At 39.9% G+C, this 72,089-nt stretch overlaps 4 protein-coding genes across 6 annotated transcripts; 2 read left to right on the top strand and 2 right to left on the bottom strand.

The window, feature by feature from the left end:
* Window positions 1-22,363: 22,363 nt before the first annotated feature.
* LOC145780941 (uncharacterized) lies at window positions 22,364-58,010 on the top strand. 2 transcript variants are annotated; one of them, XM_082592621.1, is made up of 13 exons: window positions 22,486-22,498; window positions 46,411-46,589; window positions 47,018-47,198; window positions 48,634-48,782; window positions 49,456-49,596; window positions 50,248-50,388; window positions 53,029-53,233; window positions 53,483-53,624; window positions 55,024-55,171; window positions 55,599-55,754; window positions 55,990-56,170; window positions 56,406-56,568; window positions 57,230-58,010. In XM_082592621.1, the coding sequence occupies exons 2-13, from the start codon at window positions 46,563-46,565 to the stop codon at window positions 57,372-57,374; spliced, it is 1,779 nt and encodes a 592-aa protein (XP_082448747.1). In that variant the 5' UTR covers window positions 22,486-22,498; window positions 46,411-46,562; the 3' UTR covers window positions 57,375-58,010. The 2 variants fall into 2 exon arrangements, with proteins under 2 accessions (XP_082448746.1, XP_082448747.1); XM_082592620.1 differs by lacking the exon at window positions 46,411-46,589 and having other exon boundaries at window positions 22,364-22,498.
* Window positions 50,473-51,545, bottom strand: LOC145780943 (uncharacterized). The gene is made up of 2 exons (XM_082592622.1): window positions 51,244-51,545; window positions 50,473-50,954 (listed from the first exon to the last, which is right to left on the bottom strand). Exons 1-2 carry the CDS (start codon window positions 51,343-51,345, stop codon window positions 50,748-50,750), a joined length of 309 nt encoding a protein of 102 aa, XP_082448748.1. The 5' UTR covers window positions 51,346-51,545; the 3' UTR covers window positions 50,473-50,747.
* A 3,897-nt stretch (window positions 58,011-61,907) lies between the features above and the next one.
* On the top strand, window positions 61,908-65,616 carry LOC145781362 (uncharacterized). Of its 2 annotated transcripts, none has more exons than XM_082593145.1 (3): window positions 61,908-62,075; window positions 64,245-64,412; window positions 64,717-65,616. In XM_082593145.1, exons 1-3 carry the CDS (start codon window positions 62,031-62,033, stop codon window positions 65,254-65,256), a joined length of 753 nt encoding a protein of 250 aa, XP_082449271.1. In that variant the 5' UTR covers window positions 61,908-62,030; the 3' UTR covers window positions 65,257-65,616. The 2 variants fall into 2 exon arrangements, with proteins under 2 accessions (XP_082449271.1, XP_082449273.1); XM_082593147.1 differs by lacking the exon at window positions 61,908-62,075 and adding an exon at window positions 63,766-63,864.
* Window positions 65,617-68,843: 3,227 nt separating this feature from the next.
* On the bottom strand, window positions 68,844-71,299 carry LOC145781100 (heme-binding protein 2-like). The gene is made up of 4 exons (XM_082592855.1): window positions 71,115-71,299; window positions 70,619-70,751; window positions 70,209-70,389; window positions 68,844-69,839 (listed from the first exon to the last, which is right to left on the bottom strand). Exons 1-4 carry the CDS (start codon window positions 71,223-71,225, stop codon window positions 69,611-69,613), a joined length of 654 nt encoding a protein of 217 aa, XP_082448981.1. The 5' UTR covers window positions 71,226-71,299; the 3' UTR covers window positions 68,844-69,610.
* Window positions 71,300-72,089: the final 790 nt, after the last annotated feature.

Raw genomic sequence — 72,089 nt, 5'->3', positions numbered from 1 at the left:
CTTACAAAGATGGAGGGGAGACAAATGGCTCCTTCGATGAGGAAGAGCATCCTATTTGCTTAAACCTGATCTTGGTGGCTCCTCCACGTTGACTCCATGATGGAAGTTTGACACAAGGTATAATTTGATCGACAATGCTACATCTCGTTTCGCCTCGGCCTCGTACAGGTCTCCATGACTTCCAAGCGTCTCTGGATTGTTAGGATCTTCCAAGATTGTCGCCTGTCTATCAGCAGCAAGTGGTTGCGTGATGCTGTCAATTCTGAGATCACACCAACGTCATAGAAAAGACAGTCTTAGGAAGCTTAACAACCTCAGGAAATCTAGAGCGTCATCATTGAAGGGCCTTACCGCGTAATCTACAACATCAACACTTGCCCAGTGCGCGTTCTGAACAACGACTCTGACCTTGGGAGAAAACAATCAACTACTTTTTTCTGACAATAATTAAAATTCATTTTTCTGCATCAGCTTCGACCTGTTTAAAAGGTAAATCCCTTCGAAGAATCAGCGTAAGATGAAACTTACCTCAAAAAGGTTTACATCACAAAAGATTATCCCAAAGTCGATTGGAAAGAGATTCTCAACTTTTATACAAAATCGCTCTCATTTATAGAACGCGCCAACTCATTTAATTATCACGTCCGCAAGCTTGCCTGACTCAACCTTGTGGAATTCTTAACCTGATTTGCATAAACTTGGAAAGTTTCCACTTTCATGAAATTAAAATCAATCATAGTTCATCAAAAGTTCAGACGCCTTCGAAACAAAAAAGTAAAAACAATAGATGTAGAAAAATTATCAATGCCGCACGTCGATGACTAGGCCCTCGCATACAATGACGTATTCACTGCGTCATAATAGCGTCGAGTTGATTGGACCAAAACTGACTTTATTCTTATGACGCTCATACGAGATGCGTAACTAGTCAGAGGTGCTTTCGGGCCTCACCCGCGGCGGGAACAGCAGTACAGGGGTTAAATGTTTCTTTGTCATCTCCGCCCAGGGGGGAAGGAAAACTACTAGGCTATATCCCTAAACAGCGGCTGGACTCACAAAAAGGATGAAAATTGAAGACTTCATAGTTAGGGAGCAAAGTTTTTAAGTTTTGTGACGTAACAATAATGATTTTCAGATCCGAACGTCTTCAGGACGTTAGGAGCCTTGGATCTTCCAGACGTAGGGAATGGATTCCAGATGGAATTCTTTTTCAGTACTTTTGAGTAAGTAGACTTTTGTCATAATTATACAGACTCGAACGACTATTAGAGAAGTGGTGCCGCTAACAAGCGATTTGATTTCACTTGAATACTGAAACGATTGGGTGTAGCCCACATCAGGACAAATGTGGTTTCTAGCACTAGTTTTATCTGGTCAGTGGAGCAATAAATCAACCTGTTTGTCGTTGCTTTTACTTCCATCAGATGAACGTTGGTCTCACTTAGCGGACCATCTTTGCATCCACGTTTTTGAAAAATTTATTTGGAAATTTCAAAGTTAAAAAAACTCTTTATAAAAAAATTAAGAAACTCTCGATTTGAAACAAAAGTGATCGATTTACGTTTATTTTTGCATCTCAAGTTAAAACTTGTCTTCCAGCAACGTGTTGGTGAACGCGCATTCCGACAACGCCACGTATTCCATCCACATTCTTCCTGATAATGAATCCCCGTCCATTATCAACCTCTTCATCCCAATGGAGGAAGTCAACCTACAAGGGGAATTCCAAAGTGAATTTGAATTGTGAGTGATTCGTGATTGTGGTTGCTTCTTTAACTTATGGAGATCATCGCGATTCTTTAATGGTGACGTCAAGAAGCTAACCGCGTTGGCGTGACCTCACAATGCCATTAGATTGTCACCAATTATGTGTCATCCAGTGTGTCTGGAGAACATCGCCAAGTTTGGAGCGAAGTAGGCTGCGTCACTATCACTCTATGCCATTGAACGCGCGACTAACAAACGCGGATTGTTCCAGGCTCCTCCCATCCAAGTCCAGAGAGCGAAGGAAGCGATCCATGGTGTTGGTCAACCACGGTCATTATTACGCAACATTGGGGAGGGTGCATCTCGCGTTTGCCGTGCACGTCGCAAGTAAGTGACGTCATTGTGAAAGTCCTCTACACTGAGCTAGTGGTCATTGGCACAAAAAAAACGAGAGAACTCAAAACATAAAAATTGAGTTAAGTCAGATGAACGGAGCTTGTGGAAGGAAAGTTGAACAAATCAGCGTCTGGTTTGTTTAAGAAAATGAAAGGAACAAGGCGGACGAGAAGTCACTCGGTCAAACTAACCTAACATTGACTTTTACCAGATATTTTGAAACCCTGCAATTACAAGAATAAGTTGCAAAGGTTGCCAAACCTCAAATGTCACGCTGAATATTGCTTGAATCGGACAACTAACTTCTCAAGCATTAGGCCTATGACGTTGACAAACGGATCTTCTGGCAATGTTTTGTGACGTTGCATCAAAATTTTAAATGCTGTTTGCTGCAAACACAACAAAGCCCAGTCAACAAACCATCGCTTCACACAAATTCAACGTACAATTTCTCGACCTTATGGCAATCGGCTCTTAGCAGGATTCGGTTGTCACAAGGCACATTGTAACGTTAATCTAATAAAAAGTGCAACGTAACGGACATGAACAATGTTTATGTTCAGGTTGTGAAATTCGCTTTCTACGGTTAATCTGTCAGTGATAAGGAATATTTGTTGATGCTTGTATGGTATAATCCCTCCCACGCTCCAGCGGCATTGTTTTGTCATAAACAGAATATTCTGACAGAACTGCTTGAAAGTGATCAGCCTGGATTTTAATCCGTTCCTTCCAATGCAGGAGTCCGGCGTGAGGTGGTTTTGTACCTACACCATTGTCACCCCATCATGCAACAAATAACAGTCAGGTTGGTACCGGAGGACCCACCTAGCAGGCATCCCAAACTCCAAGAGGATCTCCTGAGAGAGATGATGGATTTAGTCTCCAAAGAAGAATACGGAGAGATGTTCTGCCGAGCTATGCAGAGGTGAGGTTAATGAGACTAGATACCATAGCAACAAGCTTCGAATGACAACACATTTCTACATTCTGTCACATTCCAACATTTTGTCGCTTTCATGCCACTGACTTTTGCGCAGTTAACAAAATAATTGCACCCAAATTTAATAGTTTGCGTAGCCTATAGGCGCAAAATTTTGTTCAATATGATTTTACTCCAACAAGACTTGATCGAACCGCAAACGTTCGCATTCTTTTATCCTTTCTAACATGACAATGGTCAGTTGTGAGTTTTCACCATGAGTGGTGGCGTCTTCTGTTGTGGCGGATACAAAATCTTGTTTTCTCCAACGAGGAGGCGCAGTGACACGTTGTAAGCTAAATACACTCGGTTTTGCTGAAATAATCAGGGTGATTGGACTGAGCATCGAACCCAGGTCGAACAGACATCATAGATTCGCGCGAATTTCCGAGAAAAAAATAAACTAAAAAGTGTTTTGAAGCTTTTTCTGGAAATACGCGATCGGGTGTTGAAAACACACATTAGCGTGAAGCCTCGGGCTATGCAAAAGCATTTGTAATTGAACATCACAAACATAAACTTCGCGTGACCTCGACCTTGTTCTATCTTGGTGATCTTCGTACAGCAAGATCATGAAACGGCGCGGACCGAGCAAGACTACAAACGGACACATTTAAATCTCGTTAAGCAATCTTGGCGCCCATCAGTGCAACCAATGCCTACACCCCGTCAATAGGTTAAGGGCAGACACTGTAGTCTTATATCTAAGCGATATGCCGCGATGTTGTATGAACATCACACATGACGGTGTCTGTGACGGAACAAGACTGGTGCACGAGCGACCAGTTTGTTGTGGACGTGACATTTATTTTCTTGTTAGACAAACGTTGATATTTCAAATCTATTTCTGGTTTGTAACCCCCGACAAGCTTGACATCATCGTGAGGGACACCATGCGGCAACGAATAACATGATAGACAACATTCGATAAGATCCAGTGACTGTCAATTGGGCGACAATAAAGCCAAACATGGTATCACCAAACATTCTTGCATTAAAACAACTTATATCCGATCAAGTGAACAAACTGCTTGCCAAGTATCGGACTGGAACCGCCTACGTTGTCAAGCTGAACCAGCGTTGATTGGATGAAAACACGTGTCAATACGATGACGTAACAATTAACACACTTAGAGCAAGACAATGCATAGCGTTAATATATTGCAACTATGTTGGTTGATAAGCATAGCAGCAGACTTGAATACGAAACTTAATTGCAGGGTGCTGAATACACAGAACAGCTCGATCGTGAAAGCAATCATGGCGAGGATCCAACAAATGCAATTCCCGTAAGTCGTAGCTGATTATGACCGAATAAACTTGGCAGATGCCTCATTGTTGATAGTCGGGCTGAGAAAGCATATTGGGACATAATGCATATGGCCAATTGAACGAGATACAGTAAAATGGGACTTATCGTATAACGATGAAAATGACTTGAACAAAGCGTTTAGTTACTTGTGGGACTTTCTTGTAAAGCGTGGGAATAATGCTTTTTGTGATGTCACGATTCCTTTCAGTTACTAACCATTGTGATTTGTCACAACGACCAACCCCGTGACGGAATAATTGGGACAATCGATTAGTTATTAATGTCAACTTATTTACAGGAAAAGTAATTGAGGCTTTCTTCTCCTGGACAATTGAAAGAAGCTTGAAATTTTCGAAAAGCTAATGGCAGCACTCCAAGAAACTTTGGAAACATCGCAATTTCACAAAAGCACGACCGGTGGAGAGGCGGGAAATACTCAGCACAAAAATAATAATCAGACTTTTACTTCCAAAGTAATAATTAATTAAACTTTAATCAAGAAAAAAAAATTTGAAACTATTATTACCGGCACAAGTATTTTCAAAACCTTTCATTTGTTTGCAGCTTGATTTTAACTTCCTCCACCGAAGCCAGTAGTTGTAGGCTCCCGTGCCGAATACACGAACAATGCACACGCCCGCCAGTGTGTTGCCTAGGTAACAAGGTCATGTTCATTCCAGACTTTCATCAATCGCAACCTTAACAAACTTCAACTAAAAAGCCATAAACTCGCATTACCATCCCTGTACTATCCGCGATTTCGATCATCTAGGTGTAGTAAGCCGTTGTTTAAATTGTTATGAATTTATCACGTCACAGCGTTACATCATGTTATGGCGTCATTCACTTGTTCATAGTTTGACGTCATGGCATTTGTAATTTTCCTCATTGTTGCATTTTTATTGTTATGGCGTTTAAAAATAAAATCTAAATAACAACGTTGCTCATCGCCAGCGCATTCATGGTTCAAACGCTAGCACGAAAGGCGGCCCTGCTAATGGAACGTGAGTTTGGAAAATCTTTTTTAGGCCTCCATGGGTATTGCAGTACACTAGGAGGCGCGCACTGACGACGCGGCATTATTGCTAGCAGGAACGACAAAGGAGAAGAATAATAATAATCATGCTTTCATTATAACATACAGTACACTGCGATCACGATGCAACAGACGACAGGAAGCAGCGAAGTGACATATAGTCTTCGAGTCAGCTGCTTTCGTTATTTTGGCATGACATTAAGTGTGTTTGCCGAGACAGCCGCGTGCTCTGGAGAGGTGTCGAACCGAACTCACATTCTTTCGAACGTCGCGCAGATGTTATCACCACTCGGCCACGCAACCGACAAGACACGACGCTCGAGGATTTCTTTACATCGATAAAAACCAGCAAGCCAGAGGCTCGGTTTGTTGCAATGATCAAGTTTATCGCAAAATTACATCAAATCCTGGACATTTTGCTCGAGAGAAACGTACGTGACTGTTCACATTCTCACAATGGCGGTGGTGTATCACGTGCAGGTTATGAAATATAGAGTCAGGCGTAATGTGCGTTCAAAGTTGAAACAAAATATTTCTGGCATTCAGGCGCATTGGCAGTCCCCTGCACGTTTCGGCCAGGTCCGATTCGGGGAGACATGCGAGTTGCATTGAAGCAAGACAGTGCCAGCTTTGCAACAATAGATCCCATTGTTCATCCAACAAAGTGACGTTTATCCGAGGTTTGTTGACGTTTATACATCGAACGGCGATGACGCGTCAAAGGACACTCAATTGTTGTCTGTGCACGATGGCAAGCGTCGTCTCACGTCATGACATGACGTCAATAATGGGGAAGTTTGGGAGAATGTGAGGTCGGGCCTCATAGACTCGTTACTTCCATCTAGTGGATGAATAATAATAATTAGTCAAGAGAAAAACGTTCTCAACAGAATTCAAGTAAAGTTCAATGTTTTCATCATCCCATCTCTCTACATGATCATATCATAGTAACCCATCTCTTCGCATCTTCTCATTCGGACCATCTACTTATGTCCTAGAGTGGTTGTCTTCTGTCCTTGTTCTGATACTTTTTACACTTGAAGAGTCCAGCGAGCCCATGAAACTATGATACGCGGAAGAATATCCAAAACGCCATCATTTCAACATCTTCTGATGATGTCTTTGCAGCTATCCCCATCAGATTCCCTTCCCATGAATCTCCTCCCATGCGACCTTCACACATAAACAAAGACATTCCTGTCCAGTTCGGTTATTATCGCGCAAAGTCATATTTGTCAAGTTGGTCTGGTTCGATATTTCATGGGCCACTTCATAACGAAGCCTCCACCTCGGAGGGACACATGGCCATTTCAGATTGTTGCTTCATCACTGTCTGTTCACGTAATGCTAAGAACATTGGATCAATGTAACGGATTTGCTTAAAGCTGCATAGATTGCAATCCCAACCAGCTCAGGTTTCTGGGGTTCCCTGGTTTGACTGTAAACTTAACAGTTTGCCGCCAAAATATTAGATTTTCCCAAGCAAGATTAATCATGTGTTTAAACCTGACGACACAGAAATATGACAAACCGATGGCTGATGTCATAGCGGCAAGATTTCACACAGATTCATGATGCACTTCACGCACTCGTCCCACTTGTTCACTTCAGGCGATGTGTATGTCGTAGAGTTCTCACAAATTTGCAAAATCTTCTTGAGCTTTCTAAACACAATCAGTAAAATAAATTTATGAACCCGTTGTGACTGAATGATTCAGGGTTGATCTCTAAGGTCAAAACTGGTTTTGACCACTAAGCGGTTTAAACCTGGTTTTAACCGGTGAAAACTAGGTTTAAACCGGTCAAAACCCACAAAAATATTTTTATGTAGTGAATGGTCGGCTACCTGGGCTATGGGCTATTTAGGAAATATAAAAGCAGTTGTGAGTTGTGGCCATTTTGATATGCAGGCCTCGAAATAGCTGGCGGCCATGGCCGCCAATACCGACCTGTCAGGCAGCAACAGATTGTTTCAGCGCCGCCAAAAACAAGACATCAAACAGCGTTAAGACTACTACCTTAATTACATGTCGTGCTACGTCTTATGTACTACGCAACGGGAGGGCAAATTTTGCGCAAATTTTATGGCAAATGTTTTTCATAAAAAGAAGTTTGTTGGAATAAATTCTTGTACTTCAGCTGGCTGTGCAAATGGTTCATCGTTCTACCAAGCATTTTTTTGGTTTATCAGAAACTTATTTTAGAATTTGAATTTTCTCAATAATTAAAATAACCAACTGATTGAAATACCAAAAACAAAAACAGAGAAATTGAACATTTTTTGTTCCAAATCCAGCATTTAGGTTATTGTTGATCAAAACAAAATATAGTTGAACATCATTACTAAACATGGAGAGTAATATTTTTAATTCAATTGAAAGGCAACTTGATAGTTGATACATACACTAAAGGGATTTTGACCAGTAATAGGTGGTCAAAACTGCCCGGTTTAAACTAGGTTTTAACCGGGCGGTTTAAACCGATCAACCCTGGAATGATTTCGTACAAATAACAATTAATTTCTAAAAACCTTGAAACAAGAACCTGAAAGGTTTCTACAAATAATGAAAACTAGAAAGTTTGAAAGTTTTTCAGCCAGTTTAGTTTTGCGCAAGTTCATCATTGAGAAAAAGCTAAACCAAATTTCAACTAGTAGCCATGAATTGTGGTCACAGTTGCGCACACATCCTCTTAAAAATTCAGAGGAAATATAAAGGACTCACCTGGGATCAGTTGCATCCAACAAGTCATGATTATGCATGAGGAGGAGCAGGTAAGATGACAGACACGTTATCGCAATGGAAAAGACTGGAATGCTGAATAAGAATAAACAGAAAGTAGTAGAAATGTAGTAGTCCAGTTTTAATCCGGTGATGTCCCGTGTCCCCGTTACCGAGGGTGACCGGATTCACCTTAGATCTTTAGATTCCAGCCATTAAACACAAACCCAAATGATTCAAATGCGGCTTTACCATTCAAGAAAGCGACAGAAGTTCTTCCTTTTACGTGACCTCATCAGTTTAGCGTCATATTGGCGTGATCCATGACGTAGTTGTTGCGTAATATTGTCCATTGAGTGTGTCATTTCACTAGCCATTTGACGTACTATGACATCATTCGGATGGCTCCTGTAACGTCATATAGAAGTTGACAGTTGAAAACGAAATTCTGCTTTCGAGAAATATTTCCACCTGATGACGTCATATTAGTCAAAATGAAACATATTTAGGGGTTTTCACATAAATTATGGGGGTGAGGCATCCCAGTGGTGATGGGCGACGTCGAGGAATAAGGCTTATGAGTCACTGGAAGAGCGGTAAAGAAAAATGGCAGTTTAAAAACATTTTATATAAAACTGAGACTAGAAACTATCCTTTGGAATGGAATACCGCATTTAATTTCTCCTGTCACAAACAACTTTCCTCTATCACCTTAAACGTACCTGTATAATGTGACCAACTTCTTTCTTAAAACATCGGTCACGGTTGAACTCTTTTCGTCACAAGATGAAGTGCCATCCTGAATACCTGGCAATGACGCTTCGACGTAGTGTGATGTCATAAAAGAGAGTTTCGTATATTGTTCTTCGAGTTGTGTGGGTGGGGCCGTCGAAAGGTCACGCGATAAAAGTGATTGGTCCAAGTCAGCGCATGATTGACAGCAGTGAGTGACGTCTCTTTTAGTGAACGAATGAGGATGAAACAAAGCCTCGTAATCAGTCACGTGATCGCGCAACCAGCTTATGGTCGTGCCATGCGAGTTTGACGATTGTCGTTTGTCACAATCCTTATTGTCTTCGGGACAATCAACATCCACTCCACCATCATGAGCAACTATCACGGCGAGGCTCATGATAACAGCAGCCAGGTTTTCATCTACGTCACGTGAACTCATCTCGCCGTGAGACAGGTGATCACGAAGACGCAGCCCGTGAGTAAGCGTGAAAAGATCCATGATTATAACCTAACAAATAAAATAGTGTGAAGACGGTTTGTGGGTCACCTCAAAGTAACAATGCGTTGGAAAACAATGTTGTAGTGGTAAATGGGGAACAATACCAGTGATGATGTTTGATCTGTTTGTTGATCACAATTATTGAGGTTGATTCAAGGACATGTAGTTTGTGAGTTTGATTTGCAAGTATTTGAAATAAATCTCAACCAATCTTCAAGCACCCACCAAGACACCATCATCCAGATCTTCTCTCAGCTTGTTTCTTCTCCCATCGGATGACTTCTCCTCCAAAACCTGTTCAAATCTACATTGATGAGCCGGATCTTTTAGGCATTTTGTTTATAAATGAAACGCACTGGGATTTAGCATGAAATCTCTCAAACTTTAGCTTGCACTCTTCGCCAAGAGGCATTGTTGGAATGATTGACAAGCGAGCAAAACATAGCGAGTTAAACCTCGCGCATAATTGGATGACAGACCGTTGTTATGGCTACCTTGGCTTTGTGACGTCACATGCGCAATCAGACGTTTTATGCAAATCATGAAACCGAGTTCTGGGAAAAGTGGAAAGGATCGAGTTGTTGAATTTGCATAGAGGTATCCAGAAGGTCATTCATTTCAATCTTCAAGGAATTTGATTTCCCAGAAAAACTATTCTACTCGTGAATAAATTTGACACCGGTTTTCCAAACTTGCAAAGTGTACAAATAACTTTGTTTGAATTAACCAATTTTAACTAAAAATCAAGACGCCGTGCTTTCAATAAAGCCAAAATTCGGGTCTCCCTTGATTACGGGGTTAACTTAAAATCCTAACAATGCAAATCGTATGTTTGATGTTGAATAAACGTCTTGTGACGATGATAAAGCATAAGTCGTTTCTATAGCAACGGACTGAAATTGCGTCACAGTGGCATCTTGAGGGAGGATCGCGGTCGTCAAGAGAAGCGTCCACTCACATGATCCATGGTCGTGTAGTAGTCCGAGGATTGTGCGGTCACCATCCGGTCCGGACAATCGTTGCGCATCGCGAACCTGCATCGCAGCACGTGCTCTATACGCGGCAGCAACGTCATCACGCAATCGCCGTACCTGAACAATGTCTTCCACATCAGAGACGGCTCGTACGAGCAAACCTTAAGATAGTTCAACTTTCTACAATAATTTTACAACCATCATTCCAGAACACACTTCTTGATACTGATTTTCCATCCAGTGTTATATTTCAGGACCCCCCACTCTCTTACATGCACCGTAGTTTATCACTCTTTTTGGCAGACCGCGAGTCGTAACAATCACAATTGTTTGTTAGATACTTTTACGACCTTTTAACAAGAAAGAACCATAATTTTATAATTACATATATAAGAATTACTGCTGCCTGGGAGTATGTTAAAGTTGACTTTATATCATCTGAAGTTGATATGAGGTCATTTGCGACTAAAAAAGGGTTAAATTGTTGTAGAAATGTTTTGAACATGAGTGATAAATAAAACAGTAAACAAATGCTTGAAAAATCGCAGCCTGTCCGCCAAAAATTACCTAATCATGTCACCACTTTATATCATGACGTATTGACGTAGCCATGAACACGAGACCTCAACAAATAACTCGATGTCCCACCAACGGGAAGTGTTCAAATTTAGAAGAGTGTCGAAAGAAGATCAAGGGTTGTGAGGAATCAAAGATGAGGATCTTGTGGATGCTAATACCACCAGATGCACTTTCTTCTGTCAAGTCACTGTTGATTAAGTTGACAAGGAAACAGACTCGCGCCTCTGCTTTCATGTATATGATGAGTGCGTGTCTCGTCAGAATACAGGGGTCAGCTGTTTCCAGGTAAACTCGTACAAACCGATTATCTAGCGCCCTCTCGAGATAAATTTAAACAAATGCACTATACAAAGTAGGCGCTATTGAGCTATTTCCATTGTACAAAGTCTTCTATGACTACATGAGTCTTCTATGACCACCCACTCACGCATGTTGGGGTGAGTGGGGGTTAGCTACACCCACCTTCCCGAGGAGTGGAGATCCAACGAGTAGTTGAAGACCGACAACATCGCTGGAGGGATAAAAGGAGATGACCCAAAAGATTTTTTTATTTCTTCCAACTTCAGCTTCACTTCCAGCTCAAGACCCACTTGAAGGCATCAACGTAGATTAACAACATTGGTGTAAATGATATTCAGTTTATATCCAGCACATCAGTGGTTTTAAAACTCCCGTTAACATTTTCTACATGTAAAATAATGCAACATTTTACTTATATGAAGGTTGCTTAAAACTTTCTATTGCTAAAAAAACATCATTGTTCCCATTGCAAGTGTGTTCAGCCATTCAGAAACTACAAATATCATGAAGATTTTAGTTACGGTATTTCATTTCAGATGCAAATTTTACACTAGCTAAAAATGTGCTTTTCTAGTTCGCATATTAGTTCTTGTAACGCAATTCTCTACATTACTGAACCTGAAACTTGAACCAAATTGGTAAAAAATAATTGAAGTTGTGTAACAATGACTTCATCAGCTTGCTCAAAAAGTTTGTATTTTCTGCACCACCAGTGTCCAGTAAGTAGAACTCACCAAAACGTTGCTTCAATAATTCCATTTCAGCAGATTTCCTCACCAAAGGCCTCATTTTTATGTCAGGCAGTAAATAGTGAGAATAAATATGTTTGGAAAGTTTCACAACAAGAAAGATCAGGAAATGATAAAAACTGTAATCACAAAACAAACACAAGTTGAACATAAACCACCATCATTACACTTGAACGTTGTGGAGGCTGAAGTGGAGGATGGGGAATAGTTTGATGATTTATTTTTGTAATGAATTACCCGAGATAAATGCAAGAGCAATAGAAGAGCATGCAACATTGCAACAGTAATAAAACTCTTCTGTTACTGAGACAAAGGGTTAGGGTTGGTTAGGTGTTGACGAAGACAAACGTTCTGTGTTGTGTAACGTACGAAATCGGTTAATCGTATGCCCTAGTCGCCAGACGTTTTGATTCGATTATCGGATAGATGCATCTAAGTGTTTTAGAAAAAGGTTCATCCAAAAGGAAAGTTACCGTATTATTGGAAATGTGCTTACTCGGTTGCAATGGGCGTTACAACGGCTTGATACAATCTTGCAACTATTTACAAATCTAATTAAACTTAGAAGGGATTGTTAGTTTTAAGTACTGAGTTATACAACACAGTATCAGCAATTGTCCCAGTGCATGTATTACAATCACAGCATTTTTTCCTGCAAAGTGTGGCAATCAGACTTTTTCTTTTTATCCGTACTTTTGCCTTTAACAAAATCCAGGTTGAATCTTTGCGACGCGATGTCTTGCGCATGAGATTGTCGCATGGGGTTAGTGGTTACAATCGCTTGTTTTTTCTGTTGACCACACGCATCCGTCTCATGGCCTTATTTTCTACACTTTGATTTTGAATACCTATCGCAGACAATAATGTGAAAAAAGAGACACTCTCCTTTGCTAACGTTTGTCATGTAACTCATTTGATCTACTTCTGATTAAAATTATCTGACCAACAATAATTACACAATTAAATGAAGTATGCAAGCTAGAAGCAAATCCGGATACATTTATCCGATATATCCTTATAAGTGGTATACAATTCATCGATAATTTTACTTAACATTAGATAAGATTTAGTTTGGAATTTTGATGCAATCATGTGTTTAAGCAGCACGCAATTAACTGAGTTTGTCTATAAAAAATACTTTGAGGAATAAACAATATTGAGGCTTTATTAAACCTAAAAACTAGAATTTTTATTGGCTAGTGTTCTTTGATTACTAGACGATTAGGTTATGTTGTAGGCTGCTTTATTAAATATATTAACACCACATCAAAAATAAAGTAAAATTGAAGGCATTTAACAAAAACAATTGAGCAGAAATTGTTGCACAGCAGTCATATGAACCACTCACATGCTGGGAACTTCATCCTCGGAAACAAAACCATGCCAAAAGAGATTTCTCAAATTTAAACTCAATGGCCCTCCAAGGAATAATTTTAACATTTTAAGGTTACTTTTTCCAAATGTATCTTCGAGCTCTTGACTCTGCACAAGGTCGCGCAATAAAAAGGGACATTGCTTTCCTTTTAAAAGAAAAACCTGACAAAACATGAGTTTAGTTAAGTTCACAATACACCAACCTGCCCTTACAACACAACAATAGTTTTTCTCTACTGTACATTCAGAAGCATGGTTTTGGCACCTGAACTGAACAAAGGCTTAGAAAAAGTTGGCACTTTGGATGGTATTACAATAAAATAGGATCATTTGATGATATTGTACACTGTACATCCATTGTGATATGGATGTATGTATCAACAAATTAATGCAATGTTACTGTTAGAATACAGAGTATTTTGACATGTCATCAAGACATTGCACAATGCACATGCTGTCAACGTCAGTCAAATTTAGACAATAGGATGAAGCAAAATAATGGCTGTTCATCTTACAGCAGCATTTCTTAAACTGGGGTAAATTTACCCCTGTGGGTAATTTTTCTCATTTTGGGGGGTAAATGGGCTATCAATCAAAATATCCACATCAGTTGACGGGACACAAAAATTGTGCCAGCTGTAGGTATTGTAGATATCATTTCACCGCTTGACGGAGATAACTGGAGATGATCTCAATCAAAACTTGAAGGATGACATCATCAGTTATCTTCAAAACTTGCAGGAGGAGTTTGAACGATATTTTCCCGAGATACAGTAAATACTGGCAGCATTTTGATGAAAGTAGCAAGAAATCCTTTTGTATGTAAAGTGAAAGATGTTCCTGAAGCAATCCAAGAAGAATTTATAAAATTAACAAACAATTCTTTTGCAAAAGATGAGTTTCACTCTTGCAACCTAGAAAAGTTTTGGGTTAAAATATAACATTGCTATCCAAGGATGAGTATTGGGTATTCAAACTCTGAATGTTCTGGTCACGTTTTATTCAACTTACCTATGCGATGCGTCTTCTCTGCATTGCTTACTGTCAAATCTAAAGCACGAAACTAACTTCATGTTGAATCCGATATTTGTTATGCATTATCTCTTACTTTACCAGACATTGAACAACTTGTTGCCAAAAAGCAAGGGCAGCCGTCGCATTGAATATAACTGATGGAATTTGTTACTTTCGTTTTTTAATAAATGAGCACTATTTTTTCTATTGGGGGTAAATCTGATATTCATCTTTGTTAAAAGGGTAAAACATACAAAAAAGATTAAGAACTACTGTCTTACAGTGACCCACATAAAATGGTGTACTAACAAAACCTAATATATACTGTATCATAATTAAAAAGTGGCTATATCTATGGCACTGTGCATATAGCCATTCCATTATTAGTGTATGGATCTCTTATTGCGCATGTACAAAGTCATGCTCACTGCTCAGTCTCATTACCAACATGGAGTGTAGTTTGTAGATGGCTTCACTTTAAAGTCTAGACAAGAAATTGTGTATCCGGTTGTCATGTAGTATGTTTGCTGGCAAATACTGTTGGCAGAGTTGGCAAGTATAAAATTGGAGTTCCAATATGGAAAAATTATCAACCCTATAAAAATCCTTTCATTGCATTTTACCAGACTTTTTTCATTGCAATGTCCCTTAGAAAAAAAATTTCTTTCTCTTTAATGTGGTTACCTGTAAATACCCATTGTTGCTGTTTGTCGGGCATTGTCAGGGTTGCCAATTCCAATTTGACCAATTTTGCATATTACGGTTTGGGTTACAATTGGGAGCTAGAGTTAAGATTATGGTCTGACAACCCTTCAAAACGTATGCCAATTCCTAAAAATGCCAACAAAGTCCAGCAATGACCGACAATGGCTGTTTATTTTGAAGAGTTGCCAGATCCGTGAGTTTTGTCTACTAAACTGGGCTAGTTTTGGTTCTAACTTACAAAGAAATTTTATTAGTTGCAGGTTATTGTTGATTCCCATGATTTCGTATTAATTCGTATCGACTTCAATACAATAAATACTATTTTTAGTTAAAAAACATCCTGCAACACTAACAATGGTATTTAGAGGTACCCTGTCGAGTTCAAAGTGAAACTACCATGGTGGTCATTGTTGGGTATCTGCACATGACCATGCTCAATAGAAGTGTTGTAGATGTAAAAATAATAGCATATGTATAACAATAATATGTATGGCACCATAGCCGCTGAGAGCAATCTATGTCTAAATGAATACAGCCACATAAGAAAATACACACAACATTATGAAATGTACATAAAACTGTATTACGATTATGCATTGCAGATTTGGTGCAGTCTTTTGTCTTGACGTTGAAAGCATTTGCCACAAAAAGTCCGATAATTAGCTTATATATATAATATATATATAAAATGATTTGGTTTAAAACACCACTAACTAGCCTATTTAAATTAGATGACTTTAAAATTCAATTTTCTCAAAACTGCATTTTTGGAGTTTACGATAGTTCAGCTTATTAGAGACGATGTGATCTTTAGCAAAGAAAAAAAAGATTAATTAAAAAGAAGTGGCTGCATTTACGGCGCCGTAAATACAGCCGTTCCATGCCTTTTTTCTAATCTTTATGTCGCTTTTAGTGCGCATGCGCGCTGTTGCTGAAAAAAGCTGCATAGATAACTAAATTCAACAGTTTTTGCCAAGTGATTCAGTGGCGCGTGCGCTCTGCGTCTGACTCGTACTCCCAAGGATATGAGTTCGATACTTCCAAGAGGTGTGTTTTTTCTTTAAGCTAAATTCTCACCTGAAGTGACTCAATCGTTAGGCTGCGCATTTTTGTGGCCGTTTAGTTTGTTTTTAATTCTGAACATCACAACGGAAATACGGTATATGACACATAGCAGAGATCTAGAAAAAGGTAGAAGTGACAAAACGCGGACGTTATACCGTGCATGATACCAGATAGCCGAGTGGTGAGAATGTCTGTGCGGCGTTCGAAAGGACGCGGCTGTGTCTCGGTAAAGACACTTAATGGCAAGTCAAAATAAGGGAAACAGCTGACTCGAAGACTAAATGTCACTTCGCTGCTTTCTGTAGTCTGTTGTATCGCATCTGTGATCGCAGTGTACTGTATGTTATCGCAATGGGCGCAAATAAAAACACGATTATTATTATAAAGCAGGACAATCAGTTTAAAATATGGCGTCGTTGTCGTGTGAGCCTCTGGGGGCGAGGGTCTATCCTTTTACCACCCCAGATTCACGATGTTCCCAGACTACACTGGAAGGCTACTAGAGAGCAGCCAGTCTTTGGTTTCATCATCAGCGAAGTGACGCATTTTTGTGGCCGTTCAGTTTAGTTTGTTTTTAGTTCTGACCATCACAACAAAAAATCAGTTTAAAATATGGCACGGTCGTAAACACCTAAAAATTTTATGAATAAGTTAAAACTCACTAGCCTTTTTTTCTCTTCTAAATTTATAAAAATTTTATTAGGGTGTTACGACCGTGCCATATTTTAAACTGATTTTTCGTTGTGATGGTCAGAACTAAAAACAAACTAAACTGAACGGCCACAAAAATGCGTAGCCTAACGATTGAATCGTAACGTAGCCTAGCTAAAGCTTTGAGAACAAGACGTCTCTGCGTCTGCTTGGGCGGACCATAAATGTAGTTCTGAATGGAAGTCAATCGCCACCAAACTCTATTCGTTCATCCCCGACGCCGACACACGCCCAATCAGCCTAACACTACCAAGACAGGACGTCGGGCTTTTCCGCTCAACCATGCACCAATGGGGAATGGCCTCTTCCTCCTTCTGTGAATGTGGTGCCGAGGAACAGACCGCAGACCAAATCATCATCAATTATACAATGTTCAAGCCACCTAACGGAGTGGAAGGTCTGCGTGTCATGGATGACGAAACCAAAGACTGGCTGCTCTCTAGTAGCCTTCCAGTGTAGTCTGGGAACATCGTGAATCTGGGGTGGTAAAAGAATAGACCCTTGGCCCCAGAGGCTCACACGACGACGACGCCATATTTTAAACTGATTGTCCTGCTTTATAATAATAATCGTGTTTTTATTTGCGCCCATTGCGATAACATACAGTACACTGCGATCACAGATGCGATACAACAGACTACAGAAAGCAGCGAAGTGACATTTAGTCTTCGAGTCAGCTGTTTCCCTTACTTTGACTTGCCATTAAGTGTCTTTACCGAGACACAGCCGCGTCCTTTCGAACGCTGCGCAGACGTTCTCACCACTCGGCTATCTGGTATCATGCACGGTATGATGTCCGCGTTTTGTCACTTCTAACTTTTTCTAGATCTCTGCTATGTGTCATATACTGTATTTCCGTTGTGACGTTCAGAATTAAAAACAAACTAAACGGCCACAAAAATGCGCAGCCTAACGATTGAGTCACTTCAGGTGAGAATTTAGCTTAAAGAAAAAACACACCTCTTGGAAGTATCGAACTCATATTCTTGGGAGTACGGTACGAGCCAGACGAAGATCGCACGCGCCACTGAATCACTTGGCAAAAACAGTTGAATTTAGTTATCTATGCAGCTTTTTTCAGCAACAGCGCGCATGCGCACTAAAAGCGACGTAAAGATTAGAAAAAAGGCATGGAACGGCTGTATTTACGGCGCCGTAAATGCAGCCACTTCCTAATTAAAAATTAGTTTACTGAAAACTTACATTTCCAAGAGCTCTTTCTAAAGCAGCAAAAATCTGCAAATAATGAAGATTTTCTATAGGAAAACTAACAGCTGCCATGATGTGAAACCATTTGGTAATGCAACATTTTTCAACATCCATCCAACGACTACATACATCACTCAAGTTTTCTATATCATCTGGTGTATATTTTAGTGATTTCGTTAGCTGGAATAAAGGACAAAGTTTTGCAATCGCGCTTTCAAAATCTTCTTTTGTGTTTAAAAGGTTATTTTTTGTAACCTTGTCTGCAGTTTCATCGAATAAGTTTGAAACTTCTTCATAAGATAAACTGCAAAGTTCTTTAGTTCCAGCAGATTCCTTTTCATTCCATATTTCCACAATAATACGTTTCACATAAGCAGATAAAAAACTTCGATTACAAATCATGGGCATCTTTTAAATGTTACAAAACAAACTGCAACGAACTGTAACACTGTTCTATACACCTCCATATACACCACCAGGCACCAGTCCACTTGTCACCATTCCACCTGTCACTCCACCAGACCACCACCACTATTGAATCTGGAAATGAAATCTGATAAAAGTGATGGCTGTCGACTTCTCGTCGAAGGGGAATCCCCAGTGAACTTTTGCAAATTAAACGGTGAAAAGGGGGTGTCATAGTTCTCATTAAAATTTCGTGGTTGTTTCTAAATTTTTCGCACTAAACTAAGTTAATTTTTCAAGGAAGCATAAGTGTTTACAACCTGTGATAACAATGTCCAATGTCCTTAATGTTATTTTAAAAATAGTCAACAACAAAAACAAAAGCAATTGCTTTTCTATTTTCTGACAAATTTAATCGTCACGCTTTGATTGGTAAGGAAACGCGGAAGCCGGAACTCGAGCTTGGGAAATCTTATCGAAACTCTGCAAATGACTGTGCAATGATCCGCTGGCAGCGACCCCGAATGAATTCAAAACCTATTTCCTTGATCAGCCTAAGTTGTTGGTTTCCATGTTTTTCGATCCGAACTCAGTTGTGATGTGGTAGCCAATGTTTCTGGTGGGCTTTAGTTCGAAAGCATAGGAAATACATGGTGGTTAATGATTAATTAATTTGAACTATCACAATAGCCTAATCACATAGCCTACTGTGTCAAAATATCAAACAAAGCTCACTTACATGTAAAAATGCATTTTCATTCTATAAAAAGTATTTAAGCTGAATTGTTTTATGGGAACAAGGATTAATTTTGAACAAGAAGCAATTGTACTTTGCTCATTACTTTGTGTGTGGATTCAGATTTCTTTTTGTTTGTTTTAGAGGCTACTAAAACACATACGGTAGGTTTAGCTATGACACGGATAGTCAAGTTCATTTATTATGTTTCAACAGCGCCATATATCAACAAGCAAGCAAAGTAAATGTAATTGTCAAAACAATTATTATTATTGTAACTGTCTCCGCCGCCAGTGTAGCCAAATCGTTTGGCATCCGCTGGCTTCGATCAGTCTTTCAACAAGGTTGATAGGATCTCCATTCTGTTTTGTCCTTTGCGATGTTTTGCAATCGATGGAGATGTGGTGTGCTGAGCAAGGATCCCAGGCCAGCTTTTCTGATGTCAGATCTCAGCAGTTGTAATAAATTGGTACGGTGACGTCCGGTTCGGCCTTGGTACTTTTTGCTGCCAATTATTGCAAATTCAAGGGCTTTCTGAGGAGGTGAGTCCTGGTGAAGTCTCAGAATGTGTCCAAACATGTTCCATCTCATGGTGGAGATCTTGCAAGACAATGGTTCACTGTTGCATATTTTGTAGAGATTTTTGTTCGAGATAAGACTGTTTGGCCAAGTATGACCAGTTATGACACGTAAATGTCTTCGATGACAGGCATCCAATCTTTCAAGACTTTCTTTGGTAACAGACCAGCTATTACAGTTGTAGATCATAATTGGGATGCAGTACGCGTTGTACAATCTTAGTCGCAACTGTAATGGGATTCTCGATCTCTTGCTCCATAGTTTCCAGTGTGATCTGAAAGCGACATTGCCTAAATTGCAGCGGGATTTGACATCGGCAGTGCTGCACAATAATGATCCCAAAAGTTTGTGTGTACGCCATTTTTCGTTTCCTCGAATCGGTAGGCTATCAGTATCAGTTTCATTTGTGTCTGCAAGAAATATGTGGGTGAATTCAGTTTTAGTCTCATTCATGAAAAGATTGTAGTTTTTCAGGTTCTTTGTAGCAATAGATTGTAGCATATCAAGTGGCTGTCTTTCCTCATCCAGAAACTCAACATCGTCTGCATACTCCATTTCCAAAGGCATGCATGTGTCAGATATAGGGGGGTTTGGTCTGGAGGACTGCTCTCGCACTGAGCTCAATGCTGCAGATAGGTAGCAGGTGAAGAGTATTGGGGAGAGGCTGTCTCCTTGAGGGGAACCGATGGTAGTCTCAAAGTTTGCGGACATTTCGTTGTTAATGCGCACATACAGTTTCGTGCCAGCTAGCAGGGCGCGGGTTAGTCGCAGTTCATCTTCATCACAGCCAGCTTGGTCTAAAATTTGAAGGATTTTTTTGCGTTTGATGGTGTCAAAGGCTTTGGACATATCTATTCCCATTTTGTGGAAGTCCCATTTTCTAGCCATTACCACTGAAACGAGCATACGTTGTGCCCAGACAATGTCAGCACAGCTTCTGCCACGTTTGAAACCGCTTTGGAAGGGTCCAGTGAAGCTGTCAATTTTGTCTCTAATCCGATGCAAAATGATGATGGAGAGGATTTTTCTGATGCTATTGAGGAGCACAATGGGTCGAAGATTAGCTGGTGGTCCTTTTGGTTTCTTGGGTTTTGGTATAGCAATTAGTATGCCTTCGCCGATGGTGTCTACTGGTTTGTGTTGTTTGAAAGATTCATTAATAGTCTGTGATATTAAACCGGAGGTTATGTCTTTGGAGAATTTGAAGAGTTCGTTGTTGACGTTATCAGGGCCAGCAGCACGACGGTTTTTCAAAGAAGAAATTGCTGCAGACACTTCCTCAGTGGTTATTGGTGTTTGCAAGGGTCTTGCTTCTCCGGTGAATGGTTGTATTGGTTCATCATCTGAATCTGTAAATTGTTGCTGAAACCATTTTCTTACAATCTCTACTTTGCTTTTGTCTGAGAGCACAAAACTGCCATTGACATCTTGAATCATGATGGGGGTAGGAGGCTTTTTCGCTTTAAGTAGTTTTGCTGCTTGGAACATTTTACTGCTGTCTTCAGATGCGGATATTTCTTCTGCCAAAGAGTTGGCTTTTTCTATTGCAACCTCCTTTAATCTTTTAGATATGCTGTGTAGGATGTTTGTACGTTTCTTTCGGAGGTTAGAGCGTTCCATGTTGTTTGTGCTTTGATAAATTTGTAGCCTTAAGGCTTTTTGTTGTTTGGACAGATGTGCTACTTGTTGATCAAACGTATGTTGTGGTGGGTTGCTTCTTGTGATGCCGGCAGCTTTTATGGCTGAAACTTTCATGCAGTCAAGTAGATGGTTTATAGTTGTGTTTGGATCATCGTTGCGGTCTAATTCGCTCAACATATTCTTCAGAATTTTCCTATATGATTGCTGGGTCTTTCGATCATCTCTCAGACGATGGATGTTGATTCTCTGTTGCTTGGATTTCTTTGGATGGCGTTTGTGAATTAAATGAATTTTATCAATTCAAAACAATGCATTGTAGAACTGTTGGTTAGATTATGGTGCAATCAGGATGCTAGCGAAAGACCATAAGCAGTCATCTAGTCAGTCACCACCCCATAACAATAAATCTAACATAAACTACAAATAAATAGTATAAATAAATACTTTGAAAATGATGCTGATGACAGTGAAAGACTACAGGACCAACAAAGTCAGCTGCCACCCTCATACGGGTTAAGTCTATTTTATATCGCTAACTCCAACATGTAGCCCTACTGTAGCTTATATCACTACCGCTCACATAGTCCTACGAAATGTATGAACTCTTATCTACTGCTGTACAATTTGTAGGCCTCAGGGTAATGTGAGTGAACAGTGTGTTTTTCATTGTCTTTTGAACAGTTGTTTACAATTACAGTAAAAACTTAATACTGCACAGCCATAATGAATGGTCATACGTTGTTTAACCCAATAGCTAAGAGCATCATCAGGTTTTGTCTTTAACGTGGATATTTCAGGTTTTGCGCGTTCGTTTCAGGTTTTGCGGGACATTTCTCCACTCGTAGACCCCACTCCAGATGACTGGCTAGCTGCAAAAGTGCCTGCTTAATGTTACCAAATTATATAAATGTAATTTACAGTTTTGTAATTTTTTTGTAGGAAATATTACAACTGCAATTCATAATTAATCTTAAACAGGCACATGTAGATTGATTGTATTTACAATGTATTTTAAACTTTTAAAATTATTTACACTGTTGTGTTTCTGTGCGATATATAATTGTGAAGAATCGGTAAGTAGTATTCAAGAGCATCATCACTATATTATACTGTAAATTTGTATGGTTCTATTAGAGCTCGACCGATATATCGGTCAGCCGATATGTATCGGCCGATATCAGGTGTAGCCGATATATCGTATCGGCTATTTTTTGCCGATAAACATCGGCCAGCAAAAGCACACTCAAAACCAGCCATAGGCTACATGCTTTTAGAAGAAACACAAGTTGCTCAAATGTGCTTGCATAGCACAAACAATTGCTGTGAGAATATAATTTCCCGCCCATTCTAGTGCGCGCATCTAGAAAATGTTAATACTGTATCCCTTAGCTTCCATTCAAGCAGGAAAAATTTCGAGTTTTACGTTGCTTCAACGATTGATGACATTGAATCAGTGTAACAAAGGTGAATTTTTCGCTAAGAATCGATGGGAGTGCAGGTGTACTTCTACACTAACACGCACAGCTTGTTTCAAGTCTTACGTCACAATGCCTGGCTTTGATCTCCGAGTGATATTGATAAAGCAAGATTCGTTACAAAATTAGATCATACGAGTAGGCTATCGCAGCAAGATGCAGCAAAATGTTTCAAGTTTTGGTATTACAGTAAGAAAGAAAAGGTCCAGGGAAAATTAACTTTTGTTCACATGACATGCACAAATAAACCCAAAGAAAAAATCCTAGTGAAACTTTGCACAGAAGAAAATAGTAGCGTCATTGTAGAAGTTGCAAAAATAAAGAAAAAATCCTGGTGAAACTTTGCACAGAAGAAAATAGTAGCGTCATTGTAGAAGTTGCAAAAATAAAAAAAAAACCTAGTGAAACTTTGCACAGAAGAAAATAGTTGCGTCATTGTACAAGTTTTCCGATTCGTGCCCAGAGCATTGTGACGCAAGAAGGCACACGACCTCTTTCGGTGGAAGTTATGCGGCGTAATTAAGCAAGCAACCACCTACGCCGAGTCCTGGGCGGGTGGGCCGCGCCCGCCGGACATTTCAGGAATTAAAAAAAAAATTTAAATCAATTTTAAGTCCAAAAATTTCTGTAACCATCTGCCACCTTCTAATACTAGCCTACTTACCTTATTCGCAACGTTTTGTCGCCATATGATAGGCCCTACTAGACCTACTAATTAAGCGATTAGTTTTCGTCAATTATTGCCATGCTACATTCATGCAACGTTAAACAACGTTGATTCGCCGTTAAACGAGCAAAAGTGTCCAGCCGCGCCGTTTGTCTCCAATCTGCCACTCGTAAGCCCAGTGCTATAAATCAAGTAAATTGCGCAAACCTGTGAGGAACTTCATTCACAACAAAAGTCTGACCGCAATTTCCACTGCTGTTACATCGTTTTAACATCGCCAGATGTTAAATCGGTGTAAAAACTGTAGCATTGTTCTTCAAAGGAGTAATTTTCTCTCAAACGACGTCATCAATTAACTCTGCTGCTAAAATGCTCTATTATGTCGTCTTAACCATCACCGTTGTGTCTGTTACGTCACTGATATTGAACTGCACTACTGAACAGTGCACACGTGTTGGTTTGGCGATGAAACCGTTGGTTGTCATTAGTTGCAATTCAGCTCCTTCGTTAACTGTTCTATTGTAGATTCAATGCAAGCTCGGTTTAATAGCGCAGTTTATCGCTAGATATTTGCAATTTATAGTAGTAGGAACTAGGAAGCCTAGATCTTGGACCTTGGTGGTAGGAAAACAACAGTAGAGTTCTACATTATTATTGGTGATCACGATGTGACGTGACAATATGTGTTCGCCCGCCCAGCTATTTTGAAAACTCGGCGCCTGTGACAGCAACCAATGCATAAACTTTCTTGGACTGGTTTGTTGCTTAATAACCTTGTTGGTAACAAATTTTTCGTAGTTGATATATATCGGCCGATATATATCGGTATCGGCCTAAAAATTTCATAAATATCGGTATCGGCCTGAAAAAGTGATATCGGTCGAGCTCTAGGTTCTATTATAAACTGTCAATAAAATTATAAGCTTGACATATTTTTTGAAGCAAGAATAATGGTATTAAAGTTTATCGGAACATAATTTTTGCTTCATGCTTCTATCTTTTTATTGAACAAGGTTTAGCAAAATAGTGACTACAATTTAAAGTCATGCGATCGTCTATCAGTTGTTTGAGCAACAGACTTTGTGCAATTTTAAGGATCTATTTCTGTTTACCAGCACCCAGTGGATGGAATAATTTACAGATAACAGCATTTTAAAAAACTGTGAAAACTTCATTCTATCGTTCCTGTTGCACAAGTTTGCAACATTGATTCAAATCTTCTACAAGTAGTCTGGGAGCCTACGACAGAAGATTTCACCCCATAAGGTACAAAAGGTTTGACCCTTTGAAGTCACTGGGGTCAACCATGTCACTCACAAAAAGTATGGAAGATTGACCACACCGGGTGGATCTGGACCCTAGAGCCCCCTAAAAATCCCAAAAAAGGGGTTAATTTCACCCCATAAGGTACATGGACCAAACTTGGTGAAAACGAAGTTCTATGTCAGGACATCACAAAAATATCAAATCTAACAATATATTCGAGTGGAAAGGTGATGTAAGACCCCCCTCAAAGTGACCCCCCAGGGGGTTAATTTCACCCCATAAGGTACATGGACCAAAGTTGGTCAAAACGAAGTCTTATGTCAGGACATCACAAAAATATCAAATCTAACAATATTTTCGGGTGGAAAGGTGATGTAAGATGACTTCAAAGTGACTTGCCTTAATGTGACCCCCTCGGAAAGTTCATTTCACCCCATAAAGTACATGGACCAAGCTTGGTCAAAATGAAGTCTTATGTCAGGACATCACAAAAATATCAAATCTAACAATATTTTCGGGTGGAAAGGTGATGTAAGATGACTTCAAAGTGACTTCCCTTAATGTGACCCCCTCGGAAGGTTCATTTCACCCCATAAGGTACATGGACCAAACGTGGTCAAAATGAAGTCTTATGTCAGGACATCACAAAAATATCAAATCTAACAATATTTTCGGGTGGAAAGGTGATGTAAGATGACTTCAAAGTGACTTCCCTTAATGTGACCCCCTCGGAAGGTGTATTTCACCCCATAAGGTACATGGACCAAACTTGGTCAAAATGAAGTCTTATGTCAGGACATCACAAAAATATCAAATCTAACAATATTTTCGGGTGGAAAAATGATGTAGGACTCCCCCAAAATGATCCCCCAGGGGATTAATTCCACCCCATAAGGTAGGCTACATGGACTAAAGTAGGTTAAATCGAAGTCTTATTTCACGGCATAACAAAAATATCAAATCTAACAATATTTTCGGGTGGAAAGGTGATGTAAGAAGTCATCAAAGTAACCTCCAGAGGGTTTATTTCACCCCATAGAGTACATGGACCAAACGTGGCCAAAACGACGTCTTATAGGACACCACAAAATATCAAATCTAACAATATTTTAGGGTGGGAAGGTGATAAAAGACCTACCCAAAAGTGAATCTTCTCCTATAGTTTAATTTACTTCATCCCTTACTCGAACCAACCTTGGTGTATCGGAAGTGCTATGCCAGGACAGTACGAATGGATTAAATCTAAAAAATATTTTTATATAGGTTTTGGTGAAATACATTCACAAGCTGTCCCATGATGCATGAAATGGAACTATAGCCTACTTTACAAAAAGTTTTTGTATAAATCATATTCAGTCAATCGAAAAAAGGCAACAGGACATGACAATACATGGCTTTGTAGCCTAACACCAAAAACAGAAAGTACATAAGAAGCATATAGGCTACAGTAGCCAGAAAATTGATCCAAGATCTTGATACGACCACTAAATGTTGACTTAATCGAACAACTGACTATCCAAATCAAAACGTTTCGAAATGAATCGTTTGGAACGTTAATTCAGGCAGTAATGAACATTTTCCAGCTGCTACAATAAATAACCCAATAAACCCAATGTAGTAAAATTTTGTTTAATGCCATTTGCTTCATGTCTCCAATCAGTTATTGTAACTGTTCATTCATAAACAGAGATTATTTGTGTAAATGTAAACGGTCGTTTCTTTATTCTTCATTGTCACTGCTGTCGCTTTCACTTTCTTCGTCTTATTCTTCAGATTCAAACAATTCTCCTGTTATATACAGAGATAAAGCAAGCTGTTTGCGATGTACCAGCCCCAAGCAATGTGGTTATCCGCACGTCTGACACTGACTGTCTTGTAATTAGGTTGCTATGAAACTTTTGATCCTTCATTCAAGATATGGATAGAAGCTGGTTTGCAAAGCAATAACATGCAGCGGTACATCAGCATCAACCAGCTGCATACCGCACTTGGAGCGACGATTTGCAAATATTTACCTGCATATCATGCCTTTACAGGTTCTGATTACACCTCGTCATTTAGGCCTAGCAGGAAAGGGAAAGTGCGGCCGCTGAAATTACTCCAAGGAAACCACGAAGCGCAGGCAGCTTTTAGCCAACTCGGACAAGACAAAGAAATTAGTGAAGACACTATCATTGCAATAGAGAACTTTGTGTGAAACATGTACAAAAACAAGAAAATTAATTATGTCAACGAAGTCCGTTTACAAATGTTTTTAGACAGCTACAAACCCAAAAAAGAAAATGAAAGGATATCATGCATACCAGAAGCTACTGTAGATATTAGTACTCTACCACTTTGTTCACGAGTACTTCTCCAGAAGACAAGGCGCACACATCTCATCACAAGACGCTGGTTGTCTTCAACTAGAAGTGAACAAGCATGAACATCGCTGCTAGAGTATGGCTGGAAAGAAACAGGAGCTTGTTATAAAGTGGTGTGGTTTAAAGGTAAAGCTTCACATGCATCTTTAGATGTCTCTGCGTGGAATCTGATCTCATCCAGGAAAGTCAAGGAGAAGGTAAACAGCATTGGATGTCGCTTGGGTTACCCTTTATAAATATAAAACTTTCTCCTGGTTTATTCGTCATTTTCTTTCTTACTGTAAACATTAGCCAATAACTGGCTGTAAAGTTTCGTTTTAGGAACCTGTAACCAATAGTTTCTGCAATCTTGAGAAAAATGCCTGGGTGCACTACATAACTAATAAATGTTGAACTTTTTTCAGTTAATAGTAAGTTGCAATGTTGCATTATTCGAAGAAAAATAGACGTCTGTAAAAGATAATAAAATTACTATTGTAGCCTATGTTACGCATATCTGTAGTGCATAATAGCAAATGTTTCGTAGGTTACAGTCTTTATTTCTCTGTGTATGACAGGAGAATTGTATGAATCTGAAGAATAAAAAAAAGAAAGTGAAAGCGACAGCAGTGACAATGAAGAATAAAGAAACAACCGTTTACATTTACACAAATAATCTCTGTTTATGAATGAACAGTTACAATAACTGATTGGAGACATGAAGCAAATGGCATTAAACAAAATTTTACTACATTGGGTTTATTGGGTTATTTATTGTAGCAGCTGGAAAATGTTCATTACTGCCTGAATTAACGTTCCAAACGATTCATTTCGAAACGTTTTGATTTGGATAGTCAGTTGTTCGATTAAGTCAACATTTAGTGGTCGTATCAAGATCTTGGATCAATTTTCTGGCTACTGTAGCCTATATGCTTCTTATGTACTTTCTGTTTTTGGTGTTAGGCTACAAAGCCATGTATTGTCATGTCCTGTTGCCTTTTTTCGATTGACTGAATATGATTTATACAAAAACTTTTTGTAAAGTAGGCTATAGTTCCATTTCATGCATCATGGGACAGCTTGTGAATGTATTTCACCAAAACCTATATAAAAATATTTTTTAGATTTAATCCATTCGTACTGTCCTGGCATAGCACTTCCGTTACACCAAGGTTGGTTCGAGTAAGGGATGAAGTAAATTAAACTATAGGAGAAGATTCACTTTTGGGTAGGTCTTTTATCATCTTCCCACCCTAAAATATTGTTAGATTTGATATTTTGTGGTGTCCTATAAGACGTCGTTTTGGCCACGTTTGGTCCATGTACTCTATGGGGTGAAATAAACCCTCTGGAGGTTACTTTGATGACTTCTTACATCACCTTTCCACTCAAAAATATTGTTAGATTTGATATTTTTGTGATGTCCTGACTGTCACAATCAAGGTGCAAATGCCTGGCGATGGCTTGCTTTGTATCTTCAACAAGCGTGTTGTTTTCATTATGGAATTCTGGTGCGTTGTGTTATTGTCGGTTATGACCTGAAGTAACCTCTGATGACGAAATCTGTATTATGTAACGTGTTTTCTGGAATCATTTTCCCTACGTGACCTTCTATAGACTTCGGTTGTTTACATTTAAATGCTAGGTGACCGAACGATGGTTCTTTATGATGCAACCTTCTCGAAGTTACTGGACTGAACAGCCAACTATAAATAGTGGTGTAGTTTGTATTTCTGATTATTCTGAGATTCTGAGATTGTTATTATGGTGATGGTTACGAGTTGATTATGAGAGTTGTGCTATGAGTTGTGAACTGGTATAGTTGATGCAGAAATTATAGTTATTTGAGAAGCCGTTCGTTAAAGTTCTTCAAGAAGTCAGATTATCATTTCACTAATAGAATTATTCGACATTTAATTGACTTCTTTTCGGTTGACCCATTAAACTACGTCATTGAACCTTTCCAAGTCTTTTTCCTGGTAAGAGATAGAAAGAAATCGTGACATTCTGGGGGCTCGTCCGGGATCTAACCGAAAAGATTTAACCGAAAAACCGAAGAATACCAAAGATTTATTGAAAGAATAATAAATTAATGTCAAGATGGCGGATACTGTCAAACATGAGATGATTGAAGACTTAGGGAGCATGGCTGAACGAATGGGGCTGACTGGTAATGAGAAGTCTCAGTTTGTGATAGAAGAGTATCACAAGATAATGGACCAAAAAGCTCAGCGAGAAGCTGACGAAAGAGAAGATAGAAGAGCTGCTCGTGAAATAAGGAAAGCAGAACTTGAAGCTGAAGAAAAACGAGCACAGCGTGAACTTGAAGCTGAAGCAGAGGAGAAGCGGGCGCAGCGCGAAGCTGAAGAAAAACAAGCTCAACGAGAAGCTGAAGCTGAAGAAAAACAAGCTCAACGAGAAGCTGAAGAGAAACAAGCGCAGCGCGAAGCTGAAGAAAAACGTGCTCAATGGCAGTACGAAACAGAAGCTGAAGAAAGAAGAGCGCAATATGAATTGGAAAAGTTAAAACTTGAATTAGAAAGACAAAAGCTGGACATTGGTGAGCGATCTAATTCTACTAATGATAATGCTCGAGATGTTATTGTGGCGCAAGTTAGACGTCCAGATTTGCCATCATTTGTTGAAGAAAAAGATGAGTTGGATAGTTATTTGTTAAGATTTGAAAGATATGCTACAATAGCCAAATTGGAGAAGTCGACGTGGGCTACCCAGCTAAGCATGTTACTATCGGGACAAGCTCTTGATGTATATTCAAGACTTTCGCAAGAAGAAGCCATGAACTACGACAGATTGAAGTTAGCTCTGTTAAAGCGATACAATTTTACCGAGCATGGATACCGTCAAAGATTCCGTGAGGCAAAGCCTGAAAAACACGAAAGCCCAGGTCAATTTATTGAACGTTTAAGAAACCTTTTGTTAAAGTGGTTTGAGCTTTCGGGGGCCGATCAATCATTGGACGGATTGGCAAACCTTATAGTTAAGGAACAATTCACAGATTCATGTTCAAAAGATCTGTCTGTTTATTTAATGGAAAGAAGTCCAAAGACTCTAGAAGAAATAGCCAGTGTGGCAGAACAGTACTTAGTTGCTCATGATGAGAAGTTGTCGACTGAAGAAACGTTGTCATGCGATAATGACGAAGAGCAAACAAATAATTTTAAAGGAGGTGCTGTTCCAAGAGAAGTACGTTGTTTTAATTGTAATGGCTTAGGTCATAAGTCTGTTAACTGCCGGAAGAAGACTAACAGAAATCATCAGGAATCGAGGAAGTGGTGCAATCGTTGCAATAGGCAAGGACACGAAGCGAAGGAATGCAAGGACAAGTCGTTGTCCCGATCCAATCAGTCTAGAAAAGATGAAGACACGGACGTTTATCGATGCGGTTGTGCGTTAATGATTCCTAAACCCAAGCTTGACGAGGAGAATCCGGATGAAGATGTTTGCGGAAAAATAATACCTGAAGATCACCTGCCAGTAGTGGATGGAAAAGTTGGAGACAAAAAGGTAAAAGTTTTACGTGATTCTGGTTCTACTGGTATAATAGTGAGGAGAGATTTGGTTAAAGACAGTCAATTAACGGGAAAAACTGGCCATGTGACAAAAATAGATACCACTTCAATCCAAGGACCGTTAGCGATGATATCTATCGAAACTCCGTATTGTAGTGGGACTGTGAAAGCGTTATGTTTACAAAACTCTTTAGTTGATCTTATAATCGGAAATGTTATTGAGAGAAATTCTGAAGTTACTTGTTATTCTTGTGGCAAGAATGGTCACTTTGCTCGAGATTGTTCTGCAGATAATCAGCAACGATCTCACGATGACGGATACAATGAGCGCGAAGAACCGAGGAGAAGAGGCAGGCGACGACCATTTGGAGTTTGCTATAGATGCGGTAGACGCGGACACTTCGCCAGGGAATGCGTTGCTAACGGCGGACATTCAGAAAACAGACGTTGCCGTGACAACCATTGCTACCGATGTGGGGAGATTGGACACATAGCCAGGAGCTGCCCTTTTGATGAAAAGGCTTGCTACAATTGTCGTAAAGAAGGTCATCTCGCCAAGGACTGTCCGGAGAGGAGATGTTTCCGATGTAGGAAGATGGGTCATCTTGCTCGCCGATGCACTGAAGATGTTGAGGACGTTGGAGACTTTCGCAGAAAACGTGACTATTGTTTTGAGAAAAGCTATCGTTGGTAGATCATGCAACGATAGACTTATGAGAACTGATTATTGAGTAATTAATTGTTTTATGGTGTGTTTTGTATTGATTGTGTTGTTATATTGTTTGCAACAATATTCTAAGGGGGGGCGTATGTCACAATCAAGGTGCAAATGCCTGGCGATGGCTTGCTTTGTATCTTCAACAAGCGTGTTGTTTTCATTATGGAATTCTGGTGCGTTGTGTTATTGTCGGTTATGACCTGAAGTAACCTCTGATGACGAAATCTGTATTATGTAACGTGTTTTCTGGAATCATTTTCCCTACGTGACCTTCTATAAACTTCGGTTGTTTACATTTAAATGCTACGTGACCGAACGATGGTTCTTTATGATGCAACCTTCTCGAAGTTACTGGACTGAACAGCCAACTATAAATAGTGGTGTAGTTTGTATTTCTGATTATTCTGAGATTCTGAGATTGTTATTATGGTGATGGTTACGAGTTGATTATGAGAGTTGTGCTATGAGTTGTGAACTGGTATAGTTGATGCAGAAATTATAGTTATTTGAGAAGCCGTTCGTTAAAGTTCTTCAAGAAGTCAGATTATCATTTCACTAATAGAATTATTCGACATTTAATTGACTTCTTTTCGGTTGACCCATTAAACTACGTCATTGAACCTTTCCAAGTCTTTTTCCTGGTAAGAGATAGAAAGAAATCGTGACACTGACATAAGACTTCATTTTGACCAAGTTTGGTCCATGTACCTTATGGGGTGAAATACACCTTCCGAGGGGGTCACATTAAGGCAAGTCACTTTGAAGGCATCTTACATCACCTTTCCACTCGAAAATATTGTTAGATTTGATATTTTTGTGATGTCCTGACATACATAAGACTTCGTTTTGACCAAGTTTGGTCCATGTACCTTATGGGGTGAAATTAACCCCCTGGGGGGTCACTTTGAGGGGGGTCTTACATCACCTTTCCACTCGAATATATTGTTAGATTTGATATTTTTGTGATGTCCTGACATAGAGCTTCGTTTTCACCAAGTTTGGTCCATGTACCTTATGGGGTGAAATTAACTCCCTTTTTGGGATTTTTAGGGGGCTCTAGGGTCCAGATCCACCCGGTGCGGTCAATCTTCCATACTTTTTGTGAGTGACATGGTTGACCCCAGTAACTTCAAGGGGTCAAACCTTTTGTACCTTATGGGGTGAAATCTTCTGTCGTAGGCTCTCGGTCTAAAGTATGCAAGCTTTTATAAGAAATAAGGGGCATTCCATTTATAATCAAACACCCCTTGTAACCACTAGTCACAGATTTTGCTTATTTTGACATATTTTATACATACTAAAAAATGATAAAAATAGCAAAAAAAAATTTTGAAATATCTTCATTGGGGGCCGAGATAAAGCACTTTGAATTTTCGGCCACTAGTAGGATTTTGGGAGCTGAGCACAGCCATTTTTTCATTTTGCGCCTTCATTTTTTGGCAATAGCTCTTTACCTTGATCGATTTTCATAATGAAAACATGCATTTTACCAATTTAAGACCCAAGGAATTCATTTTTGCACTTTAAATTATGCTAAGATGAAGATTTCAAATGGTAATTTAGGTTTAAAGTTTTTCTTATTTTATTTTTGATACGCTAACTTTGGGGGAATATTTCGGAGCGTTGGGAAAAAGGTGCAAAAACATTTTTTTTTTCTTTGAACAAAGCAATTGAAGTATAATATTTTTACCAAATTTGGTTGATGTAAGTTTTGCATAAACCAAAATAATCAACTTAGAAAATACCAGTAATTTAACTAAAATTGTTATGAAGAAATGGCTATAAAGTTAAAACATAGGACTTAGAGCACATCAAATGCTCTTTGAACATCTCTTGCAAGTGTATTTGAGGACGGTGTATCCCTATTGCCTTAGTTCTGCTTTATTTTATTCCTTTGTCTTAAACTAGAACAGAATGACAAACTCAGTAAACTTATATCTACCATACCATAAACATTGTAAGAGATCTCAATACAAACAACACAAACAGAAATCACTTCATCAACTTTTAAGGTTGGATGCATCAATAGCAGTTTTTTAAGTGGTTGATTAAGCCAATTTTCTGATTGGGTAATTAAGAATCAGATTTCACAGTACACATACACAAGTATCTAGATTCTATAAAAGGTCATTGAAGATTTGTTCAATTTTCTTCAAGTCTTCTTTTTTGGTTACATAGTTGCGTCCAGATATTGTTACAGGGCGAGGAGATGAAACAACGGGTCTGCTACTATTCGGTGAGTCCGATTCGATGAGTTCCTAACCCTTAACCTTAACTCCTAACCCCTAACCCTAAAACGGCAATGATAATTAGGCTATGGTACCCGAAATTTAAAAAAAAAATTCAAAAAATCACCGAATAGGAAATCGGACTCACCGAATTGGACTCACCGAATCGGACTCACCGAAACGAGCCATTCTGATTCCAGTAAATTCTTTATCATCACTAATCATTTTACATGCAATACTGTGATAAGATTTTGGTTCAAAATAATGAATAGATTGTGTGCCATGTACAGTGGAGCCTTGAACATACCTTTCTATTGTGTCAAATTCTTTGAAGTTCATTGCTTTGAATGTCAAAAAACTGTATACTCTTTACAGAATTTCATTAATGCATCAAAATCGAGAATTTGGTTTGTGTAAGGTCTTTGAAAACTTGCTCTAGTGGCCAATCGTTTCACTGTGCCTCCTATTCCATCACAAGGAGACTTTTACCATGACTGGTGGCAAAAAAAAGTCTAGGAGCAATCCATTCCAAAATCAGTTTTATGATACCGTAACTGAGGTTAAGCAGGTTTTTGTAGTTTTTGTACTGAGGAGCACATCCATCAGCAAAATATTCGATTTTCTTTATTTTTTCGTTTAGTTGAAGATGTACAAAAGTTGTAATTTGTTGAAAAACTTTGTAGACAAATCATGCTGTATCGTGGCACAAATCATCTGAAATAAAACACATGGATTGTTGGATCCGGCCACCCTCGGTAATGGGGACACAGGCCTTAAAACTCGTATTTTTTTCCGGCAGCCATCCTGACCTACCGAGAGCTCCTTCTCGGCGGCCAAATCTGCGTGCTTGGAGGCCAAATACAAATAACGATAGCACAAGTAAATAGAATTAAACTTGCAACAATGCTAAAATGATCACGTAGCGTTGTTGAAGTCTGGACGACGTCCTGCAATAGAATCGTTGTACCACGCAATAACTGCTTCATCGGAATCGTAATCCAGTATTGCGGGACCATTTAACGACACTAAATTGTTTCCTAATCGCTGCTCAGTAAATTGTTTCAACTGCATACCGCCTTTCATAACACCTGACCATTTATACCGTTATGATGTCACCATTGAGAGTGTGAAGTAGGGTGGATCAAAAAAACGAATTTTTAGGTTCAGCTTAGTGCATCTGCCAAAAGATGCAGTTTGGGCTATCTTTTACATTGGTACTTGAAAAAACATTTTTTGACCCCGTTTGACCCCTATCCAAGAGCTCTCTAGTGACCGCTGAGGCAAAATTCCTTAAATTGACTATAATTTTTTTTCTAGTGGGTGCAGGCTAGTGGTTTTGGTGTCTATCCCCACTAAATCAAGTCTAGGGAAGTCATTTCTGCAGTCTAAAATCATCTATGGGCTAGCAAAATGACATCAGAGCCTTTATTCAGCAAAAATGCTTGAAAAAGTTGGAAATTTATTGTTTTTTTTAAAAAAGGGCAAAGAAAAACAAATTTATAATGCTTCTAAAGGTATTGCTGTTAATACACTGAAGCAAACATATAAAAGCAAACAATTACCGTATGAAGTTAATTGCAAAAATGTTGCCTTTAATTTGTGCATCCAATTATCCATATCATTACAGTAATGGACACAAAATGCATGACAACGGGTTCAGGCGAAATCAGTATGTTAGTGTTTTGTTGAGGAGCTTATATCAAATCCTGCAGACATATCATTCTTAAAAGGAATGATGACAGACAGGACAGCCACAATCGCCGGATTTGACTCTATTTTATTCGCACGAGTCAGAAGTAAAGAAAGTAGGATTCTTAGTGCAGAAAAACGACAAAAGCACTCTAAAGAAAGAAACGCAAAAACTGCTTCTACTGTAGCTCTTAAGATAAGGAACTTCTCTGGTCTGGTTGTTTACATCACTTTGGTGAAATCGCTGTGTCATGTATCTTTGAAGATTTGAAGCTAGAGGTTTTAAAATAACCAGAAATGAGCATCTTCATGAGACTCCGCAATAACTGGGGTTCTATTCCACAGTGGCTAACTGCTAAGTACACTGGATATCAACAGCTTTCCAGTAACAACACACGATCTCATTCAGAACCTCAAAGATGACGTTGTTCAACTTGCACAAAGCAAATACAAGTTCATTTGAGGCGACTATAAATAACTTATGAACTTGTGCAATGTGCATTGCTTATATCAGTCCTGGTGCATGCTTATATCAGTCCTCTCACGAGCCTTATTCACTGCGAACGATTAATTGCGACCTGGTGGCTTTGGAGACATTGCTGCCAAAAAGCGACTAACAGCAAGCCTTGCTTTCCTCGCTAGAGCGAGCGAGTGAAAGCGACACCGGCCTAACTTTTACCAGCCTTTTTAGATTTTTTTTAAAGTCAGTTAGATAAATAAATAACTAGAAAGTTTAGAAAATAGCCTAAGTCAGCTAGATCAGTGGCCCCCTGCTGGGAACCACTGATCTAGGCGAGTAGTTAGCCTTTTTTCCCTCCCTAGAATTTTTTTTGGAGTCAGCCTTTTCCCCTTAAGGGAATTAGCTGATTGCCACGTAGAAAGTAGGTCAGGTGAGAATAGCCAGTTAGCTACAGCGAGTCTAGACAGTACGTGACCAGCTTTTAGGGTGTGGTCAAGACAGAATTTAGCTAAATTTTCCTTCAGAAGGAAAATTTAAAACTTGAAAAGCTTGGACTTTGGTAAGTCTTTGTTAATTCTTATATTTAAAATAACATAAACTAAACACCAGCTATACTCATGGGCGACTCTAAGGCCAACGAGTTTAAATATCAAAGAACCTTGGTTGTGCAAGCATCCAGCCAGTCCTGGCTTGATGTAAGCACTTTCATCAGTTTCTTTATGCAAGATGGCTTCCTTGCAAAGTATGGAAAGGAGCTAAAAGCTGTGCGTGCCAAGAGCCTGCAGCAGCACATTTTCACCGTCACGTTCTCAGCTTCTGAGAACGAAACCAAATCCGTGCTGATGGAACAGCTGGCGCTAGACCATCAGTCACCCGTGACCTATTCACACAAGGAAGTAGGTTACGTGATCAAAGTATGGCGACCGATGCCACCATGCGACGTGATCACATTATATCCAGTGCCAGACGAGTGGCATCTGGATTTAATTAATGAGTTTGCTTGCCAAGCAAACTGGGGAAATGTTTACCAGATGGTTAAAGGTAAACACAAGCAGCACCCCACCATCTGCAACGAGTTTCTGCATGTGTACCTGCAGAAGACTAAACTCGCCAACATCCCAGATAAGGTGCAGATGTTTGGTGAATGGATCTCCATCACCAAGCCTGGAGAAGGACATTTGCCACTCTGCCAGATTTGCAAAGTCCGGGGACACCTAACATCAAAGTGCCCCACGAAACCGAAGAAGACCCAGGCCAACCCACCTCGAGACCGGGAGTCCAAGGCCGACCCACCCCGAGACCGGGCGCCTAGACAACCCAGGAAACAGGGACGCTCGAGAGAATCCATAAACAGAAGCAACGAACTCTTCTGCCAAAGATCAGAGGCCGCTTTCCTTGCGAGACAGGCCGAGAAGTCCAGACCGCGTTTTGCTGCATCCAGACCAAAAAAAACGTATGTGTCAGATTCGTCGCCAACCAGGCAGCAGCTCGCCTGTCATGTGTGCCGATCAACAGGCCGACACAAACCTGGTTGCAATGCAAGAGAAAAGTTCAGGGAAAAGAGTAGGAAGAGAAAGAACCCCCCACGAGCGACGATGGCTTTATCACCGTGGGCAAAGGAGGGAAACACAACCCCAAAACCTCCATGCGCAGCATCTTCTCATCAGATACTGAGATAGCGGATAAGCCCATGTCCAACACAGAGTCCAAGACATCGACTCCAAAAGAACCCTTGCTAAAGCGGAGATCGATTGCCCAACCAGCATCTCCCAGGACGACGAATCCCAGAGACCACGACGCATCCCACGCCAGCTCCAAGGATGCGTCGGTCTCAGTTGACAATGACAACTCGTCAACTGACTCGGAGTCCGTTTCTTCGAGAGAGTCTACGCGGGCTGAACTGACCGGGACCTCTCCTCTCCATCGAAATGTCTTCAGTTCGGTGGATGAGCTCACGGACTCAGACGGCGTCCCATCCAACTACACGGTCTAGTCCAAAACTCTTAAACTTTAATCTGCTTTTTCTCTATCTATAATCATGTTCACAGATACGGAGAGTGACGATTCGGACGCCGGACTGGGCAACCTCAAGGTTGGCTCAATGAACATCAACGGAATATCCAAGAAATTGCGAGATGTCAAACAGTTCTTTACATCTCACAGACTCTCTGTACTGGCAATTCAGGAAACACACAGAATCCCCACCGATCAACTCGAGACGTGGGCTCAACATAACAATTACATAACATATACAAACATAGAACCTGATAGAACCCCCTTCTATGCAGGGACAATGTTCATCGTAAAGAAGGACATACACGATAGGTCCGAAATCACACATCACACAATAGTACAAAATCGAATACATCACCTCAACATCAAATGTGGTAAAAATAACATAAACATATTCAATGCATACCTTCCGCAGAGCAACGGAGAGAGAAAGTCATGCTTTGAACTGCTCTCCGAGGCTATGCTGGAATATGAACATCAACATGTGGTCTTACTTGGTGATTTTAACGTGATCCTTGATCCGTTGGACACTGCTAAGCCGCAATTTTTCTTCACTACACCGGATAAAACAGCACTTAGAACATTAATACATCATAACCAATTGACAGACATATTCAGACAAGAATATCCTTACAAAAGACTGTTCACGCGCCAAAACCACAACAGTAAGACCAGGATAGATAGAATATACATAAATGAACATGCACTTGAAAATTATCATAACATCAAACATGAATACTTCACATCATCAGACCACTGCACATTACCAATAATTCATCTAAAATATCAACAACACACCAAATGGGGTGAATATTCATACAAAATCAATAACAGCATATTAGAATATGCTCACGTCATAACAGAGCTCGAAACGGCTTGGGAAAACTGGACCATAAACGTACCACAAATAGAACCACCAGACATGCTTATAAGGTGGGATCATGGCAAGAAAATGTTGAAAAATCGACTGATTGAACTCTCGCAAGATGTCGCACTCAAGCGTAGAGAAGATTACAATCAAGCGAAAAATATGCTCCACACTCTGGACGCTCATCCAGACCACGTCCTGGAAGATCGTCGCCCGGAATTCTTGGAGAAAATCAACAACTTCTACGATTATAAAGCAGTCGGATCGCAAATCAGATCCAGAACTATCCCAACTAGCGATGAAGAGCCATCTAAAAGCTTCTTCAAAGCAGAGGAACAAAATTGTAAAAGTAGCTCTATCACTGAGATACACGACGCAAACAACACAACTCTCACCAAGAAAGAAGACATTCTCAAAGAAGTACACAGCTTCTACCACTCCCTATGGGGCATAGAAGACCACATCAACCCTCAAGAACAGAACAGTTACCTAAACATTCTGGGAGAGGCCAAAACTGAAGAAGACGCAGCTGAACAAGCAGAACAGCTCATAACTCTAAAAGAAGTAAAAACCGCCATCGATTCTCTTAACAAGGATTCTGCACCTGGATCAGATGGTCTCGGCTCATTATTCTACCAAAAATGCTGGCATTTCCTGAAACACGACATTCTAGAGATGCTTACAAATTGCTACTTGAGAAAAACAATGACTCCCTCAATGAGAGAAGCAAAAGTGAAGTTAATCTTTAAAAAAGGTGAAAAAGAAAAGCTCAAAAATTGGAGACCGATCTCTCTGCTCAACACAGACTACAAGATCTTGAGCAAAATCCTCTCCAACAGACTCACACCCATGATCACAAACCTGATTTGTCCGAATCAGAAATGTGGACTGCCAAACCGCAGAATAGAGCATGTTACAATGAATATACAAGCTGCCCTGGAAGCTTCTCAAACTCAACACAGGGACTTGTACGTCATGATAACTGACTTTGAAAAAGCTTTCGATAGAGTTAGTCACTCCTTCCTCTATGGAATCTTGAAGAAACTCGGAGTAAAACCAATAATGATGAATTACCTGTCATTAGTTTACCACAAAACAAAAAGCAAAATAGAAATCAATGGAGCTTTAACAAAACGAATAAACGTTAAAAGGGGCATACGACAGGGTTGTCCCCTCAGCATGCTCTATTTCATAATCTGTGCTGACGTTCTCACCCGACGCATAGAGAAAAATCATCTGATCAACGGTTTTCGCTTTTCCAAGCTGACAATCAAAATCCAGCAATATGCGGACGACACCACATTCATCACAAGAGACATTCCATCTCTCAAGGAAATCAACAAAGAACTAGCCATCTACCAGACGATGTCCGGCCAGAAAGTGAACCAGGGAAAGACCCAGATCCTGGCGTCCAAACCTGACCTGGCCCAAAGAGCTCAGCAACTCTTTCCAGAAGCTGCGATCTTGAACAACGTCAAGATCCTGGGCATCTGGCTAGGCACAAACAAAACACAACTTGACAAGATGAACTGGCAGATCGCCATCAAAAAAACTCAAACGATCGCCAACATCCACAAACCACGAAGACTCTCCCTCTATGGAAAGATCTCGATCATCAACACTCTCTTGGTACCCGTCACTTTGCATCTCAGTAGAGTGCTGATGCCAACGAAACAACACATCAAAGAACTAAACAAAATCCTCTTCGACTTCCTCTGGTATCCTTCACCATTCGAACAGCTCCAGAGAAGCAAGACAATTCCTCCTGTCAAAGATGGAGGCATCAACATGGTGGACATCCAATCAAAATTTCAAACAAGCCGCATCGACAGAATTCGCCACCTCTTCTCACTAGAAGACGCCACCGAAATCTGGCACGAATGGGCCATGTTCAATTTGAGTTACAGAATGAGACACATTAATCCTCATCTGTTCTCCAACAGCATTCCGCATGCCCCAATTCCAAACGAAATGTATGCGGACATCTTCAAGTCCTTTTGCAAACTCAAAGGCTTGAAACACGACTGGGAAAACACTTCCTACAAAAATATCTACATCAATCTGAAAACGCAAAATGAAAAGAAAATTGACAAGATTGATGAAAACGGAAAGAAGATTCCTTGGAATGAGATCCTCTTGAAAAACAAGGGAATCAAACTCTTCCTTCCACCTCACCTATCCTCCATGTCCTTTCGGATTGCACATGGAGGATACAAATGGGGAGATTTTAATAGATCAATACACTCCGACAGAAAAACAAACTGCAAATTCTGCAGAAAACCAGAAGACAATGTGGCCCACGTCCTCACCAAGTGCTCCTTTGCACAAGGAATATGGGAGCGCCTGAAACAACAATATCTTGGCCTAACCAAGGAAGACATAGAAATAACAAAGGACATGATCCTCCACAACCAAATCCCTGACGGACAGAAGAACAATCCGATTCTTTTGACCATGATGAATGTCGCCAAACACACCATCATCCAAAAGAAGATATCTCTGGACATAGGCGACACATATATACAGGACACAAAACGGTCCACCATTCAAGCCCTGTGGGTCATCATGACAAAAACGAAAAACATAACACAAAAGCATAACATTCCTTTGTCATTTGACATTTCTACTCCTTCTAAACCTCCTCCTACGGTCAGAAGAAAGAAGAACCAATCGAGATCCACTCTTCAACCGCCCTCTCAGTCGTCCTCGGTGGTAGGGATGACTGATTGCAGCGGTGGATCTCACTAGAACAGTACGGTCGTAGATCATCTTTGAAGAAGATTAGACAGCCAAGGGCGTAACAACCCACCTTTAACCCGTCCCTCTCACTCATCTCCAACGGCCTGATGCCGGAAGAGTGATTGCAGCGGGAGATCTTTAACCGTCCCTCTCCGTCGTCCCACTCGCTCTGGGATGACAGGATTGCAGCGGCCAATTCCATGATGACTCTGGGGTCAGCGAAAGCTACCCTCCCTCTGGCCGCTCCTCTCTGGCATCTCCGCCAAATGAGGTGTCAGACTGCAGTGGCCCGTTTCCTCCAAACAGGTGCCCTTCTTCAAGCGGACAACAAGAAGATACACACACATAAACAATTACAAATAAAATTAAAATTAACTCTTTGACAAAACGCGCTAGTTCTTGAGCTTGACCCGCCATCTCCTAGACTGCTCCAAGATCAGCAAGAGGAAAGTCGAGACAGGCAGATCAGCTTGAGGCAGCCACTAACCAAACATTTACATCCACAGATTACCATCTACCGCGGTGGGTCCCTTCGGTCGTAGTGAGTCCCTCGCCTCCCTGGTAGGTATCTTCCATGTAAGTATGGTGTGCCTGCTGAGTGTTTGGGTGTGTGGACGGCTCCCGGAGCGGACGCACTAATGATGAGACAGGAAACAAATCCATTCCATATGGACAATTTGTAAACCTGCAAGATGTAGTGGTATCCATCTTGAACTCTGAGCGTTGCGCGAAAAAAAAAAAAAAAAAAAAAAAAATACAAAATGTGAAATTCTACCGTTCTGGGGCCACACACAAGGCCAGATGGATGGCCAAATTGATTCATTCCTATTAATTGGTGCTACTGGAAAATCAAATAGCTAAGTTACCTAAGGGAACTATCACATCAGGTTCACAAGTGGCTAAACTGAAAGATCTCATGAATTTTATTTCCCTCGTCTACTGTATATATTGGTTTCGGTGTAGTGTTGCTGTAGATGCTCCTTGGAACCGTTTGACTATGTACAAGAACATTCTCAGATATGGAGCAGTGCATAAGTTGATGCCAGATGCTGCTGAACGTAGCTTCAAACGTCAATTTTGGTATCTCTCTGCTGAGATGGTACCACTGGACTGGCACTGTTCAGCTCTGAAGTTCAGGAAGAGGTAAACATCAGATGGCTGATGAACTTATACAGTATGTAAAACCTACAGATCCTGTTTTTACACCAGCAGATCGGTTTGGCACTGGCCAGCTACGGACCACATTTTCCATCAGAAATCAATCTGGAATCAAAACTGACAGATTTTATCACAAAGGACACTCGGTTCTTTTTCTCTGTTTTAGAGATAAATGATGATTTTCTTCCTTTATCAGTAGAGAAATGGTCTGAATCAGAGTCGTACCAGAAAGCTGTTTACAATGTGGCTGAACATGGAGTTAAACTGAGCACCGATCACCTACATTGTGCCAGAAACGAGGAACACTATCAAAACACTTTACAAATAGTGGAAGCTAACAGAAAAGACACACCTAATTTGAGAAAGGAAAAAAACTAATATCCTCTTGCACAGATTAGACTAGTCGATCACATTGCCTTCTGTGACAAAATGTGTTAGTAAAAGTTTACAGTTACTGTATACATACAGATTCAATACCAGGCTTTCATGTAGCAAACTTACTAGCCTATATTGGTAACTTTCTATGGTATTTGATCTATTTCGAGTGTGAAATTAGAATTTTAGACCACTTCCGCTCACTGGAGTTGTATTTTTAGCTACCGTATTCCAACGCGTGAAAAATGTGAATTCACAGACAACTCGTATAGACAAGCATGTTCTTTTAATTCCCTGTACGATAGATAGTCGAACAGGCAAAAGTTTTATGCATATTATTTTGTTGAAACATACAAATTCTGTTGAGATGCGTGAAAATACCGGTAATTCAATATTTGCTTAATGGCAAACCTAAAAATTTGAATGGGATGGTGGCCCACATAAACATGCCCCAATTCTACTGATTTTTGGACCAGCAAAGATTCTTGGCTAGTGGAACAATCTCACAAATCTACAAGTCAATAGTACAAAAAAAAGTAAAAAACAAGGGGGTTGAGTGCACACTACCCAGGATGTGTTCAATGGGATGCTTATTCAGAAGCCAAATGCAAGTTTTGCCTCTATTAAACATTATATAAACTCAATTAAGTTAAGTGTGATCAGATACTTACAAACATTGAAATAAACAATATCTAAAGCTGTAATAAATGCAATAGTTAAGTTTACACTATCAAATAAATATATATGCGGCATGCAGCTGCACTATCGTATGCTTCTGTAGTCTATTGGACCACATATCACCTCAACCACCTCATTGGACTAGAGGCCAGTTTGCACATAAATGGTCACATCCTCGTGTGTTTTACCTAGGTTACACTTTTTTTAGTATTTCATCCATAAAACTGCCCAAAATATCTAAAAATGCCATTTCTTTCCCATAAAATGCCTTTTTTAGAGCAAAAATGTCATTATGCAATTTTGGCTGCCCATGCATCATTTTAGACTGCAGAAGTGACTTCCTAAGACTTGATTTAGTGGGGTTAGACACCAAAATCATTAGCCTGCACCCACTAGAAAAAGTATTATGGCTAATTTAAGGAATTTTGCCTTGGCGGCCACTAGAGCGCTCTTGGATAGGGGTCAAACGGGGTCAAAAAATGTTTTTTCAAGTACCAATGTAAAAGATAGCCCAAACTGCATCTTTTGGCAGATGCACTAAGCTGAACTCAAAAATTCGTTTTTTTTGATCCACCCTAGTGTGAAGTCACTAGCCCATAACGGAAACATTTCTCAACTATGAAGACGCATGTTTTCCCCTCGGGTTTCAACTGTCTTACTGTAGTTCTCTTTTTTCAACTAGTTCTCAACGATTCAATTTCCGACAGCATTGAATCAACACAGAAACGACAATATTGCCAGCCGATGTAAATTAGCACTTCGGATTAACACTTTGTTAAAATAAACGTCGGCAATTACAAACAAGACTTACAGCGCTGGTGATCGCAGCTGGATATATTCCATACAATAGTAAATGTTCCCGCACAATACAACAGTGGTGATTATGACGCGCTGACCTAATTCTGCGTCGCTCTTTGATACTACATACAGTATTTTCGACAGTTAATCCACGATCATTTTATAGCGAAATTAAATAATTAGCTAGAAGAAACCGGCGGCCGAATTGGCCGACTGAGGAGGTAGCACCGGCGGTCATTCAAGCTCTACTTAGCGGCCATGGCCGCGATGGCCGCCGGCTGCTTTAAGGCTTGGGGACATCACCGGATTAAAACTGGACTACTACTACTAATACTACTGTTGGACAAATTTATCTTCAGAATTCTGGTAATGAAATGCCACTGGATGTATTGAACATTGACTTTGATTTCAGTGGAATGATTGCACTTCATCTTGAACAACAAACTTGTAATTTTCTGCAAAATCCAAAATAGCAATGTACAGCTTTCAAAGTTTAGTGTTGTTTGCGTTCTGACAGATACTTAGCTATAAAAGAGTGTGCTGTAAGCTTGTCCAGTCCACTGCTTGTGTTAGAATGTCTGTGAAAGATGATGAAGAAACTAAGGTTTTTAGAGTTGATCGATCAGTGGACTGCCATTGTGTATAAACAATGTCATCTTCAGATTCACCTCCTAGCTTGTCTGTTAAAAATTGGTGTAAAACTTCTCTTCCAGGGCAACTTTCACATCTATGCACCATGCACATCTTATTTTCTGTGTTACATACAATCATGGACATAAAATCTTTGTAATTTTGAGTCATATTAGTAGCATTACATAGTAAGATAGTGTTCTGGTGTTGTGTACACACACAGACTGAGTGTGTACCAGTACGTGAGATGTTAATACACCATTCAGGGCACAAGTGTCACAAAATTTTGATCAGACTAGCTGTGTGATATCAGCTGACTAATAAAACATTGGTAATTTGACACATATCAAAAATTCATAAAGAAACACACGATAAAATGGCGGAACCATACAAATATTGTGACAAAGCATCAGGTATGTTTCAATTATATTCATTTTTTTGTTCATATGGGTTGATATTTTCTAAGTTGAATATTTTGGTTTATGCAAAACTTACATCAACCAAATTTAGTAAAAGTATTATACTTCAATTGCTTTGTTCAAAGAAAAAAAATTTTTTTTTGCACCTTTTTTCCAACGCTCCGAAATATTCCCCCAAAGTTAGCGTATAAAAATAAAATAAGAAAAACTTTAAACCTAAATTACCATTTGAAATGTTAATCTTAGCATAATTTAAAGTGCAAAAATGAATTCCTTGGGTCTTAAATCAATTGGTAAAATGCATGTTTTCATTATGAAAATCGATCAAGGTAAAGAGTTATTGCCAAAAAATGAAGGCGCAAAATGAAAAAATGGCTGTGCTCAGCTCCCAAAATCCTACTAGTGGCCGAAAATTCAAAGTGCTTTATCTCGGCCCCCAATAAAGATATTTCAAAAAAATTGTTTGCTATTGTCATCATTTTTTAGTATGTATAAAATATGTCAAAATAAGCAAAATCTGTGACTAGTGGTTACAAAATTTGAAAAAATCTGATGATTATAAATGGAATGCCCCATAAGCTTTTTCACTCCGAGGATAAATATTTTCTCTACCAATGATGATCACATTATCGCATTCTGATATTAGTATTACATAACATATGTATAGTGATTCCCCTAAACACGAATTTTTGGTAAAATAACCTGAAACAAAAATTTCAAATAAAACAGGCTAATGTTTGTTTAAACTCAAAAACTGAAATGGCACAGGTAAGAAGATTGCTATCCCTATTTCTGCACTAAAAATTAGACCAAAACCGCTTTTTAGATTTCAGCAATCAGCAAATATTTCACCTAGGCCCAAAACCCTGTCCCTAATAAAATTGAAAACTTTCTGACCGTCTGCAATAACTTTGCTGTTAAATCTCTTCTAGTGATCCTAGAATGACCATTGAAACATCAATAAAATCGGAAAGATTTGTTGTATCCACGAATTCCCAATTGCGCATTTACGCATTAGGAATTTTTCCACTTCCACAAAAATCCTGCTCCAAATTCACGATCTTCTTCCCTATTTCCGAAGTTGATGGAGTTTTTGCCTGAAATAAATTGTGTAAGTAGCTAGAAGTGGATTACCACCAAAAAAATATATCTTCAGAATTAAAGAGTGGGTGATGAAAAATATTTCGTGTTTCAGAAAAAAAACTCGTGCTTAGGGGAATCACTATATTGTATAAGTTCACATATTGTTTTACAGATTCATTTTATTACTACAGATGATATTTGTTAAGCGCATATCGCTTAAATGTTGAGTAAAATTATCGATTTAACATAGGCCTACCGCCTATCTCACTAAAAGGATTGGATAAATTGGATGCAACCTATTTCGTCCCCTGAACACTTTGTCCCCCAAAATAGGTGGACATTTAAAGTGTTCTGGGAACAAAATAGGTTGAATTCTTATTAAGGGTTAGAAATAGAAACATTTCTCTCGTGAACAAATGTTGGACTTACGTAAATAATTCCAGCTAATAATTACAGACAAGTTGTTATGACGATGCTTGTGGGGAGGAGATTGAATTTCATGAGATGAACAAATATTGGGATTCGGAGAAGACAAATGGAGAAGATTTTGAAGAAATGGAAGATGCACAATCGACAGAACAATTTGAAGATGAATTGGATTTTTCAGATGATGATGAGTTATCCAACATCAACCAAGGTACAGATTTCTTTGGGCACATGTAATTGAAACGCAATGAAAGTACAGTGACTAGTTGTATTTCCACATAATTTGTTGTACTGGATTATTTATTAATTGTAATTTGCAATTCTGGTTTTTATAAAATTATATTTAACATGATTATGGAAAACCTTCGATATAATGGCATTGGTAAACAAAAGCATAATAACTAGGGCCTGCAAAACTCAATAAAGTCAAAATTTTTTAAGGACCTTGTCTGTCCACGACTCAAAGAATAATGTTGTTTTCAGCACCTAAGGGACTGTTTCTAAGATTAAGAAGTTAATAGGTCAAAATAAAGTCAAAATTTGTCAAACTATGACTTTTTTTTGTGTTTCAAAACAAATTTTTTGTGTTTCTTGAGAGTAATTTTTGTCAAAATCCTCATTGAAGCATTGTAAATCAGGAACTGCACACAATTAAACCATATTAACCCATAAAAGGAGGAAATATATCAGGCAATATATCCCACTTGGATCAGCAGTAACTTTTATCGCAAATTGTCCCTTGTTTATTCATTGTTAGCCCTACGTATTTAAATATTTCTTATAAAACACTTCCTCTTCACAAACGTGGTCTTTTCGAAGGTCAACAGTTTGGATGTTAGGAATAGCTTACTGACATTCTGTAATACAAAAATGCCTAAGCAAGCTAAATCGTATTCAGAAAAAGTTAGACAGATTTGTCAAGATTTTCCTGGTGAATTTAATGCATTTAAGGTGCAATTTTTGCGAGTTTATAGTGAAGTGCGAGAAAATGTATTTTGTTAAAAGCCACAGGAAAAGTAAATGCCATCAAGCTGGATTGGAGCGACAACAAGCATCGCAATCAAGACAAACTTTTATTGAACACGTTCGGGTCTGAAATCGACAAAATATTATGTTTGAGTAACTGGTATCAATTCAAGGAAGAACTGTGGCCTCTACAAACAAGCAATTTCGTTAGGTCAAAATTTGATAAAAATAAAGTAAAAAAAATTTTTTTAGGTCAAAATAAAAATGGCCCTAATGATAACAATGTTGAATGTGGGTTTCTTGCAAGAGTAATGCTGTCACGTTATGCTTTTGTGTGAGATGTTCCAACATGTCGCATTTGGCTTTGGTAAGGCCTTCAACGTTTAGCTGCAAGATTGTTACTCCGACAGGAGGATGAATTTCTCTCATTGAAAACCGGGGCCGAGGGTTTATCCTTTTACCACCCTGGGTGCCCTGTGAGTTGCGGTCTCCGATTGTTGCCATTTGCTTCATTAATTTGAATTACCATTACCAGGACTCACCACAAGGAGGTTGGCAACATGAGTCCCAATGTTGAATGTCAAAGTTATGGTCTGTTTCATATCATCCCGTGAAGATTTACTAATCAAAGGCATTTGTTTTTGTGAAAGATATTTCTTGACTGTCTCTACTTGTTTCAGGAGTAACAAAAGTATCGCGTACATTGAATATTGGTGATGGTGACACTGCATGGGTCATCGACAATGCCTTCAGCCACAAAACATCTAAGTTATTGACTGTTTTATTTAATCACCTTTCACATTGGAATGGACAAGTATTCAACCACATGGTTTGTATTTAAGTTATTCTACAATAAATACTATTGATGCTACAAAAAGTGCTCAATACCGAGCAGAGCAAATTACATCAAATATAATTATTACTCTATCACTATTCTCTAAAACCTCTACAGCCTGTTTGACCCTAAAAGGGGGAAATCAGAAGGTCCTTATTCATATAGTCTATTCTATTTATGTAGAGGTTTTAGAGAGTAGTAACTATATTTGATGTAAGTTATTCTACATGAATTGTATGTGATCAAGTAGGCAACAGCTTTCGCAATTTTTTTCCATCAAGACAGTTTAACATCATTGCTGTTGTATGGAAATGTTTATTACATGATCTCTGGTGTAGCAAGATGCAAGTATAAGCCTAAATAGTTTGGCTTGTATGACAAAGACTAATGGGTCTATTGAATCGCCTGTGTCCTTGATATAGGTAATCTCAAGTAGTTATACAAGTAAATTTGTTATTGGTGCTCATTTCACTATATAAGCCCCATTTACATATCATACTGACCACGTCACACATTTTCATTATTGGAAAATAGTGTCGGTTGTTCTTCAAAGGAATTGCAAATTGTGAGATATTGTTAGCTTGATATGTAAATTTATGCACGGCAGTTTAAGCAAATATTTGTACATGAGTGGACTAATACTCTCGATTGTGTTTTCTGGTAACAGAATTATTCAAAGGCTCATCCGAGTATCGATTGGAATTATGGAAGTGCTCCCTGGAGCCAGGAGGTTGACATCGACTTCTTCACCAAAACTTCGATATGGACCAAACTTCAACCGATGGTAGAAGATTTGCTCAAAAGAAAAGTAAAATCAAATTCATGCTTCATATAATGTTCCTTCTTCATTATAGTTTCATTTGTTTCACTTTGGGGCAGAAACTGTGTTCATGTGCTGATCTATGGAAACAATCAACCGACTTATAACTTGTTCACGCCAATCTATGGCTAATTTATAGGCATCCAAACAGCAAAACATGCCACATAGCGATTAGGTGATGATGTGATGATTTTTATACATCACTTTGATGATGTTATAGATATATGACTACTTCGTTAAAAAAAGGTTTGAAAGATCAATTGTGTGTTCACTGTTCACCCCCATAACGCAAACTTACTACTAAATTTTCTGTCGGTGACTTTTTTGCTCTGTAGTCTCTGATCGCTCCAATGCTCCATGCTTTTTCACCAAAGCTTTACTTTGTATGATTCAGATGTTAATATGTTTTATGGTCCAGATGTTATAGAAACCATGGTCCCACCTCAATGAATTCTAATAGTGATATATTTAATCTGGCAAATTAAAATTATTTCCAGTTAGTTTCAAAACACCTAAATGGACTTGCATATTATGGCTTATCCTTCTGAGACTTGTATATTATGACGTATGTACGCGTGGTTATGACGTGAAGCTACGTCACTAACGTCTCACGCCGTGACATTAATATTTTCATTCTAGGTTAGACCACAGTATGGTCAAGTCGATATATTGAGGGCGTTGGATGCTGTGCCGCCCACTAGTGCCAAACATTGTAGCCCGGACACTTATGTGCTTACCATCTTCCTCACGAAGTTGTGGAACTTGAACAACTACGGCCAGGTGAGTCGTCGCTGATGGACGATAGAGAGCGTGCTATAATCATGCCGCCCAAACCACAACAAATTATCATTATATTTGATGTGTATTAACAAGGTGGTTTGGGTTGAATACGAAACACAAATGAAACAATATCCAGCCTGCAAATTTACAAAGGACAATATTACTATTTCCTCAGTCCAACATATAAATGGCTTCCCAGGCGACAGGATATTAACCATCAAGGAATTTCGTCATCTGCATTGGATAATGGATTTAATGTAAATTTAATGAGGTAGCTGTGTATGGTAGTAGAATGAGGTAGGCATTTGATGAGGTAGCGCTCGAGGATGAATCAGTTCTCCGGTTCGTGGTACGTGACGTCACAATGGTCGCACGCACAGTGGGATTGCAGATCCTCCATCCACGTTGTAGATTCCTGTCCCATCCCTGCTCCCGATTGTCGCCACGTAGAGCTTCAGTTGCCTCGCGTTGACGGTGTCCTTATATGGAGTGTTGCTCCTCCACCTCTCCAACGAAATCCTTCTCCCAGAGGACAATGTGATCAAGTTCTCATCGTTGCCGGAAACCTACCAATAGTGACGTAACAATTCATCAGGCATCGATCTATGTCGCATGTGCCGAGCGAAAAAAATGAGATCAAATTATTACATTCATTCTTGTATGTACACTGTACAGTACTGTGAATGTGATATCAGTTAAAATGATTTAAGTTTTGCCTGCAGAGTAGGCAACAGACTTGCAATGTTGTAAACTGGCTCCCAAAAAGCTATGATGTGAAACTTCACAACTGGTGTTGCCAGAATAAAATTAAAAAACGTTGATGTTTTGTTTTCGCTTTCATCATTCAATGTTTACCTCGAACGTGGAGCGTAGCCACACCGTCACGTGATTGATTGCCGGGTGGTCGACGTTCTCAACCCACGTCATGTTGACGTAATCGATGATGACGTCAAGCATCTTCGCATTGAAGACTTCCACGACCTCTCCATTGTATCTTCGACACAATTTCTCCCCCGTCTCATAGGTGACTACCCGGCCAGTAGTGTAGGGGAGCCTGATGCACGTATTGTTGTACACTAGTCCCCCCAGACACGACCCTGTGAACAATTGTAGCACATTTCTATGAATGAGTTGACTCCTCAGAGTCCTCACTTTTGTAATTGTTTCACGTCACCACGGAGAGATCCGTAAAATTAGCCAACAGGATTTTTGCGCCAATCTAATGTCACAACAGTTGTTACAGAGAGTGATCCATCTTTTCGGACATTTGTGATAAAAATAGATTTCACGTTGACTGGGATGGTAAAAGTAGTATTCCACTATGCCTAGGTTGACTACACACCTGTTCATACTTACTTTCTTGTAACCTTTGCTCTATGTAGGTTTCAATTGCTGTGTAGTTGACAAGTCCAGGGGGGCCGTTCACCCCAGGTGGCCCTGTAGCTTCTTTTGCAATCCTTCCTGGAGGTCCAGGTGGCCCCATGACACCGACCATCCCCCTTTTTCCTATTGGCCCAATAATTCCCTGCTCCCCCTGCCGACCTGGGGGACCCGGTCGGCCTGCATCTCCCTTCAGTCCGTTTAATCCTTTGTCCCCCTTAACCCCTTTCATCCCCATTTCACCCTTGAATCTTTGTTCACCAACATCTTCAGAAATATTCATAAGATCAATAGGCAAACCACTTATGATTGGTGGTTCCCCTGGAACCCCCTTGTCCCCAGGAATCCCCTGCAACACCGCCCCAGTGCAGGTAGCAACCTCTTCTGTAGCCTGGTCTATGTTGATATTCTTGCAAACAAAAATATCTTTGCTCTCACAAAGCATCAACAAAGTACCCATCAGCAGTAATGTTAACTTCACCCACTCCATGCTTAACCCCAGTCCCTGTTGGTATCATACTGTGACCGTGTCGCGTTAAGTGACGTCACAGGATTATTCACTGGTTGCGTTGCTCCCTGTGACGTCACTTTGCGTTTATGATACAACAAACGCAATTTTGTTACGTTGTTATACGAAAGCTACAATCGGAAACTTCACTTAACTCCATCAATATCGGTGACCAGGTCTGCGTCAAGGGTTCAACGCCCGTGCAAGTGTGCGAAACTGCCAGGAATAATCTTCAAACAATCGGTTCCAGATTTCACCCAGCACTCACCAACTAACCTCCCAGAAACAACTTCCACTCTAGTAACTCCCTGTTAGCTACAAAGCCGCCTATACCCGGAACGCTTTGTGGAAAAACTGACTTGCCCTGTTGGTTTTGTTGATATAATTCACTGGAGTTGCTAATCGCAACTTTATTCGCATCTGTCGTTCTGGTTTAGTTGCAAATGTCGCCTTAAAAACGTGTTTAGACGTGTAAACACTGTAGCCTGTGTGCCAGCTTGCATGTCTAAAGTAGCTTCCTGCTGTCAGTGATGAATTGACAACCGAATTACTGCTGAAGGATGTTCCACATTTGATTGTTATGGTAGCAGCAGTAACTGCTGGTTAGTTTAACTTGCAAATATTTTTTGGCTCAGTGTTTGTAGCATATTGATGGTTTTTTAATGGCCTTCTCCCCATGTCTACAGTTCGTTGTCATCCCAAACTAGAATTCTTCCATTGACGTACTTATAATTTATTTTTTTTTTTGTTAGGTGTCTTTTTACAGTAATTCCCGCAACCGTAACGTTACCGGTTCCCCCCGCCTGGAGGTAACTGAAAGCGTGCACCCCCATGCCTATCGCGCCCTCTTGTGGCCCTCATGCCACCCCGTTTTGTTTCGGGCTCCTTGTGTCAACCACTTCCACCGACTCTCTTCTCTCCATGTTTGGCTCTCCCCCAGCGAGGGGGAGTCTCAAGGTTAGTTTAAGTCCACCAAATGACAAGTTTTAATTTTGTCAAGACAACATAGCACCAGCACAGCATGGGGATGACGAGACGTGGACCGCGTTGATCTTGTTTGTTGCAAAACTTAGTCGTCAATGGCAACTCCCTGACAGCAGCATCAACTTCATCTGTTCACCCCTGACATGATGACATCATCACATTGTTACGTTGTCGCCACTTCTCATTGTTGCATTTATGATGAATATCTGTTGTTCGCTGCAGCGACATTGCCACCGCGACCTCATACGCGATCTAAGGCCGAAGAAAGAAAAGAGTTTGCCGACTACTACTCCCCGCCCCCCGACAGGGAGGTCGACTACAAGAGCCACCTTGTGAGATCCTTCCATGATGGTGACGTCACAAGGTAGTAGCCCTCAAATGTTTCTTAATTTTCTTTTGTGCTGATCGAGGGATTATTTTATTTACATTAATTCAACGATCAAAAACTGCGAGCCGATGTGGAACGTTAATTGACGTGCGAGCTCTTATCTATTCTTCCATCCTCACGCCCGGTGGTTGAAGATTTAGGTTAAATAGACGGGAAGGCAAGGAAGCCAATCTTCGTGTCCACCTTCAAGCATGCCTTGAAGTGTTTTGCCAAAGCGATGACATGCCACTACATGATGAGATTGTGGCGTGTTTGTTTATTTCACCCAATGCCAGAACAAGATGATTGAAAGATCATCGGTTCGACATCGCTTCAGACCACTCCAGTGCGACGTTACAATAACACAGTAGTCTCCGCTTATGGCTTATTTAGCGAGGGAGGCGAGTTTCTGCTGTATCCACCGCATAACGTGTTGCTTCTCATCGCTTTACAAAGCAGTCAGTGTCTTTAGAACGACGCTTAACGTCATGCCGTAAGGTGGGCACGAAAATTGACTTCCTTGTCATCTCTATCTTTTTTCTAAATCTTCAAACACCGGTCGTCAGCTGGGATATCTTCAAAAATAATCTGGAACGCCCTGGAATCGAACTGGTGTCCTGTGGGTCTACGTCTTTTAGGCGCAGACAGTTAGGCGCCCGTCAAATAGGCGCGCACACTGTGGCGTCAGGATATTTAGGTGCGGAGCACTGTGACGCCTGTTCATTTAGGTGCTATTCCTAGTAAAGTCTGCTTGGCAGTTAGGGCAATGCTTTTCATACAAAATGTTATATTAAACAGAAAAATATGTTGTTTTGTTATTGCGCGTGCATTTATTTATTGTTAGTCATGGCTTCAGTGATTGAAGCTGCTTTATCCGGCAATGCTTTTCAAACAAAATGTTGTATTGAACAGAAAAATATATTGTTTTTTTAATGCGCGTCTTCGTTATTTATTTGTTGTTAGTTGTAATGTATTGATAAAGCTTTCGCCGACGCAAATCTGGACTAACAACAACAAATAAATGCCGAATACGCGCATTAAAAAATAATACCGTACGGTAGATTTTTGTGTTCAATACAACATTTTGTCTGAAAGCATTGCCGGATAAAGCAGCTTCACTCACTGAAATGAAGCCATGACTAACAATAAATAAATGCACGTACATCAACAAAACAACTAATTTTTCTGTTCAATATAACATTTTGTGTGAAAAGCATTGCCCTACCTGCCAAGCTAATACAATCTGCAGACTTTACTAGGAATAGCACCTAAATGAACGGGCGCCACAGTGTGCGCGCCTATTTAACGGGCGCCTAGCTGTCTGCGCCTAAAAGACTTGCTCCCTGTCCTGTTAACATGGATGTTGCGGTGTTATTTGAACTCTTCTTTGCCACAGACAAGTAAACATATTCGATGATCTTTTCACACCGGAGGAAACGAGAGCTTGGAGGAACCACCTTCTGAAGACTCGCCCTATTGGCAATGCGTTCGATGTTTCATCTTTGGAGGACCACGACAACGTCCAGTGGACCTCCAACTACCAGGTGGGAACGGCGCGTCCAGTTCGTGCTTGAAGACATTGTCTTGCTTTCGAGAAAGACTTTGTCAAGATATTAGCGATGGAATCGCGAAGCGTTTTGAAGACAATGCTTTCTCATGCTTGATAAGGGCTGACGTGTGTATGGCCGAAAACGTTTGTAGCTTATAGTTTATGTTCAATTTTAATGGATTATGTTAAATGCCGCGTGGTTGCTTGTTTGTATATGTTTACGGTTGAAGAAAGTGACCTCTTTACCAAAATTGTATTCTTATGCTTTGCCCCGTTGTTTTAAAGTCAAAATCGTTGTTGCTGACTGAACGCCGATTACATTTAAAGTCAAAATCACACAAATCCCAATTTCGCAAGAAACAATATTGTAGATGGGTTTCAAACCAAGGACCTCTTGCTCACAACTCACTGCTCGATCACAGGTAAACGACTTCATGAAGACCTCGATGTGGCCGAGGTTCCTGGATCTCTGCCGCTTCGTCTCCAACCAGAGCGACTGGCATCCCTATGACGTGGCGCTCAATTACGTCAGATCCGGTGACCACACGAGGATCCACCCCGACTCAGAGCCTCATCAGGTGAATCCCCCATTGGTTGGGTTGCTTTCAAAATTTAAAAAATAAACATAAGCTGAATGACCTTATTCGTTTGTTTTTATAGAATTAACGTTGATACAATGTAATTTATTGTGGAGCAACGATTGGTTATAAAAACAACAAAAACACGAGAAACTTCGATTTGAAAGCCTTTGAAAAACCCTCGGTTCGTCTGAGCCCCATGAACCCAAAACAGTTGATGGTGAATTTGTTCCAGGATGAACTGACGATTGTCATGTACCTGAACGAGGGACTTACCCCGTCCGATAACGGGGAAACCACCTTCTTTGTTCGCAAACCCAGCGACGGAGTACATGAGTTCACAGGGGAAGGCGGGGAACTTTATGACGCAATTGGGGCGGTCACCCCTAAGTTTGGCCGTGTTGCCATCTTCACAAGTAAGCATTGTGCGACAATAATATTTGTTTGTTGCAGACAATTCCGGTTCAGGTTACAACTCACCAAATCAGTCAATGTGCGATGTTTGGAAACAATTGTGACTAAAGTATTCAAAAAAGTTGCAACTTTACTATAATTTTTACTTTGTAGGCTAGACTAGGCGATCAAGGATATGACGAACCATTTTGTGCTTATTAACGGTCATGGGTCTTTAACCTGAATGTTTTATTGCAGATGATATCGAACACTCGGCTCATCCCCCAAGTCTGCGGTTCCTCGGGGGGCGCTACACTTTCGCTCTCAAAGTGAGCAAGAACAGGCATTTAGCCTTCGTCAAGATGGCGTACGAGAGCTTCGAAGCCGTGCCGCTAGATGACGCCATGGAGAAGATTAACACGTTAGTTTCAAAATCTTCAAATATTTTTCATTTCTGTTTCCAGATGTCGCTCTCGCGTTGAAGGAGTTTGAACATTATTCTTCTGGAGAAAGATCTTAGGATCTTTACTGTTTGTTCTGATACAAGTAGCAACCTTTAGAGGGCTCTCTTTTGTTTCATCAAAACACCTAGTTATGATATAGCTTTGGTAGAGAGGTACTTTTTAAAAACCATAGACAGACAATCGATAACAACTTAATAACATTGAATTGCATAATTCAAAATTAATACAGAAATGAAATAGATACATAATTTCAAACGTTTTCGGCAAAACTTTCTGCCCTCTTCAGGAAAATATCTTAATTCATCTAAACAAAACAAAATTATTCGTGAAATGTTAATAATAAATGACTGAAATTCAATAAAACTGCACTGACCTGCGTACAAGCAACAACTGACGAACAAACACAAAAGGTGGTAGCAATCTGTCATAATTATGCGGGAGTGTGGTCATGAGACAAAATAGTGAGCGGAGAACATAACATAAAATAAACGTAAGCTAATACAAATTCAACAAAAAAGATGCCCCTTTAGCGAATAATTGTTTGTTGAGCCTGGGGTTGTGCTGCTTTATTTGGAGTGCCTCATGTTATGACGTCATTAACATAGCCTGTGTCTCCAGAAAGCTGATGACAGGGGATCTGGACCACCCGTCCTTGATCTCTACCGCCACCCTGGAAAACCTGGTGGACGAAACGGGGATGAAAATCCGCCAGAGTATGCAAAAAGCTCTAGAGGATGTCAAAAAAATGATCCTGGAAAAATAGGGACGATTTCTCCTGCGAAATTATGCAGAGACATTTTTGAATCGCTGTTATTGTGACGTACGTATGCAGATGGTAGACTCGTGACGTCACATCATGATGATTCCGCCCCATCCAGCCGCTCAGCTCCAACTCGACAGGTTTAATGTGTTCCTTCACTTTGCACCAACTAAGCTGCAACGTTTACTGTAATTCTCGAATTGTCTTCATCAAGTCACGCTCGTTGCATCGCGTTGGCTTCCTTTTTGTTTTTCCCCACTGTCAACATCGCTTCTTGTTGCTATGATGTCATAATGAAATTCATGATGCCATAAGAGATTACGTTATTTCAATATTTGCTGCTGCATTGTGTTTTACGTATTGTTTGTTTCAAAACACTTCATTGTGTGACGTATTCTTCATCGAGCCGTTGACGCCGTAGCCGCCATGTTGTTTGCCTGAATGAAGATTTCAATTACTCCAGAGCATTGCTAGATGCATGTATTGTTACCAATCGCTTTGCGATGCGCAACTATTTGTGACATCATCGGCGCATTCCCAACTTGTGGGGCGCCAACTTGTCCTTAAAACTAATCATCGGCGCATTCCCAACTTGTGGGGCGCCTCTTGTCCTCTAATAACTAATAAAGTTCCAAGTCAATTTAATCAGCGACATCTAGTGGAGCATTCACCAGACAGCAGCAGACATGCCACGTGACTCACAGTCGTTCGCGCGAGTCAGGGTCAAGAAGATGAGAACAGGTTTTGTGACGTCATTCAGCAGTGACCAGTTATATTCTGAGTGGATTCGATGGAAAAGTAAAAGTTGCTGTAATAGAGTTTTGAATAAGTTTAATTCATTTGGACAACCGATGTCACCTTCATATTATCGACGCATCGGGAACAGAGGTTGGTGTCGCATCTTCCATCGATGTCACTCATTCACACGACTCATCAACGGGAAAGAATTGAAATGAGGTTACCATATATTTGATTGCCAGCGCTTTGTCTTGCCCCTGCCGTGATAACCGAAAGATGCAACAGAAACCGAACAATCATCGAGTCGACTGGTTTAGTTTGACGTGTCCTTGTGTGCCTTGCCACAATGTAATTGCTCGAGCGGCGCTGCACCGGCTTCCCTTTTAGCGACGCGCGTGCCCTACCACGCGGCGGCAAATGGGCAACCACTGTGGCTTGTTAATGGTGCCCTCGTGATCACTGTGGTTGTGTCGGTTGGTAGTGTAGCGGGGAGTAAGATTTAACTTAAACCTTAAATTGGAGACATTAACTTTCTCATAGAAGATGTTTCCCTTCAAGCATATTGCCATTTTCTCTCGCCTGTCAGCCATGTTGTTTGAAAGTTAGATTGGTGTCTTTGTATGATTGTAAATCATTTTTTTTTATTATTGGCAGGTGGCAAGTAAGTCAAAATTTACCCCCAAAACTGTATTTATTGAGACGTCACTGTAATATTGATGCGGTGGGATGGCGCAGCGGATAATGCGTTCTATTTCCAATCATGCAATCCTGGTTCGACTCCCGGCTTATGCTGGTTGTTGAAAAACACCGCTCACCTCTACCAAGGGTGTAATAAACTGGGTGGGCGTAGTTGCTGAAGTAAAGGCGGCCGAGAGAAAGGAGCTGGCCACCCTACTCTCGTTAGTGTCGATGGCTTAGTGAGAACTTTATCCCCGATGCTTGGATCAAGTATAGGACTCACCTTTACCTTACTGTAATGTTTGGAACATTTGGCTTTGTAAAAATACATTAGGCTTTTGGAAATAATCAACTTGGTCACGCGGGACCTGTTACATTAACTTCGGGTTACAGCGAGAATTTTGTAAACTTAATATGTTACTTTTAAGCGAAAAGTAACATTAAGTTTACAAGACTAACTCTAAAGCGAAGTCTCTACCAAAGCTTTAATGTTACTTTTGATGTAGAGAATATACTTTAGGAATTTATGAAGTATAGTTTTAAAATGAACAAATCGTCACTTCCTTCAGTTGTATCAACTGCTCAGAAGAAACGAGCAATTTGAATCTTGTCGCTGATCATTGCACCGGCTTGGTATCTACGTCATCAAAGGGAAATTGTAACGGACTTCCTTGAGAAGCTGTCACGTTGCATTGTCACTCATGAGTGGTGAGAACGTCTGCGCGACGTTCGACACCTCGTTACGTCACACGGCTGTATCTCGGGAAAGACACTTAATGATTATGCTCAAACAAGGATAGCAAAAGACTGGAGGACTATGTTCCTTCGCTGCTTCCAGTTTGATGTGATGCATCTATGATCGCAGTTGCAGTAGGCGCAAAATAAATACTCAATCATGTGCCTGATGTGATAGCTTACAGACTCAATCATGTGCCTGATGTGATAGCTTACAGACTCAATCATGTGCCTGATGTGATAGCTTACAGACTCAATCATGTGCCTGATGTGATAGCTTACAGACTCAATCATGTGCCTGATGTGATAGCTTACAGACTCAATCATGTGCCTGATGTGATAGCTTACAGACTCAATCATGTGCCTGATGTGATAGCTTACAGACTCAATCATGTGCCTGATGTGATAGCTTACAGACTCAATCATGTGCCTGATGTGATAGCTTACAGACGTTGGTGATCATGATTTTCTAAATTCCTCTGTCACATTCGTATAAAGTCATTGTGGCTCATTGATTCAAACTGTTTGGGTAAAGTTTGTTGACTACGACGATTGTTGAACATGACGTCACACCATACGTGTAGCGAACCAAGTCAAGTGCGACCGGTTTTGACGTCAGAATTTATGCAATAATACTAAGTATAAATGTATATACTCAATGTACGTTGATTCGTATTTTAATGTTATGTATACGATAACGTCAGGAAGCTATTAGCGATGCGTCGTGGTGTGCACAATGCAAAATAATGAGCGACCGATGTGAGGTTAGATAACGCACTCTTTGCTATGATGACGTCATCCCGTTTATGTTTAGGTGAAGAGGATGTTCTGTGAGCGATGATTGTTCGCAAATAATGAAGCCTCGGCTGATTTACCCCCTGGCGGTGTAGTGAGCTTGCTCGAGTGAAGTTGAGTTGTTTGCGTCTTTTTCTTGCTTTCTAATGCAAAAGAAACGTCGAAAAGTTTCAGTTAAATTTGGTCGCGGCCGGCAAAATCTATGATGACATCACAACGGCAAGCTGGTGGCGAGAAAGACGAACCCACTCGAGCAAACGTCGCAGCGTCTTGACAATGGAATTGTTTATTCGTCGTTAATCATTGACTAAGTGTGAGCCTGAAACACTCAAGGCTGAAGTTGGATGTTACGCTATGCAAATATAATGTTCACATTTCATCAGATATTTGATAAACGCCTTGGAAATTTTGTCGAGATTTAGTTGATATTCTTATTGATGAGTTAGATGACACATCTTTCGATATCTTAGACTCTAGAAAGGGACTGTCAGCATTTAGTTGAGAGGCTCACTTAGATGTTCAATGGAGAACACGTCACTAAGAGAGGCAAAGAAAGTTTCAAAATGGCAACATCCCAGCCAGAAAATTATCTTTCTTTTACATTAAGTTAACGTTTCAAGAAATCGAATCAATGCAAAAAGAGCTGATTTTCCCGCTGGGAAATATGTTGAAGCAGAAACGATCGATGGACACCTTAAAAAGCTTTTTAATCAATGAACAATTAGAATGTATCTGACCTCATACGGACAACTGGGGATGCCCCAGTGACGTAGAAGTTGCTCAATCTCATCAACGTTGGACAAGTTACGCAAACACCAAATCAACCGATTTTTACATTGATTCAACGTCTGCAGACGTTGGAAATCGGTTGATTTGCTGATCAACATCGAAAAAACGGTTGATTTGCTGTCTGGGTAGTTTTGCACATAACCACGAGGTCCACGCAAGTCTATGGGATGTCTGGAGTCCTTGGCATTGCAGCCAATCAGCCAGGAAAGTTTTAATGAAAATCACGAACAGGCTTGAAACCAACTTGCAGTTGAATAATTTTGCTATGTAGACTCGTTTATTGCAGTATTTGCTCACGAGTCGCTGTATTACTTCCTATGCGTGTGAACTCAATTTGAGGACGACGAGCTTTATTGCGGGATGCACCGGTAGACGTCAGTAAATGTGTATGAAGTTTTTCAATAACTCAAATCAAACAGTGCCACGGAGTCGGTCAGCTAGATCAGAGTGAACTCTTTTCTGAAAATTTCCTTAAAACTTTTGCAAGTTACTTTTTTGATGTCTTTCCCGTTTGTACAAATTTCTGATCAGACTTAACTGTGTGGGGAAATGAGTGTAGTTTTGTAGATCCTCTTCCGTGTGATGCAAAGCCGTATTTTTTCTTTCATAGTTAGGACTACACTGAACTATTTCATTTTTACAACTTTTAAGATTTTCTAACATGGTCTGCAGCGAAATCAAGTAGGATGTAAGATTTATAGCTTTAAATTAACTTCATCAATGAATGAATCGGTGTCAAAATAAAAATTGAACTAAGCAGTGAATAATAATCCGACACTTTGACTGCCCTTTAGACTTAGATAGATTTGATAGATTGCGCTGTTCAATTGCTTGCGCTGTTCAATTGCTTTGGCATTTACAACGTGACCAGCAATAACCTCAAACCTTCTATTGAGTGACCTGGGATAACCCGATACAGTTGCTATGGTGATAAGGATCTACTGGGCAAGTGTGACTGGGAATAGAAAGGTTAGTCGCTTTAATGTCAATTTAAACGAAAACAGCCCCAACCAGCAAATGAGTCATTTATATTGGCGAACGTTTGCAAACGTTGAATCAATGCAAAATGACTGATTTGCAAACTGGGGAATTGTTTTTTCATAACCTAAACAAGCTGATGTTGATTGGTTATAGGAATCTTTATCCTCGGACTGGGAAAGCTTCTTTGTAAAGGTATTCCTGGCAATTTCGCATACTTGTAGAATGTAGAGGCTTTAAATCACTGACACAGACGACATGACCGAGATTGACAGAGTGATGTTTCCGATTGTTGATGTGTTGTTGCCGGGGAATTATTCCATCCATTAGATGCTGCTGAATGGAGAGCAGTCCTTAAAATGTGAGATAAATTTTGAAAAGACATTTCAAGCAAACTTACAGTTTGCAGCAAGATTGATTTCGTTTTATGCTGATTCCTGACAAACTTTGGTCGCAAAATAACAAGAATACAATTGGTTTTATATTTGCTCTTAAGAACCTGATTTCAGAAACAGGTTCTTTGCATAAATTTCTGCAATTACATCACATGATGGAGTTGTGGGCTCATTGCAGCAGTGTTCGCCCTCTGGCCTAAATGTACTGTTGGACCCTTGACTGTGATGTTGGGCCGCTGGGTCCCTAAAAATGTTGGTCCCCCGACTGTGATGTCATGGAGTCATCATTGTCATGCCATTTCCTATAATTTTGTTCAGTTTTGCAAAATTAAATTTTTCTTGTCATGTGCGTCAAAAGAATTTGTCATCAAGGTAATCGAATAAAACCAATAAAACCATCTTTTTTTAACCAGCAATAAGCGTTTGACAATTGTATTGACCAGAGTTGAATCAATTACTGAGTGTTAGTTCAAGTATACATTACAATTAGGCTACATCCAGGAACTTAGCCAGGGGAGCATAGAGGGCAATTCTCCTCCCCCTCTCTGAAATATTTCAAATAAACATTTCAACCTGTTACAGCATTTTTTGACTGAATTTTATTATTGATTTAGCCTGATAATACTCTCAGAATACGCAATTTTACGCCTCCACAATTTTTAAGTAGCCTACATTACAATTACGTTATTTTGAATTTTTCAAATTACAATAGTTACTACCAATTGTAATTAATTTGTTACACCTTTCAATTACAAAAATAAACTGTTTCAATATTCATCGATGATTTTTTACAGTTTGATTTTATCACAGACAAGTAGAATTGCATTGAATAAAGATTAGGTTGCTATGTAGAAGTCCCTGAACCCCAACTAACGGCACAACGAAAGTACTGACCAAATTATTTGAAATTACAATTACACAACAACAAAAAGTCTCAATTACAATTACATAAAAATGTGTAATTTATTACATTCAGTTACCATTGTAATTGATCCAACGCTGATTTTGTTTTGTCATAACAATCAGAAAACATAAAAAATCAGACGTGTGTTCGATACCTCATCAAGTCACACCAAAAATTTTATAAAAATGCCATTGAAATCCGTTGGCACTCGGCACTATGTGAACTGCGTGAGAGTAATGATGAACTCAGATGCGCCTCTACGCGGCTGCACTGAAATTGTCTGCTTTTTAAAGCGCTGAGTTGTGAGAGCATCACACCCACACACTATGCACTTGATGTTTTTTAATCAATGAGCTATATTAACTGGAAGTTATTAAACTAACGCATAAATATTTTAAAGATATGCTACTCTGTGAACTACTAACTTGTTTTTACTTCAAGTCAAACGTCATCGTGCACACAACTTACTCCGCATACCAAGGTGAAAGATATGAAATGATTACTTCCTAAATTAAGAAATATCTCTTGTTCTTACTTTCAAAAACAATATAAACTAAATCTGATTGAAAAATACAAAAAATGAGCAAATTCTCACGAATTACCAACATTTTACAACAAATAACAATTTTCTTTTACAATCTGATAGAATGCTAAAACTAATATATTCCTGGCTTGGTTGTTTACCGCTAGCAGACTGGAAACAAAACTTTAGGAATAAATATGAAATTATTGAGTAAAGTGGCTGCGCGACTAGATGGTTGGAATGTCCCTTTGTTGCTTTATAATAATTGCTGTACGCTAATTGATTTTTATTATTGTTTTACTAATTTTGATTTATTATGTTTATTGTTGAACTTGCAGGTGAATGGAGACCAGACCAGGCTCAGATACTTGATTGAAAGCCTGAGCATACCTTCAGAGTGGGTTGACATCACTACTGATGAGATGATCAAGCAAAAGATGAGAGAAGAGTGTGGAAACCCTAAAGCAATGCCTCCACAAATATTTAATGACGTCAAGTATTTAGGGGTAAGCTGCTCTTTCTACTATCGCAAGTTCTTCACTTAAATCCAAAGCCATATTGTCCAATCAAAGTTGGTTGACTGGAAAGGCAAAGGGTGCCTTCTAGTGACTGGCCTGTCCTCTCTCATAATATCCCTTAGCCGCCACCGAACGGATAACACCTCAAACGTGTTGAGAGCTAATAGGTAGTGAACATTACACTCGACAATAAAAAACTCAAAGACGGGATTACTTGATGATTGGGCTGTTAATGATTATTAATCACTAAAGCAATTGTGATGCAACAAAAGTAACTCATTGTTCCGCGCAGACGGTAGAGGACATGGAACAATTTGTGGAAGAAGAGCGAGTCTTCGACTTCTTTCAATTGAGCAACACTACTTGCAATCACGTCGCAAAGAGAGCGAACAGTCAAACAAACAATCCAAATGACATCATTGCCAATGATGCAGTTACAGATGGCAAAAGATCGCCAACTTCCAGCTTGGAAAATCAATCTCCAAGTTTTACTTCGGTAGCGCCAGCTGGCGGAGAGAAAATGATCAAAATAGACGACACTGATAGGGCTACAATTCAAATAACCAGGAAAAGCGTGTTGATGGCAGCAGCAAAGTTTGAATCGCCCAACAAGGAATCAAATCAGTGTGAGAACAAAGCCACAATATCGCTCGATGACATCACGTTATCTAACACGAATAGTAGTGAGGATAAGCAACTAGACGAAGAACGTCGTCGTCGAATACTCGGCTTGTCTTCGTCACAGAACTCACAAGTTGAAGCAACTATTACGTCACAAAATACAGTAAACGGTCGACGTAGCGTCAAGAAAGTGTCGATTGTTGCGAACTAAAGTGGATTCGAACTCGCGGCCATTGGATTGCTGCCATCCTCGCAATACGATGCGAGTTGGGGGTCGGTCGTATACAGTCTGATGGGGAGGTAGAAACCTGACCTCCAGTGGTCTCGTCCCCTTTAAACCAACTTTTCGTGATATCTGTGTTTCGATCACCCCACAAGATGGTGTCTACAGTTCTATCTTTAAGCTTTTACTTTGTTATATTACGTTGCTATAACGTCTTGTTGTAGCCTAGTTGTTTTGAGGTAGATCAATTTAAGTTTTTATTTTATTTTTATTTTATTCATTAAATTTTGTTATCATCAACGCCATTTGGAATTTTCCTATGTATTTGTTCAAATAAATCGTTCATCCATCCAATTGTGACTTCACGGCGTCTAATTGGAGTTCTTCAAAGACGCCTGCTTCTGGTGGGTAAGGAGCAAAAAACACTAAGCACAGCCCAACTGTTAATAGTGCTGGTGCTTTCAAATTATTTCTTCTTTGCAAGCTTAGGCCTATTCATGTTAGTTTCGCTTAGTTGTAGAGGCTTTGAACCACTGACGCAGGTTCGGTCACCGGCATTGACAAAGTAAAGTTTGCCTTGGTTGTTGAAGTGCGTTGCTCAAGCGCACACCTCGAGAATTAAACCAATGTCGCTTGATCTTGGTTTCTTCGTTTTTAAAGTCTATTCAACATCTAATGCAGGAACTTGTGTAATTGAATATGCTGCAAAACCCTGGTTAAGATGAAAAGAATGTCATGCAAGTTGAACACCCTAGCCAGAGTTACATAATGCACGTTTTGCATGATTGAACGAACAAACAACGATAGCTCAATTGTTTAGCGCATCACTTCTGGAACGAAGAAACTTCAAGATCAATAGCGGCGCTGGTTCGACTCTCGGGGTGTGCGCTTGAGCAACGCACGTTAAGGGCTGCTCTCCATTCAGCGGCATCTAATGGATGGAGTAATTCCCCGACAACGATCGGAAACTTCACTCTGTCAATCTCGGCGACCGGGCCTGCGTCGGTGATTCAAAGCCTCTACAAGTATGCGAAACTGCCAGGATTAAGCTCTGCAAGAAACTTTCCCAGTCCGAGGATAAAGATTCAATCAAACAAAATTCAACTTAAAACCTGAAACATTGTCTAGTCAACCTTGACCACAGCTTCACTCATGCGTATCATGTGACTGGTGAAATAATTCTTGCAGTTTGTTTCTGCAATCACCGCCTTTCCTCAACGCAACTTTTCAAATTCGTCTAAATATTTAACGTAGGATTTGCTTCTATGTCACGAATATGAAATCCTTAACTCATCCAATTACGTCACTGGGTATGGGCTGCCAACTGAAACCTCCAAGTTGTGAATTTAGATCCAGAACGAGAAGCTTCTGCATAAGAAACAACAACCACAAACTCCCCTCCCCCTTTAATAAAATGGTCTCACCTCCCAATAATCAACTGTGAGTTCTCTATCTGGACCTCTGCCCACACTTTGTCTTCATCCTCTGTTCTGTAATTGGTGGAGCACAATATGGCGGAAGATAAACTTTTAGTTTTCACTCATGCAGAAGCTTTTAAAAGAACATTAGATCATTGTTTGCATTCTAAACCTACACGAATGCAGCCAACACGACTTTTGACCTCTGTGAGTGGCGCACTCCTAGGCAACTATAAGAGACAATGCATCTGATATTAGAGTTCGACAATTTGCCGTGAAATTCTTCCTCATCTCAGCAACTCCATCTCTTCTAAATGGTCTGAAGATGAGAAGGATTTGGACATTTTAACTTTTAGCCGGAAAATCAATTAAGTTATTAAAACATTATATAACGGTTTTTAGTAAAGCTTGAATGAGTGAATCGTAAAATATTGACCAATTGAATGCAATTTATCAGCATACAAGAACGAACCGAAGTACAGTGAAGTTACAAATACGTAGTTGATGTTTGGCAACTTTTATTGTTTGTTGCAATTTTAACCCTTATCAGCCCATGCGCTGACATTTTGTTGACATCGACTTTTTTTGTATGAGATTGCTCTCACCTCTTATACACTCGCTCAGCAACATTCAGAGACGCAAGAGGGCTCCGGAGTCGATTACTGCTGTAGCGACTTCAAAACGTTAAATTCTTTCCACAATCAGTTATTTGCGTTTTATCTCGGCACATCTGTTGACAAAATGTCAACAATCAAAAACAGTAGAAGATAGTCTTGAAAATAGAGATTTGAAATCACTTCACAATAGCTATCGCATATGAATAGCTGGCTGCTTTTAAGAAAGTTGCACGTGCATTTAGTGAATAGCTTTCCGACTCAAGAAGATAGATTGCGAGTTCTTGTACTCTACCTCAGAAGAATTATAGTGTTACGGATTCCTCTTCAATTCGAATCATTTATTTGCCTCTCATGGTCTGGTTTGCAATCGTTTACTTCACAACGTTACGTGGTATAGGAACAATATAGATAGGTAATGGTAATGGCTGGGTAATGGCTAATCGACATGAAGTAGCATAGCAGCGCAAGTCCACAGGTAAAGAGAGGCAAAAAGTGTAATGAGACACAATGGAAAAAGTTTAAAAAAAAACAGATTCTCGCAAAAAACTCCTTTCAGCTTGCTTAGCCGTAGCCATTGTCAACAAAAAGAAGTTTGCAGCAGAAACCATAACTAGCCTACTTGTCGAAAAGTGTGGGTTCATCGATGCTGCTACTTCAAGCACTTTCAATCGCACAATTCAAAGTATCAAACGGGGAAGATGCTACAGATGTGCAAAGCATATTCGATCTGCATGTGTCACTTGTTGTAGGGGTTTGCCCACGACACAGAAAACTTCAGAAAAACCAATATTGCTTGAAATGCTGAACAAATATTTCTTGTAACTTAGTTCTACATTATTCTGTGTGCTTGTTAAGCTTGCTGTGTGCTTCGTCTGAGAGCTAGTAAGCTACAGTAAAACTACGCCCTGAGTAGGAAGCAGATCTCCCGATAGGGATTGATGATTGTTTTGATGAGGTTTTATCAACATCATCCTCTATAAAAACAAGGTTGGTTGGTTGGTTGGTTTTGAATCTTTATCCTCGGATTGACAAAGCCTCGATTGGTTATTCCTGGTAGTTTCGCATACTTGTAGAGGCTCTTGACACAGAGCCGGTTACCGAGATTGGCAGAGTGAAGTTTTCCGTTTGTTGAAGTGTTGTTGGAGAATTATTCCATTCACTAGGTGCCGCTGAATGGAGAGCAGTTCTGAAATACGTTGCTCAAGCGCACACCCCGAGAGTCGAACCAGCGTCGCATAATCTTGAGCTGGGCGCGTTACCACTGAACTAACGTCTTCACATTTGTATAGAATAATAACCTGCAAGGAAATGCCATGTAGACAATTTGTCAACATCTGTGCCGATTGAGTCACCTAAATTTCCTGTAATAAGGGTTTAAAGTAATCTGACCTCAACGGAACGGCACATGAAGTGGGGTGACACGCCTCACTGAAACATAGCGCTCTCTGGCTTCCAGTAAATTAACGACAATGAACTTCAACAGATGAATGTAGCCAACTTCTGATGCAGTGTTTGGTAACTGAGGCATAAACGCTTCGAGTTAGTTGCTGAGCAACCATTGTATTTGCATTTTCGATAAAACATCCAATCACAAGCCGAAATCAACAGAGCATGAAAAGTTTGTGTGACGTCAGAAATGCATGAACAAAACATGGTGTCGTTGTGAAAATTACTTAAAAAAGTTACGACATCTGTCCGCTGGAGGGCGAGTGTATGAAGCGAGTGACGACCAAGACTGACCTGGCATCGACCAGACAGCTTGTTGTCTCTAACAATTTACTGAGTGGGAATTCATCATCAGCTCAAACTTCAATAAGATGACAACCAACATCTTCTGTGTTCAGTCATTGTCGATGTAGGCTACCGGTAGAACAAGCAAACAAATTGTTGTGCAACAATCAGGCATTTATGGCAGCAAAAGGCGAGAGAAATGTATCACTGTGATAAAGTGCTGACAATTTTTCGGTTGTGGTTTGTTAGTATCAGGTTAGTAAGAGAGCTCGGTTATAGTTCCTGGAACAATTAAAAGTGAGGTCTCCTCGCCATAATCACCAATTACGGCAGATTAACATTTCAGACGTCAACATGAAATGCAAAATAGCAGCTTAGCTTGGCCGGTCAAATTGCAACTTGTGCAAAACTAAAAGCATGTTACTAACAAGATAACATTGTAAGGTATGCCAGACAGTTGTTTATTATACGAAGTGTTTTGAAAACTATTAATTTTAAAACAGAAGCGATTCCACATTAGCTTTGATTTATGAAATGAACTCGTCCGTACACAACTGGTGAGATTATGGTCCGGGATTAGACGGAGGGATAGTAGTAGAGCAGGTTGTTGGTTTCATTTTTCTTGGCTCCAATCACCCAGATCTCGTTGCGTCGCTTGAATATATGAATGGGGCTGTCGTAGCTTGCCCCATAGAACATATCCCCCATCACCATGGCATCAGTGACTCCGTTTCTCAGGAGATCTTTATGAAGATCCATTGCATTCCTCCGGTAAGTCCTCTCGCAGGCGAAACCGGGGAAGGTTCTGCAGAAGGAAAGTTCATAAATTAAACCAACCAAATGCCGGAGCAAGTTGTGACTCAATACCACTGCACATAACTGTGTTTAACTTTTGTCATTCACGCGTGCGAACAAAAATATATCCATCAAAGATAGTACTAGCTATAGCAAGCAGTGGCGTGCCCAGGCAAAATGGCACCCATGGCAAAGTTTAAATGTGCGCCCTTTTTAACAGATTAGTTCAGTCTGGAATATGTCGTCATGAACTGGGCTGCTGGGAAATCTGCAATTTTGCTTTTAGAATTCGAGAATACGCGTCTAAAGCGTTAAACTACGTTGGAAGTTGCTACATCAGAGCAGCATTGTGACGTCACTATATAGCTGAGCGGCCCACCTGACGTAAGCGACGAATTCTGGTCGCTTCTCGATGACGACATCTTTTTCCACTGGGGTTGGCGGATCAGATTGGAAATCCTTGGCGACGTAGAATGACATGGTGTAGCTTCTGTTGCACATGATGCAGGGAGGAGAACTGAACTTGATCGTCACAGGAATCGTCATCGGCATCTTATCCTCTGGAAAACAACATTTGTTTAATTCCAACGATCTTTTAAAGCGGCATAACTAAATTTTAAAGTAAAAGGAAATTTCTCTTATGAAGCAACAATGGTATTCCACATCCAATAGTTTGGTAGAATAAATGTTTAAAAAATATATAAGAAATGCCTGCGGCCTTTTTGGGGCTAGGGTGTACTGAACTAAACCGAAACTTCCAAGCTGATCCTTATCCAAATAAAACATTACTTTTAAAATTGAATCCGTTGATGTACTCGAAGAGTTTCATGAATTCCTTTCCCTCATCGCTCATCTCTGGCCCCTCCATTGTCGTGCTCACCCAATTGGCGGGGGAGTACCGGCGGATCTCGAAGGAACCATCCTGGAATCAAAGAATTCACGTGAAGTTAGGTTCAGGGTCTGGATCAAAATGAGGCTGATTTCTAGAAAACTTTTTATGGTTTTTAAGACCTAACAAAGTACCCACTAATGTAGCCTACTTTCACTTTACAAATAAACTCTACTGATATGCGGCAATGTGCACTTGTTCAAACAGTAAACATGTATTTCCAGCTAGTAAAATTGGTCCTATTTACATTGAATCAAAAGACGTTAATTAACGTAAAAAGAACCAATTTTGTCGGCTGTGTTATGACGTAACACACGCATCATCTCTTAAAAGTTTTTTTCGCTCAGTCGCGGTTGGAAGCCATCAGAATATGAATCGATTGTTCTTAGGGCTCACCTTGGGTTGGTTCTTCTCCAACTTGTACTCTGGTTGGTCGTAGTGCTTGAAATATGGTGAACCATTTACCAGCACCATCATGGTTACCACGACAACGATGGACAGCTTCATATTCAGTGATGATTGACAAAAAGCTTTGAGTTGTTAATAATACAGTTTATGACGTCACAATGCTTTCGGTTACAAGCGCTGAAAGTTAACAAAATGTAAGTTAGTCCCTGTGTAACGTGACTAAGGTAAGAGAGTTGGTCCAGGTAGAGTGGTAGACCATGAATTGATGATTTTCGTTGTAACTGCAAAAAGTGGTAAATATTCAATTCATCACTTTGATTACGTCCCAAATCCGGTCCTAACAACCAACTCCCAACATAACTCGTCCATAGTAACCAGGATACCATCAAAAGCGAAGTTTAGCTGAAACAAATGGCAACGACATAGCTTCAAACGTCACTGTGACGTCAGTTGTCACCCGCCATGATACGTCACGTTGTTAATTGCATCACACTTTTGAATATTTTTCACAATTAAAACAAATTGTTTAAATGTTAACGCTGATATTTTTAATGCCCTCAATACAAAAACGTAACTTTTTATTGCTGCTGTTTTATTTTTATAGTCACTTGTCGTTCTCTGAAAATATTTAAAAAGTATTTGACAATTTTTGGCAAAATTGTCTTGCTCGCAAAATCTGCACCGCTCTGATTCCGCTGCAAACCCGGCTTCTTATAGTCTTGGCCCACCACACTCATGTGACTTTTTACGTAACAAATCTTTGTTACATAACAAGGGCTGCTGTGTATCACGTGACTAACAGGCCAGTCTTGTCTTCAATCCGAAGACAACCAAACTAGTCATTCGCGTATATCGCTACAAGATCGCGCGTGTAATTGTCTAACTTGACTCTACCGCATGCCACCGACCTCAGTGAAAGCTCATCTACTTGCTGAGTGTCATTCCTTGTTGTTTGTCAAAAAT

The sequence above is a fragment of the Aplidium turbinatum genome, chromosome 12 (assembly GCF_918807975.1).
Source record: "Aplidium turbinatum chromosome 12, kaAplTurb1.1, whole genome shotgun sequence".
Lineage (NCBI taxonomy): Eukaryota > Metazoa > Chordata > Ascidiacea > Aplousobranchia > Polyclinidae > Aplidium > Aplidium turbinatum.
Note: the sequence above shows the minus strand (reverse complement) of the source record. Positions and strands in the feature narration are given on the sequence as shown.

Coding starts and splice junctions, on each gene's coding strand:
- LOC145781362 (XM_082593145.1), top strand. CDS start 62,031: ATGGTGATAAGGATCTACTGGGCAAGTGTGACTGGGAATAGAAAG. Junction 62,076..64,244: donor GTGTGACTGGGAATAGAAAG/GTTAGTCGCTTT, acceptor TTGAACTTGCAG/GTGAATGGAGACCAGACCAG. Junction 64,413..64,716: donor ATGACGTCAAGTATTTAGGG/GTAAGCTGCTCT, acceptor TGTTCCGCGCAG/ACGGTAGAGGACATGGAACA.
- LOC145781100 (XM_082592855.1), bottom strand. CDS start 71,225: ATGAAGCTGTCCATCGTTGTCGTGGTAACCATGATGGTGCTGGTAAAT. Junction 70,752..71,114: donor TGGAGAAGAACCAACCCAAG/GTGAGCCCTAAG, acceptor CTTTGATTCCAG/GATGGTTCCTTCGAGATCCG. Junction 70,390..70,618: donor CAACGGATTCAATTTTAAAA/GTAATGTTTTAT, acceptor GTTGTTTTCCAG/AGGATAAGATGCCGATGACG.
- LOC145780941 (XM_082592620.1), top strand. CDS start 22,430: ATGTATTTTAAACTTTTAAAATTATTTACACTGTTGTGTTTCTGTGCG. Junction 22,499..47,017: donor TATATAATTGTGAAGAATCG/GTAAGTAGTATT, acceptor TAATAATTACAG/ACAAGTTGTTATGACGATGC. Junction 50,389..53,028: donor ACTTGAACAACTACGGCCAG/GTGAGTCGTCGC, acceptor TTTTTTTGTTAG/GTGTCTTTTTACAGTAATTC.
- LOC145780943 (XM_082592622.1), bottom strand. CDS start 51,345: ATGCTTGACGTCATCATCGATTACGTCAACATGACGTGGGTTGAGAAC. Junction 50,955..51,243: donor GGCTACGCTCCACGTTCGAG/GTAAACATTGAA, acceptor CACTATTGGTAG/GTTTCCGGCAACGATGAGAA.